This window comes from Carassius auratus, chromosome 8 (genome assembly GCF_003368295.1).
Source record: "Carassius auratus strain Wakin chromosome 8, ASM336829v1, whole genome shotgun sequence".
Taxonomy (NCBI): Eukaryota; Metazoa; Chordata; class Actinopteri; order Cypriniformes; family Cyprinidae; genus Carassius; species Carassius auratus.
In genome coordinates, this window is record NC_039250.1 from 30,279,382 (window position 1) to 30,351,470 (window position 72,089).

General features: G+C 41.0%; 2 protein-coding genes and 1 long non-coding RNA gene across 8 annotated transcripts; 1 reads left to right on the plus strand and 2 right to left on the minus strand.

The window, feature by feature from the left end:
• Positions 1-1,745: 1,745 nt before the first annotated feature.
• On the plus strand, positions 1,746-33,660 carry mmp23ba (matrix metallopeptidase 23ba). 3 transcript variants are annotated; one of them, XM_026270714.1, is made up of 8 exons: positions 1,746-2,087; positions 8,086-8,225; positions 8,572-8,711; positions 15,607-15,774; positions 16,728-16,892; positions 17,026-17,136; positions 31,688-31,814; positions 33,164-33,297. In XM_026270714.1, coding segments are annotated over exons 1-8 (981 nt in total). In that variant the 5' UTR covers positions 1,746-1,958; the 3' UTR covers positions 33,165-33,297. The 3 variants fall into 3 exon arrangements, with proteins under 3 accessions (XP_026126499.1, XP_026126497.1, XP_026126498.1); XM_026270712.1 differs by having other exon boundaries at positions 1,752-2,087; positions 33,168-33,660; XM_026270713.1 differs by having other exon boundaries at positions 1,964-2,087; positions 8,090-8,225; positions 33,168-33,660.
• LOC113107893 (uncharacterized) lies at positions 23,830-28,437 on the minus strand. The gene is made up of 2 exons (XR_003292720.1): positions 24,501-28,437; positions 23,830-24,357 (listed from the first exon to the last, which is right to left on the minus strand). It is a non-coding gene; the product is annotated as an uncharacterized LOC113107893 (long non-coding RNA).
• A 4,508-nt stretch (positions 33,661-38,168) lies between the features above and the next one.
• cdk11b (cyclin dependent kinase 11B) lies at positions 38,169-56,979 on the minus strand. Of its 4 annotated transcripts, none has more exons than XM_026270716.1 (19): positions 56,838-56,979; positions 56,436-56,566; positions 55,835-55,950; positions 53,569-53,699; positions 53,068-53,215; positions 50,901-51,040; positions 49,498-49,638; positions 47,953-48,048; positions 47,683-47,802; positions 45,142-45,213; positions 44,833-45,035; positions 44,540-44,752; positions 43,871-43,976; positions 43,673-43,794; positions 43,258-43,365; positions 41,992-42,108; positions 41,650-41,798; positions 38,755-38,944; positions 38,169-38,618 (listed from the first exon to the last, which is right to left on the minus strand). In XM_026270716.1, exons 2-19 carry the CDS (start codon positions 56,544-56,546, stop codon positions 38,526-38,528), a joined length of 2,376 nt encoding a protein of 791 aa, XP_026126501.1. In that variant the 5' UTR covers positions 56,547-56,566; positions 56,838-56,979; the 3' UTR covers positions 38,169-38,525. The 4 variants fall into 4 exon arrangements, with proteins under 4 accessions (XP_026126501.1, XP_026126500.1, XP_026126502.1 ...); XM_026270715.1 differs by having other exon boundaries at positions 44,833-45,044; XM_026270717.1 differs by lacking the exons at positions 53,068-53,215; positions 53,569-53,699 and having other exon boundaries at positions 44,833-45,044.
• Positions 56,980-72,089: the final 15,110 nt, after the last annotated feature.

Genomic DNA, 72,089 nt, shown 5'->3' on the forward strand with positions numbered 1-72,089 from the left:
TCCGTTGCGGTTCCGGAGACCGAGGCGGGGCCCGAAACCTTTCCCGATGCGGTGCCGGAGGCCGTTCCCGATGCAGTGCCCGAGACCACTTCGCCCTGGGGGACTCCGACGGTGACCATGAGGACGTGGTGGTCATCCGCTCCGCCCTGGAGGGTTTTGACTTTGACCACAAGGCCGTGGTGGTCTTCCGCTCCGCCCTGGAGGGCTCTGGCCTTGACCACACGGCTGTGGTGGTCATCTGCTCCGTCCTGATGGACGCCTCAACATGTCCTTCATGGACTTATGTTTTGTGTTTTTTGAGTTCTGTTTCTGTCTGTTCCCTTTAGTTTAGTCTGGCCCTCCTTCCCTCCCCCTGTACCTCCTCCGGTCCTCCTCCCTCCTGGTCTCCCTGTTTTATGTTTACATTTCTGGTGTTTGTTCCCCATGTGTTCCTTTTCCGGCCCTCCGTCCCTCCCCCTGAGCCTCCACCTGTCCACCTCCCTCCTGGACTCCTTGTTTTGTGTTGCACCTTTCCATTTCTCCTGGTTGCTCATGTCCCTGTTTTCTGTCCCTCCGTCCCTCCCCCTGGTCCGCCGCCGTTCCACCTCCCTCCTGCCTCTTTTTCTGTTGGGGTTTTCCTGGGTTTAGGTGGAGCATCTGGTAGCTGCTCCGTAGGGGAGGGGGTAATGTCACGCTGCCAGTCTTTGTTTTCCTGGGTGTTCCCTAGTGAGCTCACTTCTCCTTAGGCACTTCACCATAGGCACTTTATTCCGCTAGTCTGGTTGTGTCTTCACAGTAATTGCACTCCAATTAGAATCGCACAGGTGTTGACAATACTCTGTCATTAGTCTCCCTATATAGAGCTGTCTTTCTCTGTCGTCTTGATGGAGTCCTTACCCTATGTGTCTCATGCTCTCGTTCCCCCAGACTTCCTCTACCTTCTCGTTCTTCCGAGTTCCCCGTTTCATCCGGTTCCCTTTTTGTTTGGTTTGTCTCTCAAGACAGTTTTATTTTGTATTTAACCTGTTTGTGCAATAAACCTTACCTGCTATTGGATCTTACCCTTTCCTTGTGTTTTTCCCTTAACCCAACCGTGACAGATACGTACTGGATCCGGGTGACTGCAGTGACCCTCTGATCTGGACACAGACTGGATCTGGTGGGTACGGTGACCTCGGAATAAGAGAGAAACAGACTAATATTAGCGTAGATGCCATTCTTCTAATGATGTTTTTTTTTCATACAACCATAACAGATTTTATTGATGTCTTTCATGAATTGCAGTGACTGCTCTAAAATATGAGATACCAATGTTATAGGAGTTTAGGACACATGCTTATTCAATAACTTTTTTATTAATTAACTTTGTTTTATTTTCTATTGGGGTTTGTGCATTTTTATTATTCCAAAGCATTGTTAGATCCCAGTGTTTCCTGTCATAGCTAGAATGTAATCACATGTTACTTTACATGTTTGATCAACAGTTGAAACATCACATATTTAGAAAACTAAAATAAAAAGTAATCAAATGCAATCAGTTAAATGTTTAATAAAGTAATTGAAATAGTTACAAGACTTATTACATTTTAGATAGGGTTACTTGTAATCTGCAAACTATAGGCTACATTTCCAAGTAACTTATGTACAAAAAGGGCTATTTGGGCTACTTTTGTTTTTAAATGCAAGCCTGATGCATTCAGGAGGCCGAATCAAAAGCAGATGTCTTTTGAAAGGTGATTAATCCTCCAAAAATGACAATGAAACAGCAAGTGTGGTATTAAAAAAAGAAAAAAAAAAGGAAAAAAAACCCTGCATTGATTGCATTACAATGTGTGCTTCAGCTGAGCTGCAGTCTGGCGCACTGACCGCTTTCAGAGCTGCACGAACCCAATGGCAAGCCCAGTCACCCGCGGGGAATAAATGGTGAGGTCTGACACGTCTTTGTTACGGGAAATCATTTGGACGGCGACGTCGCAAAGATGGTGCGTGGAGGAGTTTATGGCAGTCTGCGGAAAGAAGAATACTTCGCAGGACTGCTTCTGCTGGCGGCGGCAGGGTTTGGGCTCTTGATGCATGAAGTCACGGCTTTGCCTGTCTGGAGACTTGAGGTATGCTAGATTTTCATCAGAACGATCATTTCAGAAGCGCGCTTTTTCCTTGCATAACTCTAGACACGCATCTAAGCGGCTCAAAGGTGTCCCGCTTGATTCGATACTATCAGCTGAAACCCTCGCGTTATGAAACGACGAGTAGACAGCGGTCGTTAACTTGACGCGTCGTGCTTAAAACGCAGTGTTGGTGGCGAGGCGCGACACAGTCACGAGCGAAGCTTGTCTGGCCAACAACGACCTCTGACTGACAGCAGTTATGACATTCTTCTGCTTTCCATTCCTACGTTTTCTGCTGCGGTTTCTTTGCTCGGTGTTTGTGTGTCTTTTCTTTGTCCGTGTTTCTCTTCTACTTTTACATTCGGAAACGTTCGAGGATGCACTTTTGGCAATTCCAAACTATGTTACATTTTGGTTTTTCGTGGCTTTTAGGCTTCTTCGCTTTGACTGATCCATACTAGTGTAACCTTTAGAAAACAAAAACATTTACACAGTATTTAAAATCATGTTGTTCTCCATTCTCATCCAAGAAATAGGACAACTCATTCTGCACTCACAGGCTTCCCCAAAGTTTTGTCTATAAACTGTCCCTAGATTGAGTGCATCCACTCCTAATATCACCTGTGAGGGGTCTGTAATGCCCGGAGAGAGCTTTCCATTCATCACCAGGCAGGAGGCACATGTAGTGCTGGAAGTAGGGCACTCCCCAATCATGAGCCGGGACCATGTGAATATAGGGATGAAATAAAAACTACACTAAACTTCTTTGTAACTTATGTTTTGACTTCAGAAAACTCCTGGATGTTTAACTGACTATGACATGTCTCTGGTGACGTGCAGGACTTCTGCTTTCGTTTAGTGCACTTAATGGATAAGAATGAGCTCGTTTCTTCATCAAGATGGATTTTGAGTAATTTAGCATCACTTGTTCACCATTTGATTATCTGCAGTGAATGGGTGCCATCAGAATGTGAGTCTGTTAAGAAAAAAGTTGCATGTTTTTTAAAAAACGTCCAGCATTAAGATGTTTTTAACTCAAATATGAGTCCATAATAACACTCCCTCCAGTGAAGACGTGTTCTGGTCTGAATCAGGAGAGAAATCTGCACAGATCAAGCAGCGTTTAAACAGATCTGAACTAATCTGTGTCTGGATTCTGATGTGAGAGACGACAGGAGATGCACTTCTTCACTGGAGGATGTGTTATTATGGATCATGGACTCTTGATGCTGGATGTGTTTCAGCTTTTGTCTTCTCCAGATGTTCACTGATGGACTGGAGAGCTGTGGATGTTTTTATCAGCTGTATTCACTGCAGAGCATCCATTGCTGAGACGTAGATAAAGGTAACTGGGTATTTACTGATCTCAGTTTCCTTTCAGGATGCAGTATTAGCAGTTCTTGTTATTATCTGCAATCCTGAGTGTAGATGGAGGGTACAGTACCATACTATGCTCCATCTGTAGTAGTTGTATAATCAGTCTTTGTCTTTGGGGACAAGGCTGAAATATGTGTATTGGCATGGATAGTATGACTTACAGTTTACCCATCAGTGTGTTACTGACCTCTCGACAGTCGCTAGGATTTTAACCCTTGCATTACTTGTTGTCCAAGGTTTTTCAGTCTGACTGGTTTATTGAAGTGTTAACAGTTTTGTTTTGGGATATTAAGCTGTTTGCTTTGGCATGTTACTACACCGTCTCAGTAAATCTACAAACGTATCCAGTCCACTTCTCAGACCTTTCTATTTCACTTTTCTGGATCTAGCAGTGTTACATAATTTACAGTCAGCAGTGGCAGCTCATTACTTCGCATTAAATCTGCTCATGGCCAACAGCTGAGAAAGCTGTCAGACACCGTGAGAGAAGAGATAAGAGCAGATCTTTTGATTTGTAGGAACAATATGAACATCCCTTTTGGAAATTGTTTGATCATTTGGTTATCACAAAAGTAGCTGGGAAGATAGTTTGTCTCTGTCATGGAAGGAGCATGGCCATCGATAAGGCTCTGAAGTGTGTCTCATTTTAACAATCAGTTACAGCAACTCTTGTGTGTTTGATTGAATGTTTGTGCTGAGGTCAGCTACTGTCACCCGTGGTTCATTAAAATCACCTTGAACCGTGATTCTTGTGAGCAGTTGTATCCTGGAAGGAGCTGGAGATTAAATATAGTTCACAGTGTCTTGTCCTGTATCTTCATGCAGTGTGGTGCTACAGAGAAAAGAGTCTGAGAGAGTACCAAACATATGAAGAGGAAAGCAGCCAAACCTCAAGACTCTTGGATCAAGCTCCTACCTTCAGATTTATCCTTTTTCTGTTCCTGAATCTTACAGCATGACATGGTTATGATTAGTTGTGTAGGCCGATATCCTGATATCCTGCATGTGGGGAAAATGACCTGCAATTCTAAGAAAATACAATGATCAGAGACTCTTTCCAGGTCATTACCCAGGAAAAGGCTGCTTGGCAGCATTAGCCCTGTATTCAGTGTATGCTAAATTACCTTTAATCCACTTTCTTCACATTCATCCTCATCGGGTTTACTTGCTACTTACTACTTCAAAAACAAAACGTCCTTGAATATGATTCAAAGATTTGATTCCATGTATTTTATAAGTTATCCATATCCATCCTCTGATCCCACAACTGAATACTGTCCACAAGGTTTTGTGTATGTCCAAGTACATACACGAGCCAGGTTACTGCTACCAAACATCACTAGCAGTGTAAAGGGGAAAGGATCTTTTAAAAGAAATGCATTGCATTACTGAATTGCATGACTACATAAAAGGTAATTAACTATGTTACATAGTTACTTTTTATGGCAAGTATGTGACTTTTGCGTTACTTTTTGTCACCTGACCTGGGCTTGCTTTTTTACGTTTTAAAAACGAAAAACCCAAAAGTTATATTTTTGGCAGCTCTAAAGTAATTAGCATTACTTATTTGAAAAAGTAACTGATATTTTGCTGTAAATCTAAAAGCAATCCGTTACTTTACTTGTTAATTTAAAAAAGTAATCTGACTGTGTAACTTGTAATGCGTTACCCCTGACTCTGTTCATTAGAGACCGTATACAGTTGGTTATATGAAAAATGTTGGACAGTAGTCAAACATTTCTGTGAGTTTTATTGCAGACCAAAACAAGTCTCTGTTCTCTTTGCCACCACAGACCAGTTCTCTATAGCATTATTCTCCACAAACCATTACGTTCCCAGTGTACTAGACTTTAAATGCCAAACTTTGCCTTACTTCAAGGTCAAATCGACAGTCGAACAGAGAATCTGAAGGACTAAATGAGGAAATTAGCAGATTCTTATTCCAGTTGTCCTGAAGGTTAAATCGTAGACCAGAGCTGTGTGGAAAGGCACTTTTTGGCTTGTCTCTGAGGGACTAAACCTCCACCTTCTCTTCTCTCCACTGCGAGGGACTGGAATGCACACAGCAAACAGTGCTGGGACGCTCCATGTGCCAGCTGCAGAACGCCGCATGAATTCCAGTTGACATTGACATTGGCAACCAACACCAAACCTCAGAGTCGGGCAAATAATGTGGTTCCAAGTCACGCCCTGCTAAAAACACTTTTATATATTTAGTGATGCCTTTAAAATGGCATTCCAAGAATTTGCACTTGTTGCTCTTGAAGACTCCGTTGACCATCTGCTCTCTAAGAGAAGGACGTAGTTTATGAAGACTTGTATTATTATAACAATAGTACAGAGCAGTAATACTCATGATAAGTCACCCATGTATTAGCTTCACATATTTCTTGAAATGCACTCATGTCCCATTGTGTTTCTTCTTGGTTCATGGGGTTCTGCGGATCTCTGATTAAATCTTTAGACAGTCCTGCGAGCATCTGATTTGGCGAGTAGTTGCACAAAGAGACCTTACTGAAGTATCAAACTCCTTTACATCACGGGTTCGAGTGCAGCTGAACACATATTGTATGATGAAACTAGGCGGCAAGCTGATCGCCCCAAAACACTGTCATTTGTGAGTTCCACTCCGTCAATGTATCTTGGACCTAAAATACGTTTTTCCATTTTCAATTATTTTCCACTGGAAAAGAATGGAAGTCTTGCTTGCCAAGAGTGCAGCTTAAAAAACCACGTCAGCTTGTAAATGCATGTGATATAAAGGCAGGCCTTGGGGATTCAGGAATGTCCCCTCTGCCCTGTCGGACCGAAATAGTCTGTCTCCTCTAGTTATAACTATCTTAACTGCACTGCTCCTATCAGTGTTTGCAAGTGGCGTCTGCTAGCTTTTTACCTTTTAAAACACTCAGACTCATGGACTCTATCGACGCTTGACCTTTCTTGTAGAAGACTGAGATAAAAGTCAGCACAGGACTTTACAGCACATATAGAAAACCTTCCATGTTAGTCCATGCATTCATCCAGTTTGGAAGAGCGTACGCTCTGTGTGAAGCCGAAAGGAGCCAAGCTCTATGCAAACACTGTCGATTTCTAACCCAGAGACTTCTTGGCTCTCTGCTGTGTTTGTGTATGTGTCTGTGAATGTCTGCTTAATGTGTCTGTTTCAGACACTAGTTTAAGGTCAGATTACCAGTGGAGTAAAAAAATGTGGACAGCTTTATAAAACCCAGAGAGCGCTCTCAACATCAACGTCTGAGTTCAAATTCAGGCCAAATACCTTCTGGGATAACAATATTGAATGAGGTGATTTTTGATGGCTAGTAAAAGACAAGTTAAAAATTTTTTTCTAATACATCCTCTCTAGGATTAAACTGACCCCTTCCTCTAAATTACAGTGTAATTACTATCTGTCACCAACTAGCAGTAGACACATAGTCTTTAGTTAAGGTAGCACTAGTACCTTATTTTTTAACAGCCATTTGCAAAGGAATTTATTGCTAAGAATTACATTTATTCACGAAAGTGCTTTCATTTCACCCATGGTTTTAAAATTTGATATGTCCCACCAAAGCTTCCTGTGAATCCACGTCAACAGTGTCATGGAAAAAAATGTCATGGTCTCTTTAAAGTTCTATTAATGTTTATTTGTTGTTGATTTTCTGGAATGACCACTCATGTAGTTAAGTCCTTGAGCAAGTTGACCGCATGTGTGGGCTGTGGTTGCACGCTCCAACCAAAAATGTAGTTTTCACCTCAGTACCACTGCAGAGGTCAAATTCTTTCAGAAGAAAAGTCACACAGATAATAAACTACCAGACAAAATGTCATGTGTGGTTCGAGCAAATCTGGAAGTTTATTTACACATCAGATAATACTGTTGTGTGTGTGTGTGTGTGTGTGTGTGTGTTTTAACTGTAGAACATGTGTAAATCTCTTAAAAGCCTCCTCCTGGCTGGAGTTTCGAGAATCTTCTTTGATTTACTGCAGTGACGCTGTGATTCAACTTCTACCTTATCATCACTATCAGCAAGAGCCACAGTCTGACAACATCTGATCTGAACTTCTTCTGTTTTTGTTTAGATAGATAAAATGACTTCACTGAGGTCATGCTGCTGTGGTTTGGTGATTAAACCAAATGTTCTTATTATATATGACGATTATCTTGTATTCTGAAATGAGTACGTGATCGGTTTGGAGTTTTAGACTAAGAATTTGTCATATTTACCACTTGTACAAAAGAGTTCATTATTGAATTAATGTGCTACTGTAACTGAATGTAAATGTACTGCAGTGCTTTGCATGCGCTGTTCTGTAAAGAGCATGAAATAATTGTCTTACATCAGACAGTGGAGCAGTCTGGCTGGAAGATGAGAAGAGCAGCCCAACAAGTCTGACTTAACAACTCAACTGAACTTTCCTCTCTGCAAGCGTTCATTTCAGTCCTGACTAATCAACACAAGATGTGTTCCTGGCTCAACAAGACATTTATTAGAGAAAATTAGACTTTAAAGCACCTCACAAGTGGACTTATCGCTCTTGTAGGAGCAAGCGTGGCACAGAGCTTCATGGAAAATCCTGCTCACAGATCAATCTAATCTAATCTGAGATTTTTTTGTCCAAGGAAGAAGCTCTCATGTCTGGTGTTTTAATCATTGGGATTCATAAAGACGCCCGCTCCCATGTGCTTCACCTTTCCAGAAACAAACGCTACACGCTCACTCCAGAGAAACTGAAGTGGGACAAATTCAAGCTGACTTACAAGTAAGAATGCTTTTATGTTTTTATGCATCAGTCTGATAGCACAGCCCTCCGTTTGAAACCTGTGGCTTCTGCTTTGTCCATATTTTAATTTAGAAGCTCTAGAGCGTGTATCCAAAGGACAATGAGCACAGAATGTGTTTCCCTCTGGTCATACAGTATATTTATGCCATTAATATTTAATTGGGGTCTTGCATATCCAAAGTTTGATCTGGTATAAAACTTATTTTAGAAATTGTTGTGTGTTTCATGGCAGGAAGTAAGTGATACAAGTGTGGAACAACATGAGTAGATGATGGCAGAATCATTTATCCTCAATGTTCAATGGGTGCTTTGTGTGTTCCTGCAGACTGCTGTCATTTCCAAGGAATCTTTTGAACGCCAGTGACACAAGGAGAGGCATGGCCAAGGCTTTCTCCATGTGGAGCGACGTCTCGCCCTTCAGTTTTCGTGAGGTCCCATCTGATCAAGAGGCCGACATCAAAATCGGTACATCGAAAACATTTTTGTTTGTCTGTTTGTTTGTTGCAGTACAGAGGCATTTGTAGTGAAAAAGTAACACAGAATTCAATTCAATTCAAGTTTATTTGTATAGCGCTTTTTACAAAATAAATCATTACAAAGCAACTTTACAGAAAATTATGTTTCTACAATATTTAGTAGTAGCTAGTAGTTTGTGCACATTTGACAGGATTTTAGAAAAAATAAAAATAATAATAATAATAATACAAGACGTAGTCAGCTAGACGATGAACTATCAATATTATTAATTAAGTTATTATATGATTCAGTCACACATTTAGCAATAATTGTTAGTTCTGTTTGTTGATTCAGGGTTAGCATCATCTGGGGTCCTCTGAGGGTCAGCATCATCTCTTCTCAGGTGTTCTGGATCCAGACTGGAGCTTGTTTAAATCCTAGTTACCACGGGATGTAAATCCCGTGGCGAAACATAGAAACAAAATACAGACATCATTAGCATAGCTGCTGATCCAACAAAGTAAAATTAGTTTAACCCAAGTTAATGAATAAAAATGCACCTTTGAACAGATGCAACTACACTCACAATTAAAAAGATACATTATTCGAATGCTTGGCGAAAGAGATGTGTTTTTAATCTAGATTTAAACAGAGAGAGTGTGTCTGAACCCCGAACATTATCAGGAAGGCTATTCCAGAGTTTGGGAGCCAAATGTGAGAAAGCTCTACCTCCTTTAGTGGACTTTGCTATCCTAGGAATGACCAAAAGTCCAGCGTTTTTTGACCTTAGGGTGCGTGATGGATTGTAACGTGGTAGAAGGCTAGTTAGGTACGCTGGAGCTAAACCATTTAGGGCCTTATAGGTAAGTAATGATAATTTGTAACTGATACGGAACTTAATAGGTAGCCAGTGCAGAGACTGTAAAATTGGGGTAATATGATCATATTTTCTTGACCTGGTAAGGACTCTAGCTGCTGTGTTTTGGACGACCTGTAGCTTGTTTATTGAAGAAGCAGGACAACCACCTAGAAGTGCATTACAATAGTCCAGTCTAGAGGTCATAAATGCATGAACTAGCTTTTCTGCATCAGAAACAGATAACATGTTTCGTAGCTTGGCAATGTTTCTAAGATGGAAGAATGCAGTTTTTGTAACATTGGAAATATGATTTTCAAAAGACAAATTGCTGTCTAATATAACACCCAGATTTCTGACTGTAGAGGAAGTAACAGTACATCCGTCTAGTTGCAGATTGTAATCTACAAGATTCTGTGTAGTGTTTTTTGGTCCAATAATTAGTATGTATCTCTGTCTTATCCGAATTTAATTGGAGAAAATTGTGTGTCATCCAATCTTTTACATTTTTAACACACTCTGTTAGCTTAGATAATTGGGAAGTTTCATCTGGTCTCGTTGAGATATATAGCTGAGTATCATCAGCATAACAGTGGAAGCTAATTCCGTATTTTCTAATAATATTACCAAGGGGCAACATATATATTGAAAATAGAAGGGGACCTAGGACGGATCCTTGTGGCACTCCATATTTTACTGATGATAAATGAGATGACTCCCCATTTAAGTAAACAAAATGGTAGCGATCGGACAGGTAGGATCTAAACCATCTTAGAGCCTGCCCTTGAATACCTGTATAGTTTTGTAATCGATCTATGAGTATGTCATGATCTATGGTGTCGAACGCAGCACTAAGATCAAGTAAGACTAGAAATGAGATGCAGCCTTGATCTGACGCAAGGAGCAGGTCATTTGTAATTTTAACAAGTGCAGTTTCTGTGCTATGGTGGGGCCTAAAACCTGACTGAAATTCTTCATACATATCATTTTTATGCAGGAAGGTGCTCAATTGAGCAGACACAACTTTCTCTAAAATTTTAGACATAAATGGAAGATTTGAAATAGGCCTATAATTTGCCAGTACACTAGGATCTAGTTTTGGTTTCTTAATAAGAGGCTGATAACCGCCAGCTTGAATGGTTTTGGGACGTGACCTAAAGATAACGACGAGTTTATGATATTGAGAAGCGGTTCTTCTGCTACAGGTAACAGCTCTTTCAGTAATTTAGAGGGTACAGGATCTAATAAACATGTTGTTGGTTTAGATACAGTGATAAGTTTATTTAGCTCTTCCTGTCCTATGGTTGTAAAGCGCTGCAGTTTATCTTTGGGTGCGATGGATGAAACTGAAGTGTTAGATGCTGTAGAATCTACATTCGCTATTGTATTTCTAATGTTATCTATTTTATCAGTGAAGAAATTCATAAAGTCATTACTATTTAACGTTGGTGGAATATATTAATCAGGTGGCGTCTGGTAATTTGTTAACTTAGCCACTGTGCTAAATAAAAACCTAGGATTGTTTTGGTTATTTTCTATGAGTTTGTGTATATGCTCTGCCCTAACAGTTTTTAGAGCATGTCTATAGCTGGACATACTGTTTTTCCATGCAATTCTAAAAACTTCTAAGTTAGTTTTTCTCCATTTGCGTTCAAGACTACGAGTTAATTTCTTGAGAGAGTGAGTATTACTGTTATACCATGGTACAGTACGTTTTTCTCTAACTTTTTTCAATTTGATTGGGGCAACAGCTTCTAATGTATTAGAGAAAATAGTGCCCATGTTGTCAGTAATTTCGTCTAATTCGTGTGTATTTTTGGGTATAATTAGCCGTTGAGATAGATCAGGCAGGTTATTTGCGAATCTTTCTTTGGACTGGAACAATAGTTCTGCCCAGACGGTAACGCTGCGACATATAGTTAATATCAGTTATACGCAGCATGCACGATACAAGGAAATGGTCTGTAATATCATCACTTTGAGGTACAATATCTGTAGCAGTAAGATCGATTCCATGCGATATAATTAAATCTAGTGTATGATTAAAACGATGAGTGGGCCCGGTGACATTTTGCTTGACTCCAAAGGAGTTTATTAGGTCAGTAAACGCAAGTCCTAATGTATCATTTGCATTATCAACGTGAATATTAAAATCTCCCATGATTAGCGCCTTATCAACTGTAACTAGAAGGTCTGAGAGGAAATCTGCAAATTCTTTTAGGAATTCTGTATACGGCCCTGGTGGTCTATACACAGTAGCACAGTAGAATGAGGTAAGTTAGTGGTTTTGTGTTTCTGAGAAAAAGTATAATTTGCCAACTATGCTTACAACTTCCATCATTAATGACATAGCTCAAGGATTCGGGATTTGGGATGTGTTTCCGAAATCTTCAGTTTTAGTGAACATTCGCAGACACCATCGCAAATTTTTATGGTTGTATGGTTGATTTCTATATCTTTCATTCTACACCTATACAATTTCATTCTACTTCTTTTAGATTTGTAAGATAATAAAAGCACTGTTATGTATGTGTGGCGAGTGGGGCGGGGCCGAGAGGCGTGGGAACGAGGAGTGAGGCCAGGTGTAGTGATTGGAGATGAGCTACACCTGAGCCCCACCGCTACAGTATGGAAGTAAAATAATGACAAATGTCTTTGAAACAAAAAAGCATGCTGAATAGCACTAACTGAAAAAAATATACATTGCATTACAAGTACTTGTATTTTAATGCCCTGTATTTCCAGGGCTTGCATTTTTAGGTCCTGAAATTTAACATAGTTGTTCGTTTAAGCTGTGAATATTTCAATTGAAAATATTTCACACACCTTTTCATAATTAAAAAAATCTATAATTCATTTTCACGTTCCAGAATTCACTTCCAAAATATTAAATTGGTTTAAAAATACGATGTTAAAAATACGATGGTTTAAAGATACGATAATATTCGACAGGCAAATTTCGCTCCATTTTATTTCACTTTCCAAATTCGCTTCCACAAATTCAGTGGTTAAAATTCAGCAGATAATTCACCCTTTCACATCCGGGAGCTGCAGGAATAGCAGTAGAGCACAAGGGCATGATCTCCATCTGCTGTCAGTCGCTCACCAGCAGGTGGTGCAAGCGGCTTCTGATGAAGACCAAAGCAACGGGTGGATTAGTAATACAGTTACAAAAACTGATCTGCATAAATGGAGCAGGCGCTAAGCAGAAGTTTTGATTATCGGGGCATGTGGAAAAGCTGATTGTGTGAATGTGAATGTTTATTTCAACATCTTTGCCTTTACCATAGACTGTATAAAGGCTGTTACCCGTAGCCTAGTAAGCAGCATTCTATCATAAAGGATTTACTCAACGCTGAAGTACAGAACTAACATTACATCTAAGGAACACATATATTGCTTTCGCTTGTTTAGTTTCCGTAACTTTGTGTCATGGCTTGTGCGTCACTGTGCTGTAATACTGGGGATCCCCTCACGTCACACTCCAGGATTCCCCAAGGACGAGTAACGCTTCTCAATCAATTAATACTATGATATAAGACCTCAGATCTCAGATTACACTTTATTGATGATTATGCAAACTATATAGATAGTTAAGCAGATGTAAAATATGAACGAACGCTCAAGGTTTCATGCGGTTTCCTTCAGAAATCTGTTAAAGAAAAGAAAACTGATTAACGTGGCTCAGCGCACTAACAGCGATTACATTTACATTTATTCACTTAGCAGAGGCTTTTATCCGAAGCGACTTAAACTCACATCTTACTGATGAAGCAAATTATATACAGACAGATGAGGATATTAACGCAAGTCACTTAAGAAAAACTCAGTTTTAAACTTTAACGTTAAAAAATTAACGTCTTTTATTGCCTCAAGATATTAAATTCGGCATCTAATTAATACAATATATTACTGTATATTATGTACATTTCAGCAGATGAGCCCAGAAATGAGCCCCACAAACCAAAAAGTTTCACCAAATCCTTTTTTTTATTTGTAAAAAGAAAACCAAGCGCAGTAGTTTTATGTTTGATATTTGCTGTCTATTCGCCTAAGCTGCTTAAGGGACCATCTGCAAATTTACCTCAAAATGAAACGTAGTACAATATTAAATTCAAATTAATCAGTTTACACTAAATTAATTATTTACTCAAACTGACTAAATATATATGGCCAATAACTTATTTCTCTTTGTATGGACACTACACAAATATTGTTTAAGAAAAAATTAGTAAGTCAGTATCTAGCAATGTACAACAACTGTTGGAACATGAAAAACCCTTTTTTTTTAAATAATTGTATACTGTAAATATATGAAGGGAGGTATTGGCAAAATCTCACCTGTAGATAATCACTATGAGAAATACAAGATTTAGAATTTGACAGTACGTTATTTAAAATTGTTATTAAATCACATTGGACCTTTTAACCCAGTCAGTGGAATTGTCAGATGGTCCCTTGGGTCCCTGCTCTCTCCATGAAGACGCAGAAATTTCAGCAATGGATACATGGATTTGCAGCACTAAAAACTGCTTGTAGTTGCTCTGCTACTAAATTAATTTAAAAATGGCAATCCATATACAGCTATGATCAGCTGTTCCTTCATCTTGTTACGGAAAAGGTGAGGAAGCTACATGACTCGCGGTGCACTTGCGGCATTCTGAAAAGTTGAGATGTTTTTAACTAGCTGCGGGTGCGGACGCGCTCGTTTTTTTCTACTGCAAGCGATTTTTAGTGTTGCAAATCCATTTATCCTTTGCTGAAATTTTCACGTCTTCATGGAGAGAGCAGGTCATGGATGCTTAGCAAAGGCAGGTGCCTCAGGAGCACTTCTGCCCGGGCGCTTTGGAAAGAAGGAGAAAGCGGTGTGCCTAGCGTTTTCCATGCGTTTTTAAGCGCGATATGTGAAAGGCCCCTTACCCGTCCTTGGGGAATCCTGGAGTGTGACGTGGAGGGATCCCAGTATTACAGCACAGCGACACACAAGCCATGACACAAAGTTACGGAAACTAAACAACCAAAAGCAATATATGTCTTCCTTAAATGTAATGTTAGTTCTGTACTTCAGCGTTGGGTAAAATCTCATTATAATCTCCTTTATGGTAGAGAATGCTGCTTACTAGGCTACGGGTAACAGCCTTTATACAGTCTATGGTAAAGGCAAAGATGTTGAAATAAACATTCACACAATCAGCTTTTCCACATGCCCCGATAATCAAAACTTCTGCTTAGCGCCTGCTCCATTTATGCAGATCAGTTTTTGTAACTGTATTACTTAATCCACCCGTTGCTTTGGTCTTCATCAGAAGCCGCTTGCACCACCTGCTGGTGAGCGACTGACAGCAGATGGAGATCATGCCCTTGTGCTCTACTGCTATTCCTGCAGCTCCCGGATGTGAAAGGGTGAATTATCTGCTGAATTTTAACCACTGAATTTGTGGAAGCGAATTTGGAAAGTGAAATAAAATGGAGCGAAATTTGCCTGTCGAATATTATCGTATCTTTAAACCATCGTATTTTTAACATCGTATTTTTAAACAAATTTAATATTTTGGAAGTGAATTCTGGAACGTGAAAATGAATTATAGATTTTTTTAATTATGAAAAGGTGTGTGAAATATTTTCAATTGAAATATTCACAGCTTAAACGAACAACTATCACTTGACATCATCAACGACCAAAGTGGGTCAAATGACGAATATGTGACAGAGTTCCGGCATTTTCAGGAAATGGTCCTGAATTGCTAGTTAGTTTCTTAACAATGTATCATACTGTGGTTAGTAATGCAGCAAGTTACGTCATGGTTTTGGGACATGCACCTCTAGCTTTTCGGTTCCTCAGATCACATGATTCTCATTGATCACTGCCACCTTCAGGAGATGTCTTGTGGTGAACGTTATTTTACTTCCTGGAAGTTGTGTTAGAATAAGTTAAATTCAGTTAAATGAAATTGATTCTGAGTCGCATTATAGACATGGAGACTTTAGTATAATGCGTATAGGAGAGGATGTACGGTTGAATCATATTGGTTGGTTGACTCTCATCAGGCTTCTACTCTGGAAACCACACCGACTGTCTGCAGTCCTACCTGCACCACTGTTTCGACGGCATCACTGGAGAACTGGCGCACGCCTTCTTCCCTCAGACCGGAGAGATACACTTTGATGATGATGAGTACTGGATTCTGGGAAACATGCGCTTCAGCTGGAATAAAGGCACGTCCCCCCTACCGGAAACCCGGAATCTGATTGTTTACTTCTTTACTATGCTGTAGAAATTGTTCAGAAAGCTTCCCAGGTGTCACACTTCTAAGAAATGTTTATTACGCCAAAATAAATATACAGACACCATAAAATAGACAAGATAGAGCATATCAAAACCCCTAGTTATCATTAGTTCAGACTGTAACAAGAGCCTTTCAAGGGGTGCTTGATTGTGTTTTAGTTTGTTGTTGTCTTATACTTTTAGATAACTGTTATTTGTAAATGCTTAGTAAATGCTAGCTTTTAATGTATGTTTAAATCCTGATTAAAGCTCTAATACAAGACAGCAACCATGTGAGTATCCATGCTTAACGCTTCTCATAGCTATGTGAAAATAAGAGCATAAAAATTCTTGTTTGAGCTGAGCTGATGATCTGAATGAGAGAGAGAGATGCAGAACAGGGGGACACGAGGAACAGGATTAAGAGCCACTGATTTAGGACATTGATTTTAAAACTTGTAAATCCATTCGAATCATTAGAAGACAATCGCAACTCATATATAAACCGATTATTACATGCACCACTAGTTTTCTCTTCCTCTTGTCTAAAGCAGCAACATGGCCTCGTCCCCTTTGCTGTGAGGTTTATCAGGGTTTATGACGTCACAAACACGGGAAGTAACTGATGGTTAACGGATATTTTTTTATGATTTAACAGCAACATTACACACTAATATTAAAAAAGTTAAATCACAAACAACCACCCCTTTAAGATGCATGAAGAAGCAAAATTTTATTTTTAATTAAAGCTTTAACAAGTACAATCACACTAGAGCATTAACATCTGTGTTGGTGCTGCCTATGCAAAACAAAAAAGGTTTTCTGTATTGATATCAAGGGTTAAGAAAAGAGGGAGCCGATTTGACCTGTGTGTGTTTGTGTCTGTGATTGTCATTGTATTCAGGAGTGTGGCTGACCGATCTAGTTCACGTGGCGGCTCATGAGATCGGTCATGTACTGGGTTTGATGCATTCCCAGAATCGCAAGGCTTTAATGCACCTCAACGCCACACTGACAGGCCGCAAACTCATCACTCAAGATGAGGTTTGGGGATTACATCGACTCTATGGTATTTTACTCAAAAGCACAAAAAACATCAAAAATAACTATACAAACTGGATTACTTCTGCAGTGCTGTTGCATTTCTACAACTGACACCTGACAACTTCTTATTTCCTGTTTTCCTGTCCATTCCACCGCAGGATGTTTGGATCGATTATTTATCTGTCCTGCTTGGGCAAAGAAGGGTTATTGTGACAGCAAGAGGATCCTGATGCAGAAACACTGTCCTTCCAGCTGTGACTTCTGTTACGGTAAGAGGCCTGCTATTTCATAACAGAAAAAATTGTGTATAGAAAATATAGAGATAGAGTTCTATCAGATCTAGACAGTATAAAGTGTGGTCCTCATTGCAGGTCCTTGACAGTACGAGACCACCTGAAATACATGTAGAGCAACAAACCACAGAGAGTTATTTTAGTAGTGTATACCACAAGAATAACAGGTATCAAAAAAAAAAAAAGTTAAACCTTGGTTAATAATGGTATTCTAATCTATGCAAAACGTGTGTCTAGAATGATTTACTAGTCTAAAATTTGTGAAATGTCTTTGATGTTTTTGACAAGCAAGCAAACGATAGAAAAGAGGTATGGTACAAGTTTTTTTTTGACAAGTTCTGTAGGTGGGAATCAAACCCTGATCTTCCAGACAGGGAAGCTCAACCGCTGAACTACTGGGAAGAGGAGTACAGATGAAGTATGAACTCAACATATCTTGAATGCCTTTATTCTGTTATGCAGTCAAATGTTACAAAAATGACTTAAATATTCAACAGAGTACTACATTTTCACAGAGGCTGGCTAACACACAGGGAAGCCTCAAGACTGAACACCAGCATATTGACTGGGCTAACACATAAATAGAGAAAACACCACACAAGTGAAAACAATCTGATTGGCATATAAACTAGAATCAAAATGATCAAAATGCTTTCTAGTGGCCGGACAGAAACTCTGCTAGGAATGGCTCCTGACGTTCTTTGAACAAAGACCTCAGACTCCAGCTCCAGAAAATGAGGGAACACAAACAGGCATTCAAAGGGGAAATATCTAAAGAGGAAGAAAACCGATAGAAAAGGCTTAATATCAAATTCTTCATTCAACCGCAAAGGTGACAATGTATTTAGAATATGAATCCAAAAACATTCCCTTTGGAAAAGTTTTCTCTCAACAAACAAACGGTGGCAATCCTTGAAAACATGAGACAATTTAGAATCAGTAGAAATAATATGCTAATGCCTGTAAAGAACCATACGAAATTCTGCACCTCATGCTGAATACCTAACTGAACAAATAGGACCATTGCCTGATTATGTTTTATTGCTCGTAGCACATAGAAACTGTTTGAGATGTTTCATCAAATTTACTCTTAGCTTCTTCTATCCATTCCCTATAATAACCACGATGTAAAAATCTTGGAATCAAATCAGCGGACCATCAAGAGAAGACTCTTCAGTGCTACACACTCTGCACACACTCTTAAACTGGATTATAGGCAGGCTTCTTACAAGAGGTTCTGGATGGAAACTATCACCTCTTAAAATTGTATTACGATCCGTTGGTTTACGATACAATTCAGTTTGGAGTTTACTCTCAAAAAATGTGTATCTTTACATCAAGAAAACTGTACAAACAACATTCTCTGTATCACACTCCATGGTAAACTTCAAGAGTTCAGTTCTAGAGTTGAGATAAGTCAGTGGGTTTGTTATCAAAGATGTCATCAATGTACCATTTATAAAACATCTTAAATAAAAAAATAATAATTTGATTCATTTGAAATGAACTCATTCAAATATACCCATATACAAACAGGCATAATTTGGTCCCAGTTAACTGCCCATTGCTGTTTCCTTAACTTTTATATAGTAATAATTTTGAAATCTAAAGTAATTATTAGACACTTACAATAGGACGACCCTTCAGAGAGATATCCAAACCCTTGTGAACCTTTGGTAATGTAAATTGCCCATTTTTTTTAAAATTATGCTATTTATGTTATTTGAAATGAACAGTTTCATAAAAGACAAAATCATCCAATTGTCATAATCTGTAGCTCATTGAAGCACTATGGACCCTCCCTTATCAGCATGGCGCACAACCACATCAGTATCTGTTTAAAGATCAAATAAAGAATCCCTCTCTGCTTTTGATAAATTATTATCTGCTTTATAATGTCTCTTGTTTTTAAGCAGTCCAAAGATGCATTCCTGTTACAAGGTGGGATAAAGGTCAACCTCCTTTTAAAAGGAAGAGGAATACTAGACGAATCAGAAGTGATAGGCTCTGTACAGTAAAAGGAGCATCATCAGATAGAATTGATATTTCAGATGTACCAAAGAATTCCTTCAGACTCGGAGATCTAAAAAACTTTTGAAAGTCAATCAAAGTGTCAAAAGCAATGCAAGAATTAGAAAGTCACTTTTCTGAGGAATTCATAACCGTTTTTCTCTGATTACTTCTAGTCATTCATAGAGGAAGCAAAGAACCTCTTTCGTTTACCCCTTGTACATCTTTTCTCGTCTTCCAGTCTGTACTTGGCAGTTCTGCTCGAGTTCGGTTTTAAAAAACTGAGCTTTTATGCCATCGACCAGCAGCATTATAGTCTGAATCACCCACAGCCTTTTCACCCCAGGCTGTCGACGTCTACAGGGGAGCTTCCTTTCAAACTTCCTCCACTTAGTTGCTTTAATCTCAGTGGAGAGTTCTACCCTTTGTTGTTCAAGATCTTTTTTCAGTTCATTTAACTTATTTTATACTTGTAATTCCAGTGTTTTCGATTGCTGATGTACTGACCCAAGTGGTTTTGTTGGCTCCTTAATCACCAACACCATAAGATCAAACAACATTTTTTTGGTATCTCGCACCAGCGAGAAGAGTCCTCCAAACCAAAAGCAGGAGCTTTTTGTAGACGTAAACACCTTGTGTTGATTTTCTTAAATAGATAGTCACTCAATGTCACAGCATGTTAGTATTGTTTAACTTTTAGTTTAATTAAATGCTGTAGTTTTTGTGTGGTTGTTGTAACAAATCCCAAATCCAAATCATCAAAAACAGATTCTTTCAACAAAATTCCTGCATAATCTACTTCACTGTGGCGAACCTGCCATAATGGAATTAGAAAAAGGGCAGTGCTGCACCCAAAAAGACAACAACCAAAGTATAGCTACAGCATTTGCTTCAGCGAGAAGTTAAACAATACTATCATGCTGTGACTTTGAGTGAGAAAATCAACACAAGGGGCTTAGGTCTACGGAAAGCTCATGCTTTTGGTTTGGAGGACTCTACTCGCTGGTGCGAGATACCAAAAAATGTTTGTTTGATCTTATGACGCTGGTGATTAAAGGGGTCACATGATGCTTTTTTAATGCTTTCATTATTTCGTGGATTTGGTGTAACAGAATATGTTGACATGCTTTAATGTTCAAAAAACATTATTCTACATTATTGTAGGTCCTCTATGCACCACCTTCTGCATTGTGATTGGCCGAACATCACAAGCACTCATCAGAAACGTAACGGCCATATTCACGAGCAGTGATGAAGCTCGTATGTGTTTGCAGTACACAAGCCACAGACGGTTAAGACAGCTGACTCCACTGTAATGTGACCGTCTCTTTCTCGCTCTCTCTCACACACAAAACACTTCAAGAAACCTGCAAAGCTACAGTACTGTGCAAAGTGTAGGCACTTGTTTAAAACTGCTGTGTTTATTAATTAACTTCTGTTAACTTAACTAAATTAAATCAGCATTTGGTGTGACCACGCAATGCATTAAAAAAAGCTTTAGGTGCACTTGCACAGGGGCAGCTGTGGCCTAATGGTTAAAGAGCCGGACTAGTTACCAGAAGGTTGCCGGTTTGAGTCTCGGTGCTGGCAGGAGGTGGTGGTGGAGGGAGTGAATGAACATTGCTCTCTTCCTCCCTCAATACTCATGACTGAAGTGCCCTTGAGCAAGGCACTGAACCCCCGGTTACTCCCTGGGTGCTGGATCTATAACTGCCCACTGCTCCGGGTGTGTGTTCACTTCTCACTGCTGTGTGTGCACTTGGAAGGGTTAAATGCAGAGCACCAATTCAGAGTATGGGTTACCAAACTTGGCAAATATCACAACTTTTTTTTTTCACAATGTTTTTCACATAGCTGTGCAGGTAGGATTCTTGAAGAATCTTGAAAACATTGCCAAATTTCTTCTGGATTGACTCTGTCTCAGTTTGTTCTGTTTCTTCATGTTATTCCAGACAGACTGATGATGATGAGGTCAGATCTCTGTGTGGAGAATCCTTGTGCAAACAAAAATCTTACTGGGTTGTTACAATTAATGGCAAAAATAATGTTATTTATTAAAAAATTTAAACTGATATTTACTATTCACACACGCAAAAGTTAGAAATAACTGACTTAAAACCATTTTTTGTTGGTGAAAATACTAGTGGCCTAAGACTTTGGCTCAGTACTGTACCTTTGAAGGGTCGTCCTATTGTAAGTGGTTTTGGTAGTCTTACTGAGGATAGTTCCTCTTTTGTGGATTACTTCATTAAACCGTTTGTGCCTATGTTGCCATCTTATGCATATGATTCTGTGGATTTTTCTGTGGATGCTGTTCTTATTGCTACACTTGATGTTCAGAGCCTATATACTAACATCCCTCAAGAGGATGGCTTACGGGCGGTGGAAACGTTTCTAAATCAAAGACAGAGTGGAGTAAAACCTAGTTCAGCATGTTCAAAATCAGAATGAGATTTATTGCCAGATATGTTTACACATACAAGGAATGTGTTTTCATGACTTAAGCTTCCGCAGTGCAACAGAATGACAGTGACAGAGCAAAAATAAAACAAGTAAATAAGAAATAATAATATACAAATTTACAATTGTATGTGCAGGTATATTCCAATGGACAGTTTTGTATGAAGTGTAAATTTGAAGTGTAGACTAAGTATGAGTGTAGATAAATAATTGTATGAGTCTATCAATAGTGTTGTGTGTTCCCCAGTTATTGTATAATTGCCTGGGAGAAGTAACTGTTCCTGTGTCTGGTCGTTCGGGTGCTCAGAGCTCTGTAGCGTCGACCAGGTGACATCAGTTTAAAGTGGCAGTGTGCTGGATGTGAGGGGTCCAGAGCAGGGCTGTGAAAGTGGCAGATTCTTACCACCGCAGTGGTAATGGACCAACAACCGCCGGTGGAACGTGTTGATAATATCAAAATTAGCGCATTAATGCAGTTGATTAATTTTTTCAGTTTAACGTGTTAAAAATATTTAATGCCATTAACTCAGGGGCGGGCTTCAGATGCGTGCTCCACTGCACTTCAGCGCCAGGTGCGAGTCAAGCGAGCGTGGAAACAGTCCTCTGCACTGGGTTAGGGTTAGGGTTAGCAGCCTGCAAAATGCTAAAATAAATATCAAAGAAATAATACAGTTAAACAAGTAAGTAGTCTAAATAAGAAAGTTAAATACACCCTGTCTAATGGACGCGAGGGGCGCAGTGTGACAAAATACTCATTATAATCAATGATGCAGCATGACACGACATGACAAATATCCACTGGTAAACTGCCCCGTCTTGTTTATGAGGTACTGACACAGAGTTCAAATGTCCTGTGTAGACACTAGACAGACAAAACTTGTTGCAACGTGGCGGTGTCATGTCCGGTGTGTAGACGGTTCACTGTTCCGCAGCCAAGCAAGCGTCTCCTCATCCGCACGCGCTCTCTCTTTCTTGTTAACATCTTTCATTTATCTCCGTCTTGTTTGTATTTGGCCAGTTTGGAGAAAGCCTCACCAAACCTGAAAAGCCAGGTGTTTGTGATCATGGGAACTTGTACAAACATGGATAGGTGACATGAATGGAGAAGGCTCCAGATCGGTGATGTTAGTTTTTTTTTTTTATTATTATTATTTCAATATTATGTTTTTGATAATCGATACAGTATCGCCAAACAAAATATTGCGAGACTCATGTGTATTGATATTTTCTTACACCCCTAGTTAAGATATATGAACAGGTTGGATATCAGTGAAAACAACAACAGCACTCACTTTGTCTATTATTTAGGGAGCAATTTTTGAACAATTTAATCTTCCGGTTCAAAAAGCAAAGTTGAAAAAATGTCACTAAAAGAGGCGTATATGCATTCATTTGCAGTTGTGATTGGCTGTCGTTGCGCAGATCATAGTTCATATCTGGACTGGAGCAAGCGTGTTTTGAAGTTAATGTGGACTTATTTCATATTCTCTTGTGTTCTGAACATGAATCAGCACTGTGTATGCACACATATCATGTCTTATTCAAATTAAATACAAGCAAATAAGGGCACTGAAACAGCGGTACGTCTAATCATGAGGGCGATGACACAATGCATTATTGTTATACACAGCAAACAAAGATATAGACAGAAAATCCAAAGAAGAGTAAACAAAAATAACTGCCTTTATTCTTTTAGTTTCGAAGTTATTTTAATATTCATTCATCTGTATAATGAGGTTGTTGCAGGCCTGTGTTTTCTTCCCTCTTCCCACCTTTTACACTTCAAAGTTTTACACGTCCATTTCACGGGTCTTTTTTCAGATCTAAGGTGTGAAAGACCAGTGCTGAAATGGGGTTTCATGATTTTAAGTTCCAACCATGCTCTAACACACTAGCCTACCATTTCTAAGTTATCCTGAAGACCTAGAAGGTTCAGGTGTGTTTGATTAGGGTTGGAGCTAAACCCTGAAAGATGGTAGCCCACCCCAAGAGCAGAGTTGGACACCCTTAGACTATTGGGTGGAAAGTCACTGCACTACTTCAGAAGTCCAGCAACTCTGGAGAAGCAGGTGACAAATCAGAAGAGTCACTACTGGTTCTGAATTAATCCAAGGATTAGGGAAACTCAGGTCAGTTAATTAATTAAAAATAATAATTAAAAAAATATTCATTATTGTAATGAAGAGTCAGTGGAGTGAAGATCCAACTGCTGCTTTATTGACAATATGCTCAGAATGATACATGGTAAAGAGACAGCTAAAGGTTAGCAGCAGGCAGCTTACAGTCACAGCCCAAAGAACAGGCAATAGGTTGAGGCAGGCAGCAGAGAATCAAACGTGAGGAAACCGTCTAAGATCAAACACAGAAATATAATCCAGAAGGTAAACACTCATAAATGACCACAGTACCAAATCAAGACTTGCAGTGAGTGTACGTGTGTGCAAGGCTTATATGCATGTGTGGTGCGATGCAGGTGTGTGTACAGTCAGTCACAGGTATGATGGCTTATGGGAAATGCAGTCCGGATCTAATTAGTCAGTATTCAGGTGAAAGCTTCCTTTGGTGGTGTGAGGAAGGCGGTACAGGAGCCTCACTTGTAACAGAGCCCTCACCCTGCTAGGGCTTCTGATGTGGGAATGCAGGGGTCTTCCTTGTGGTCTAGTGGACATTTTTTCTAGATGCATACAAAAATATGGGGTGTACCCCATACTCCTCCGGGCCATACCCCTGCAAGTCAACCAGATAAATGACCACCAGCGGGTTTCAACAGGGAAACATGAAAAGTAGGAGACATATGATAATTAGCAGGCAAATCTAGACTAAATGAAACTACAGTAATTTGTTTGATGATTGTGAATGGATTCATTTACCTAGGATTGAGTTTATTGCATGGAATTCTGATCCGAATGTCTCTGGTGGATAGCCAAACCCACTGACCCGATCAGTCAATCGCTGGGATGACGGTGGTGGTTGGTCTGTTCCTCTTGTCTCCTCACAGCTTGCTGTAATTGGGAGTTTGCTCGATTTCAAGTCTCCTCAATGGACTGAAGCAATTAAGCGACTGAGGCCTTCATTGACAGTTCAGCAGACCATGGGAACGGGAAGTTGGTAGCCTAAGATGCACATGAAGGGAGTTAGACAAGTGGCAGGTTTCTGAAGTAAATTTTGCGCATACTCGGCCCAGATAAAAAGGGTTGGTTCTGTTGGCATTAAGCGCTGAGGAAACATTTGAGTTCCTGGGCCCTCATTTATCAACAGTGCGTACACACAGATGTGTTCATAATGAGTTAAGAGTTAAGATTATAATTCACGTTAAGTGTGGGATCTACTGTACCAACTTGTACTTATGCGTAGGAATGTGTGTAAATTTAAGCACAACATGCTTACACAGAGAATCTAGTGGTAGAATGGCAATACCACAAAAGGAGAGTGCCGCCTCATTTGTTCTGTGTCCTTTAATTGCAAATGCTCAATTAATAGTTTCATATTTCAAGCTAAACATTTGCACAATTAGTGTGAAAAGCTATAAAGGACAGCATGGGAAGTCGATTTGAAATGTAGCTATATGGTCATGGTTGATCTCGCTTTGCTGGAAGATTTGGCAAACGCAAACCATGTGCTGCACAAAGACCGTGCAAAGAGCACACTGATCTGTTTAATGATGGCACAGAATGGCTTCTCATTCGGTACTGCTTTCTTTGCCATGACTTTGGTGAGGGCTTATACATTCATGTGATAATAAAGGGAGGTATTGTCACCATATATTTTTCATTGGAGGTGTTTCTGAATGCAAATGACCATGAACATGAACGAGCAAGAAAATGTGGGATTTATCAATGATTACTTACTGATTTAAGAACCGCATGCACATGTTTGATAAATACAGATTTTTTTTACTTACATTCAAAATTTCATTTGTAGGACAAAATATAGAAGCTTTTCTATGCACTCTTGATAAATGAGGGCCCTGTTTTATGCGTTCAGTCTGACCGAATGTGAGACTTACATTTATGTTGAGGTGTTTGAAGAATGCAGACCAGACTCTGCAAGTGAATTGGGTCCCCTATCAGATACAATGTCCTTGGGTAGACCATAGAACCAAAATACATAGCTGCATAGAACTTCAGCTGTTTTGAAGGAAGTACGAAGTTTGGGTAGAGGAATGAGAAGACAGGATTTTGTCGTTTTCAGGAAGTCTTGGAATGTTTTACATTCTGTGCAGTAGTTGACAAATGGCACAGCCACCAGAACCGATTCTCAAGGAGATGAAGAGTAGCTGTAATGCCTGGGAGTCCCATGTACTTGGGAGTAGCATTTACGTGGATGAGTTTGTTACCAAGTGGTTTGGGGACAGGTGAGTTCATGTGGACATAAATGAACTAAAATGAACTAAAAATGAACTAAAATGTGCTCTTTGTGTTTTAAAAATGTGTTTAGTTACCACTTGTAGTATACAGTACTTGAACCCATCTTTCATACACTAGTATACTCAAGTGTACTACAAGTGGTAGCTATATACCTTTTTAAATGCAAAGATTGTATGTTAAAAGTGCATTTTAGTTCATATTCAGTCTCAAAATAGCACAGTTGAGTACCCTTAGATTATCTTAAGAAGTACTAAAGTATAATTTTTAGTATATTAAGTACAAAATAAGTGCACGAAAATAGAGCACTTTAAGTACGTTATGGAAGTGTACTTGTTTTTCACCTGGGGAAACATTTTAGCTAGAGATCTGTGATATTGAGAGAGAACTGCCCCGATTCCTGTGTTTGAAGCTCTCTCTTCTACAGTGAACAGAGGACCTGGATCGGGATGATGGAGAATGGGTGCTGGGGTGAATCAGGTCTTAATCTCAAAAGCCTGCAAGGCACTGGAGGACCATGTTATGTGAGAGATGGTGCATTTTGTCATGGTGGTCAGTGGAGTAGAGACTGAGCTGAAGTTCTTAATGAACCGCCGATAGAAAACAGTGAAGCTGAGGAAGTGTTGCAACTCCTTTACTGTGCGTAGCTGAGACCATTTCACTACTTCCCTGACTTTGTAGTCATCCATAGCCACTCCCTCCTGGCTGATGTTGTATCCTAGGAACGATGCGGTTATTTGGTGAAATTCACATTTTTTTTCAATTATGGCTTAAAGTTGGTACTGAATCAGGCATTTAATAACAGATCTGATGTCTTGTATGTGTTCCTCAGGAGAGTTTGAATATATCAGGATGTCATCAATATACACAATCACTCATCAGTCAAGCATATCCCAGACAAAACATCATTTATGAAACACTGAAGGACTGTTCACAAGGCAGAACAGCAGAACAGAATATTCATAGTGCCCAGTAGATGTAGAGAATGCAGTTTTCTACTCATCATCCTCTCTGATTTGGATCGGGTTGTATGCAGAACACAAATCAAGCCTGGTGAAGTATTTGGCCTGGTGGAGTTGTTCTAAAGTGGCAGGTACTAGTTATAAAAGGGTATTGGAATTTGATGGTGATATCATTTAGGCCATGATAGTCTATGCAGTGTCTGAGAACTCCGTCCTTCTTCTTTACGAAGAAGAACCCAGCCGAAGCAGGTGAAGTTGAGGGTCTGATGAAACCTTAAGCTAGCTCCATTTTGGCATCATTTTGGCAACTCTTCATGGCATCAGATTCAGGCTGTGATAATAGGAAGATTCTGAGTGGTACCTGGTATCAACGCTTCAGTGGTAGCCCTGGGATTTCATATTTATGGGGGGGGGTTTCTTTGAAGGTGAATTTGTATACTGACAGGGGAGAGATCTGAGTCAGACAGAGTTTATGACAGGTTGAATAATATTGAATAATCTGTCCTCCTTTCCATGAGATTTGAGGACTGTGTCTGCGCACCCATGGTAAGCCGAGGATGATGGGGTTATTTGGGGAATTGATCACAGAATTGAATGGATTTGTTATGGAGTTCTCCTACTTGCACCTTTACGTCATCGTTGAGTCTAGCAAGGCAGAAGTGGATATAACTTTACCAGTGATGGATATCTGTACTGGTATTCTGATACATGAGGCGGAATAATTGCTTTGGAAGCAGGAACTCACAGATCTGGAATTAGATGCAATGGGTTTGACAAAACATGTTGATTTGAGATGACCAGATTGACCACAGTACATGCACAGGTGCAGTTACACTCATCGGTTGCATTCTCTGAGAGTGAGGTGAGTGTAGCCGAGTTGCATGGGTTCAGTGTTAGAGGGTGAAGATTGTGTGATGAATTGTGTTGTGCAGCCTATTTGAATGGTCAGCTTGATGAATTTGAGTTTTAACCTCGTCATGACAGGCTAGTTTAGCTTGGAGTTCCAGGTTCAATCCTCGTCGGAATTAGGGCTGGGTAACGAAACTTCGATGCCTTTATGGTATCGAACGAAAAACTTAAATACTATGAGTATCGAAAAATTATTTATCTTTCTGTGCCAAATTTCGGTTCCAAAAGCCAAGTGGCCGTTTTTCTTTTTTTTGCCAAGCGGGTGTCTGTGTGAGCTTGTAGCATACGTGCATGTTAGGACCTAAATTAGCCGTGATTGGCTGTCCACCACCACGTGTGGTGACGGGACGGGGAGGATTTCTGAAAAAACTTGCAGTCACACAACACAACTGTAGTTGTTTTTTCTCAAAACGTTTCCGGCTACACTTTATTAAAGTCATGCCGAGTCAGCAATGTGCAACATATGCAATAATAGTATTGCAACCAAAGCTGGTTATAATGATGCATTTGTTTGGATGAGTGTTTTGCCCTCCCTCCCTGTTTAGTTTGGTCTACTCTATTGCGTATCTTGAAACGCCCCCTTTCACGTCATCTAAAAAACAGAGAGAGAGAGAGACAGATTTATCCGGTACAGCGAATTTCGATACTCGAAAGATGAATTCATTCTCTGTACGCGCATTGTCTGAAATGTTGCTCACAGCGCATGCTTTGAATGAGTGAGCGCAAGCTCCGAGCGCGCGTGAATTGTTTAAAACACTTGAATCAGCAATATTTAGAAACAAATGCAAACGATCGGCTATGATCCGTTTCACCCCTTCAATCGAGTGAACAACGCGAAGCAAGAGAAGTTAGGATATTTACATCACTATTCACGATTGCCCATCGGACTGGAAAACACAATAGCCCCCAAGAGGTGGGGCTAACGATTTTGCGAGCCCTGCACCTAAGATCTATTTGTGAAACACTGGTTTCCACACTGGTTTCGTTAAACAAAATAAATGATTATTTTAAAACATTGACTCAAAAGAATCATGGGTTCACTAATCTGATCATGAACTTGTATCACCAAGTCAAAGATGAGCTATTATTGAACATCTCGAATGAATAAAGACTTCAAGTTCATCTGTAAAGCACATAAAGCTATTGTTTGAGTCTATTTCATGCATGATTGGTATGGATCTGCTAACTGAATGCAAAGAGTGAGTTCTAGAAGAATGTTTGTGTCTTGATGAGCATGTATCGCTCACTTGGAGTCGCTTAATGAACAGCTGTTGTTCTTTTTTTTCAACGGAGGATCAGTTGCCCTATTGGTTAAAATCCCCAAACTGTTTACTTAAATATAAAATTAATAAATGACATAAAAACAGGGGCGTTTGCATTATGATGTGGTGGGCTGCTGTGGGCCAGAAAGCCTGGGCAACTTTTTGGTCCCAGTCTGCCGCTGAATAGCACACACCTATCCAAAAAGCACAACCAGTTGTATTAATAATGTTATCCTGAGTGTGAAGTGTTACCAGAATTTGTTTTAATTAAGGTGAAAAATAAAAGTTTTGTGTTTAATGTATTTGTGCTGATGTTGAAATGGATTTCAAAACATATGGTATCGAAAAAAGTATCGTTAGCAACCGGTATCGAAACTGAGGTATCGAAATTGGCACCGGATCGAAAGATTTTGAACAATACCCAGGCCCTAGTCGGAATAGTAGTCAAGTCAAGTCTGCTATATTGTCAATTCTTCCACATGTACAGTACATACACAGAGAATCGAAATTGCGTTGGTGCATACAGATAACACTAACAGTGGAGCATAAACATTTAGATCAAATATAAAATCTAAAAAAAAAAGTTGGAGTGAGTGAAGTGACATACAGCCAAGTATGGTGACCCATACTCAGAATTTGTGCTCTGCATTTAACCCATCCGAAATGCACACACACAGAGCAGTGAACACACACACTGTGAGCACACACCCGGAGCAGTGGGCAGCCATTTATGCTGCGGCACCCGGGGAGCAGTTGGGGGTTCGATGCCTTGCTCAAGGGCACCTAAGTCGTGGTATTGAAGGTGGAGAGAGAGCTGTTCATGCACGATTGGGAGTCCAACCCTCTAACCATTAGGCCACGACTTCCCCCAGATAGATACAGCTATACAATAAGGGACTGTAAAAAAGCCATATGATAAAAAAAAAAATAAAGTTAAATAAAGAAGTGCAGGGCACATGGCAGATAGAGTGCAAATCAGTGAAGTGAACAAACAGTGCAGATAAAAAGATGATTAAAGTGGCAAAGTTTCCTCCACACAAAAGTAATAGTTTCCTCCACCCATTTGGTTTGAGCGGTGAGAGTGCTGAAGATTTGTGTATACTCTGCTGCAGTTCCTTCTCCCTGAAACAAAGCAATAAATTGATCACCAGCACTCTTTCCCCAGCTGGGTGTTTAAAAACCTCCCTGAAACATTAAATAAATGTCTCAAAGGAGGGAAACATTGAACCATCTGTCCTCCATACCGCGGTGGCCCAGTCTAAGGCTCTACTGGTCAATAGTGATCACACAATGGAGATTCTGCTTGAGTCTGTGGGATACAATGCGGGTTGCTGATTGACTAAGATGGAGCATTGTAACAGGAATCATTTTCATTTTGCTGCATCTCCATTGAAATTTTCTAAAAATGCTAGTCGAGGATTCACAACGGAGGGTGGACTGGGTGCAGTGCTTACAGGGGTGGTGAACTGAGCTCACACGGTCTCTTATGGCATCAAATGAAGGCCTTGTAAAGTCTTAATTAGCTCCTCAGTCAGGGAAGTTAGATGATTGACTTGGTGAAGGTGAGTGGTGAGCTGATTGGCTTGGGCAGACAATTCTGACGAAAATTGCATGATGGCTGCTGGATCGCTGTGTGGTGAACTCTTCTGTAATGAAGAGTCAATGGAGTAAGGATCAGTCTGCAGTTGTATTGACAATATGATCAGCATGTTACAGGGTAAAGGGAGTGCAAAAGTTTGGGGCAGGCAGCTTACAAGCACAGTCCAAAGAACAGGCAATAGATCAGGGCAGGCAGCAGAGAATCAAAGATGAGGAAACAGTCCAAGAACAAACACAGAGTGATAATACACAAGGTAAACGCTCTAGCAAATCAAGACTTCACAAAAAGTGTATGTGTGTGCAGTGCTTACAGTGTGTATGCGTGATATCTGTATCTGAAACATCTCCATGAGCTAGTATTTCAAATGAGCCTGGGTTAAGATTATGGAATTGGTTTTCCAGAAAGAGAGAGACATTTCAGGAAGCTGTACCATTTTAATAACCAAGTATACTTCATTTTCTCTGTTCTGCTCTGTTTTGCACACTGTGCCTTTTTAAAGTATACTCCATTGACTGTGAACACGGATGGATATGACTGTGCAGTCTCACTCCACATACAAGCATTCATAATCATGTGTGATATTTAATTTGTGGAGCCTTATCCTTAAACCTGACAGAATATGAAAATTCAAATGTGAAGTGGGCTTTGGTGTTTTAAATGCATTGATATTTTTTGGAGAGTTTTCTAATTGCCCATCAAACAGCACATAACACTGTTATCATGTTCTGACTTCAGCAATGCTGTCACTCCATAAATGTAGTAGGTCTATGAATAGAGATTCTTGGAGCCAACAGAGGTGAGGGAGTGAGGTCTCCTGCAACACTGGGAGCGAACAAGAGAACATAATAAAGACTTTCAAACAACAGGAGTAATGCTAGTTCATTCCAATGCTAGCTACCATTATGTTCTGGACAAGTAATCAGTTGTGCAAAACCTCATTTTATTTTAATTTTCAAACAGAATTCCCATTCCCCACTGCTCCGCCCACCCCAACTCCCCCGCGGACAAAACACAAGTTTGTTGTGGAGGGAAAGAACCTCACCTTCCGCTGTGGTAAGAAGATAGCAGCCAAGAAAGGCAAAATCTAGTGAGTACTTGCTTTTCTACACTCAGTGTTATAGTTACTCTGACTGGTTTCCATACCCATGTTGATTCTGAAAAGTACAGTGCCTATAAAAAAGATTTGCCCTTTAGTGGTATTCATGTTTTACTGTTCTACAACACTGAAGCACAGAGGAATTCCCTTGGTGTTTTGACACAGAAATATTGACCCTCTTAAGGTGGTCACACACCAGATGAAAAGCACAGCACAGAGCCGCACCATGGATAGGACAATGTCAGGTATCACAAACCACACACGTTGCATTCAGTTCAAGGTAGTTAATCATATCACCAAACAGACAAAAATACACTTCAAGAATGAACAAAGCAGTGTTGAGTTTGAGTTTTGGCAAACAGACAAAGAAAGTGTATGTTATGTTATTCTAGTTTCCTGTATGATTCATATGGACATTATTCAAGCCACAGAAAGATGTGTTTTCCTGAAAAATGCATAATACGTGATGTTCCAGCAAGGGGTGAAGTCATTATGTGAATTAACAATAATTTGGGACAAATGTTATTTAATGGAAAACAACTGTATGTAAATGGCACTCTGTGGCGTGGCAGGATATTGAGCAGGATTTTAACCGTGTCCTGAGCCATAGCTGGACTCCATGGACACATGCAGAGTGAAACCACCTCTGTGTGTAAAATGATAGAAAACAAAATCACTGCTTCTCAGTCGGTGTGTAACCCCCTTTAAAGTTAGTATTTTGTATGGTAAATGCAATTCCAGCTACGATTCTGTTGGCCCTCGAGGACTGCACACCCCTGGTTGATAAGGGCATATTTGAATGCCAATTACTTAACCCAAACATGTCGCCTCTCTTTCAGAGTAATCATTAAATCCATGTGTGGATGCACCTGTAGTTAATCTTTGGCACCTTTTTATTATTGTGAGAAGCGTTTGTGCTTGTTTAAACCAGGGCTCTATAGAGGTCCGCTGTACCAGAGTTGGATTCTTATGAAATTGGTTATTTTGGACTTTATCTTTGTAATTCTTTTAGATCACATTTTCCAGCCCAGTTTTGGAGGCTCCCTTATATGCCCAATCCATTTCAGGCCCATTTCAGAGTCTCTACTGACAAAGTGAAATGTTGGTGTGCCTCCAGGAGTAATTTTCTGCCAATCACTGAATTCCTCTGAGACTCAATGCTGTAAAACATACATGAGAAGAAAACACATTTTTACAGGCTCTGTATGTGATGTCAATCCTTAAGATTTGAAGAATTTGTATGGAATATAAGTGTTTTGTTTAGAGAGAACATGTTTTAAAGCATAAATTAGATTTGTGTTTGTTAGAAATGTCCTTACCTGAAGCATTCTCTCACACTGATAGTTGGTATAAAGACGGCGAGCTTCTGGACTTCTCTCATCCCGGCTACATTTCCCTGAAAGACGACCACATCACTATTGTGGCAAATGCCATCAATGAGGGCACATACACCTGCATCGTGAGGAAGAAGAACAAGGTGCTGACCACGTACTCTTGGAGGGTACGAGTGCGCTTCTGAGGACCCGAGATGCTCCTAGAGCGCAAATTATATCCAGAACATTAGCTAAGACTAGATCCACAGCAGCATCCTCTCATACTTGTTTCCTGATTGGAAGAGAAGGTTCTGACATCACTCCTCTCAGGATAGCTGTAACATTGAGGAAACCATGGGATCAGGGTTCAAATTCACCTCAGTACTGTGGAACATCACTCACTTGGGCACATATTCATGTCAGTTCATACATACACAATGCCAAATGTTTTCATATCAGGGTTTTTACTTGTCTGTGTTGTAAATACATTTCCTGTTTGCAGAATAAAACAATTTATTCTGTCATTTGAAGCCTTTTATTAGTTCAGAGTGACATGACAACATTGAAATCCATAAAAATGTATGACGTTTGTGGGGAAAATACAGTGGGGTCTAAAAAGTCTGAAAACATGGGTGAAACAACTTCATTCTTAAAAATGAAACACAATTACAAATAATTAAACTGAAAAAAAGTACATACAATTCTAAATGCAATATTGTCTCTCTTATGATAAAATGACAACAGAACTAGAGTTTATGAACAAACCTGATGATTCACGATATCCAGCATGAGATGTTCTGAAGTTGAATGAATGAGGCATTTATATAGTGATTTATTGTGTATTGCTGTACACCCAACACACTATACAATCGTATATCAGCTGTTCACTTTACATCATTATTATTCTTTGCATTTAATCTTCAAACATAGATTTCTTAAAAATGTCAGATGTTTCCTCACTTATGGACTCCACTGTATGTTGTAGTGTATCCGAGTGTCTGCTGACCAACATGACTCTCACTTTATTCCACTAGTGTTTTCTTTACATAGACAAAATAATCAGCTGTAAATAAAATACAGGTAGTGACCTGAAGCTTATTCTAGTTGGGGATTTCAATTCATTTCTAAACCAAAGGGGTATCCATTTCAACTTATGCTGATGTTAATATTCACCTTGTGTACAATGCCACCCATTAGCACACTGGCTCCCATTATATACCCCAGAATATTTATTTGGAATCTTGTAGACATGGCAGCAATTTAAAGAGTGGAAAGGCTAGTGGAAAATAAATGGTCATGAGGGTAGACGGCTCACTCCTGAATTCCCCTTTTACAGCTGGAAACAAACGATTAGAGACCTTATATAATGTGAAGTGGGATTTTCACTTTAGAAAAATGACTTGGAGATTTTCTCTGCTGAAGAATATTCAGGAGATTTTCTCATGCAAAAGAATATTCTACCATAATCCATAGGGGACACAGTGCAGAACACAAAATAAGGGGTTTTGAAGAATATGATGGCTGCTCTTTAATATACTGGAAGTGAAGGGAGACTGGGTCTGTCCAGCTCCTAAATTACAAAAAATACTCAAGTTTCAAACCCAGACAAAACAAAGGTCTGATAATTTCTTTAATATAAACCTTCCTTCCTTGTGCTTCACCAAGCGCTCTGCCGGTTTTATTCAGATGAGACCTGTTCCCTTCCTCCCTCCCACCTCTCATCTGTTGTGTCATCCTTTTTCCCTCTCCCACCCAGTTCTCATCAATGGATGTGAATACTGCCACGGGCAATTTATGCTCCACTTTAACATCCTGTCTAGACAATATCTGCTTCTGTTCTCCAGGCCAACGTGTACTAGTCGCTCCAGTCTATGGTTATCTGATGTTCTCTTTATACTTTTACACCTCAGAAGTAGAAAGTTACAGACCTGTCCTTTTCAACCAGGTTTCATCTATCTTTTCTAAGAATGTCTATCTGGACATTAACCAGTCGCAATTTTAAAAAAGTTGCCACTCAACTGAGACTGCATCACTGTCAGTCACTGCTGAGTGGATTGTGAAAGCTGATTCCAAATTATTAGTTCGATCTGTCTGCAGATTTCAACATCATCAACCATCAGATCCTTCGGTCCACCTTCTCATCACTGGGCTTCACAGGTACTCCATTTCCCTCGTTTGAGCCCAATCTCACAGGTAGGTCTTTTAGGGTGTCCTAGAGAGCAGAAGTATCCAAAGTATATCATCTGGTTACAGGGGTTCCTCAGGGATCCGTTCTTGGACCCTCCCTTTTCTCCATACACATCACTGGGACTCATCATACAGGCTCATGGCTTCTCCTAGCATTGTTATGCTGATGACACACCGCTCTCTCTCTCATTTCAACCAGATGATCCAACAGTAGCTACACAGGTCTCAGGCTGCCTAGCGGACATATCGGCATGGATAAAAGAATATCACCTACAGCTCAACCTGGCAAAGACTGAGCTTCCCGTCTTCCCTTCCAAAATGACTCTACAGACATGATGTCACCATCCAGCTAGATTCATCAACAATTACCCCATCAACTTTGGTCAGAAATCTTGGTGTAATCTTTGATGACCAGCAGACTTTCAAATACTGGTCTTGTAGAGTCAGACCTTCAGACTGATGGCAGACTTTGAATGGCTAGGGCCCACCAGAGAGGAAAGATTTTTCTTCCATGATGGATTTCGGTGCCTCAGGTTTTTCGTTTCCATGCAGAACGTTAAAGAACGCGACACACACATCCCGGAAATCCTGTATAATTCAACCAATACGATGACGATTTCGAAACTCCTGAAGTGTTTCCAGTAATGTGTGCCATATGCACCAAACGTTTAGCCAATGGTTGCGTGGGCGTGACATCTAAAGTGGAGACTATTCAAAGACCACATTGCAAATACGGCTCGATCATGCTGGTTTGCATTGCATTAGGCCCTTCTTAATGAAGCATGCTACAAAACTTTTTATCTAGACTAGTTTTAACGATCCCAAAAGAGCCCATGTTACACCCATGCATCGACTACCAGTCGCGGCTCAAAGTTCAAGACATTGATGCTTGCATACAGAACAGCCACAGGCTCAGCACACACGCACTACCACTCACTATTATGAATCTGCATCCCTTAGGGATAAAAGTACAATTTCAACAGATACTCCTTGTTCTGAGTTTCCTACCTGTGTGGTAGGAGGCAAAAGCAAATCACCAAATGTTTAAGTGATGATGTGTAGGTGATGCATGATGTGCAGCCAATACTCAGACTTTGTGCTGTTCATTTAACCCAAGTAAACAAACACATTTGGAGCAGTGGACAGCCATTTCTGCTGCCGCCCTCAAGGACCTATCGTGGTATTGCAGGTTGGACAGAGCGCCAGTCATTTACTCCCCCCATCTACAATCCCTGCCGGACCAGAGACTGAAACACACAACCTTTGGGTTACAAGTCCAACTCTCTAACCATTAGGCCATAACCGGCCTTGTGAAGACAGTAAGACCCAGTTCTCTGGCCAGTGAGGAAGATACATCAACAGATAAAGCCCTGAGCCTCTTTTGGAGGCAGCAGAAGATATAACCAATTTCTGAGACTCTAGCCTAGAGAGGCAGAAGACTCTCTGACGCGCAAACCTTCGCTTCAGGATATTTTCATCTGTGTATTCCAGATCAGGGACCTTCTGCACCTACTCCAGGGCCACATCTTGTGTTCCAGATGTTAGGACCCTTTGGTGCTCCAGAAGATCAGCATCCTACATGTGAAGTTTCAGAGGAGCAACAGTTTATCTGTCCACAAGATACCACAACTCTGCCATAGCAAACTTCATCACTAACATTTTATGCACCTTATGCATTTTATTCATTTTTTACTCATGGTATTCATTCAGTGGTTGCTGATTACTCGTTTATATTTTGCTAATGAAATAATCCTTGTGTAATTCGTACAGTAGCTATAACTATAGGTTATAGTTACAAGATAAGTTTGCATCATTCTAAAGATTAATCTTTCTATGATTGTTGGGTGTGTTCTCATATCAACAAAGCAAAAGACCTGGAGCCCCGAACTGGGGTGGGGGGTGGGGGGTTTGCTCATTTGATGTACTTATAATTAGGGCTGCAGGACTAATCGATTGCAAATGTGATGAGGATCTTGTCAGTAAAGCCGGTTCTGTGATCAGTAGTAAATCTCCATCAAATGCATTTACTACACAGAGCACTAGTTCACCGACAAGCTACGCGCAAAAACCAAAAAAAAAACCTTTTTGTACGATTATGAAATCTAAGATATCATTTACGCTAATGACAGCTGTTTATGTGTCTTCTCAGTGACCTACAGCTCTGTGTAGTAAATGCTGCTCCATCTGAAAGCGTGTGGAAACACCACATTTAATAACATGTTTTTACTCCAAACTCACTTCATAACGTCAGTCGAGAGTTTGAAATGAATCCTTCTGTGAGATGATGTGGCTTCTTACGCAGAATAAGCCACGCAAAATATTTCATAGTATTATAACCAGTGACACAGGCTATGTCAATTAGCATTGCATTATTATATACTTTATTAGAATGAAAATTATAAGACAAACTCCGATAAACCATATATTGTCATAGTCGTGTGTTTATTAGTCATGCTAATCAACGAAAACAGTTCAATCTTGTGTATTCAGCAAGTGTTATTGGGACTCATTCCTGGATTTCTTCTGTGGGGGTATTTGGGGTTTCTCTGGACTCCGGAGGGAGATTTACTGATCACAGACCAGTGCTTCACTGACCAGATGTGCATGAATCACAGCTTCTGCCTAATCACGACTGTGATTTATCGTGCAGCCCTGCTTATAACCATACCTAAAGTGTCACGTGATGTGAAAATCATAACGTCATCCGTGACATTATTACCCATCACATTATCTTGCCTCCCTGGGTGGGCGAAAGATAAATCACTACAAACAGTTTGTGTATTCAGTGACTTTAATGCACACCTTCCAGCTAAACCAGAATCTAGGATTCAGACAGACCATGGTCTCAAGGTTTTTAAAATGGATTTATTTTAATATTCATTTGATGTCACTAAAATGGGTTTTCAACATCTTACTCCCAGCTACAACTGTAAATGAAGAGGAAAAAATAAAAGAGGTCTGATAATGCTGATCTGCTGCTTGTTTTTAGATTGGACAAACCAACGCATTATATTTCAGATGAACACGAGGAATTAAAGCACTTGAACTTCATGGAGGTCCTCTGTGCTGGTAAAATAAAAGCTGTTCCCCAGAGTCTGTGTGTCCCAGTGAGGTTCAGTGAACTGCTCTCTGACGCTTGTTCTCTAAATGAGTCTCAGTATAGTGTCACACACAAGCAAAGAAAGCTGCCGGCCGCTGGAGCTCAGAACTTCAGGCTGAATCCTGGACCGGCTTTGGAGGCGCCCTGGTTAGCAGTGGTCAAATGGAAACCAGTTTCTTTAAGATCATCATCACCCTGAAGAGGACAACAGAAAGAGGAGAATGAGAAACAATAACCAGGAGTTTAAAGACAACAGAGACAGAACTGAAAGGAATTCAGGAGCATGTGTTGAAGGCAGTAGTTGGTTTAGATGTTGAAAGAGTGTGTGTACCAGCTGGCTGAAGTCCTGTCCTCCCTCCGGCGGCCGAGGGCTCGTTCCTCTCTTCACACGCTGCTGCTCGCTCTTGGCCGGCCAGGTGGGGAACATGGAGGGCTCGATGGGGAGCGGAGACTCCCGGAAATACTCGTGTTTAAGTGCTTCATCAGCGCTGATCCGCTTGGCAGGACAGTACGTCAGGAATCTGAGACGGGCAGAAAACAGACATGTAAGAAAAACTGATGTGAACACAACATGCAGTCCAAAGTATAGATGTGAGAAGAGAGAGAAGCATGGCTTCGAGGTCACGCAGTGATGTCTGGGTTAATGTTAGCTACATGCATATCTGATTAATCTAATATAGGATGCATTGGGATTTATTTTTGAAAATAGTCTCCTTTTCTAACTCCCCTCTAGGTAAACAGTTGAGTTTTTTTGTTTTCAGCCGATCTCCGGGTCTGGTGGTAGCACCTTTACCTTAGCTTAGCATAGATCATTGAATCTGATTAGACCATTAGCATCTTACTCAAAAATGACCAAAGAGTTTCAATGTAATGAAACAGTGCTTTGTTTTTGTCATTTTTATTCAACAGTAGGCATACTTCAATTACAATTGTTGTAGTACTTCATATGGCTTCGAAAACGCACAGGCAATCTACGGTAAGATATCTGGACCCGTACTCACAACACATCTTAAGGCTAAAAGTAGCTCATAACTCACCAATTTAAGAGAAAACCCCACCAATAATGGGTGTGTCAGTCCTAAATTTAGGACTCCTACATTGTGCTCTAAGAGTGTGTCTCAGTGCTGAATCTGGTGAATCTGTGAAAGGTTCGGAGCATGAAGAGGAGTGCTCTCCTAAAATAACTCTGAACAGAAACGTCTGATGATGATGATGATGAAGATCTTTTAAACAGCGGTCTCCTTTGGTTTGGGAGGTTACCCATCTTTGATCAGATCCTTGTTCTCATTACACAGTTGGGTAAGAAGAGACACAGTCTGGTTTTCTTCTGTTAGTCTCAGATTACTCGACTCTGTTCATTATATTCAGATTCACTAATTATTCACGAGAAGAACACACGCAAGAGCCTCACAATTACCTCAACATATACTTGTTTAATTAGTGACTCTTTACTTGCCTTTTAAAATCTGTATTTGATTGTGGCAATTAACATTTTTATTTATAAACCAATTTTTTTTTTGTTTTTTTTTTTTGAATTTGGCAACACAAAATTACGCTCTACAATATTTCTACGAATAAATTACAAATAATGCTGACATCATCCATAGCAATGAGGTCAGCCCCGCCCCCTTAATCTGAACTAAAGACTTCTCTCTATTCCTTTGTGAATAGGTTTTAAGAGAAAACTCTTAGCTAAAAACTTTTCCTGCTATTTAGTAGAACTCTTAAAGCGATAGTTCACCCAAAAATTAAAATTAGGTCATTAATGACTCACCCTCATGCCGTTCCAAACCTGTGAGACGCTGCTGATGTGTTTTCTGGTGCACCCAATAACAAAGAAAACACGCCAGCAGCGTTGTACGTCAACAGTGTTTTGAACTCTCTCTCACAACAGACACGGAAGAGAAGACGATGCTGAATAAAGTCCTAGTTTTTGCTATTTTTGGACCAAAATGTATTTTTGATGCTTCAACAAATTCTTTCTTATCTTTCTGGACATGGACAGTAGACCGTACACACAGCTTCAATGGAGGGACTGAGAGCTCTCGGACTAAATCTAAAATATCTTAAACTGTGTTCTGAAGATGAACGGAGGTGTTACGGGTTTGGAACGACGTGAGAACGAGTCATTAATGACATGAATTTAATATTTGGGTGAACTAACCCTTTAAGCCGGTGTTATACTTTCCACGTCCGTGAGTCCGCTAGGGACCGCTGTGTTAGGTGTGATGTAAAACTCATCATCAGCGTGTGCTCGGAGCGTACGACCACAAGCCTCCCATTTATTTGTGAGTAGGCTTCAGAAGCACATTGCACATGTGCAGACTGTGTGAAGAAGCTGCTGCTAGTCGAACCTGTACGAGCCGGCAGTAAAACAATATAAAGACAGATGTGCAATAATTCTGAACAACTGTTTGTTCATGATTTCTCTCCTGATTCAGACCAGAACACTTCTTCACTGGAGGAAATGTTATTATGGATTATTCGAGTTAAAATCATCTTAATGCTGGATGCGTTTCATCTTTTGTCTTCTCCAGATGTTCACTGATGGACTGGAGTGCTGTGGATTATTGGGATGTTTTTATCAGACTCTCATTCTGACGGCACCCATTCACTGCAGAGCATCCATTGATGAGACACTGATGCAGTGCTACATTTCTACAAACTCAGTTTTAAAAGTATTTCCTCTTTCTGCTCCTCTCTGTGCTCTCATAGTAATGTGGTATTTGGAGCTATGCTGTGATGGGGCTTTCAGATGGGACGTGACCTCTCAGGGCCGTCTGTGCGCACTAGCATCCCTTACATCAGGGCCTCTTAAACTTTGGAAACAAGAACCCCTTCAGAGAGTTCAACTGAAAGCCAGAAACATCTGAAAATGACCCAACATCTCGTGGCGAGGTTCAGATCGATGGCTGTTTATCTCCAAATGAATGATTCCCGTTCAGTCACACTGTGCTGATGTTCCACAGCCTCAATGACAAGGTCTCTAAATATACAGAAAAGTTAAACGTGGACAGAGGGACACATTTCCTGGTGCTTCACAACACAATCACATTTATAAGGCATCAGTGTTCGGAGCTTTAGTCTTTAACATAATGTGAAGCAGCTGTGTCTGCACTGATGCAGCTCTTCAGAAAAACAATGGCTTTCAGTCGGTGAATAATAACGTGTTTCAGGCCACGTGTTGCTCCACTGCTTTATACCTGGCAAGGGTTTGATGTCTTACTTGTTCATGAGGTCGAAGCCCTGGTCAGACAGCAGCGCTCCGAAGCGCTTGCGCAGGTTATTGTAGGGATATTCTGTGAAAGTCATCTTCTTCACCGCAGGCAGCTCGCTGTATCCCGGCCAGATCTTCTCACTGGGAGAGCCCAGGTCCTGCACACACACACACACACACACACACACAGGAAGACAAAAACCAGGTCTAAGGTCACGCCATGTACTCCAGTTTCGTGTTTGCAGCTATAATGGAATGGACACATGGACAATGCCGCTATGGAAAGATCTGTAAATGAGTGATGCACTTCCTGCAGATGAAAAAAAACGTTCAAGATGTGATGAAGCATACCTTAAAAACTTTGTTGATTTGATCAATCTCTGACTTGCCAGGGAATAAGGGTTTCTGTGTGAGAAGTTCTCCAAATATACAGCCGACCGACCACATGTCCACCGCTGTGGAGTATTCCTGAGAGGAGCAAACACGAGCGTGACTCAAACACCTTCAGCAGAGCATGAGCGAGACCAGCCGTGCACCATGATCAGTCCTACATTACATTCAGTCATTCAGCACGCTTCTATCCAAAGACACTCACAGATGAGGACAGTGGAAGCGATACACAAGTGCTATAACAAGTCTCAGTTAGCTTAACACAGTACACGTAGCACAGGGCTAATTATAACAGATGCAAAGAAAACAATTCGATGGAAAAGAAAAAAAAATAGAGAAAGCTAGTGTTAGAGGTCTTCTTTTATAAAGAACAAGCAGTTAGAAAAAAAAACGCTTGTTTAAAAAAAAAAAAAAAAATTGGATAAAATATTTAGATTAGTGAGGGGCAGAGTTAGAGGGATAGTGTAAAACACACATACATTTCTAAAATATTTAGAAATATAAAAATAAATAGCTTGAGAGTGCAGCGAGACTGACTCTGGGACCGGTCTTCAGGATTATGGGTAGTGAAGTTTGGAAATGTGGAATTTAAACACTTTTTTATATCTATTTTTATTCATGTTCGGTGTGTTCTGCAGAAGCGTAATTTATTGCTTGGTCCATCATAAAATAATTAAATGATTTTGTTAGGGATGTCCCGGCTCACTTCATTCGATCCTTATTTTACGTCAGCTAATATTTACATCAATTACTTGCTTATTGTACATAAATACATGAATTTTATATCAGCAGACCCATGTTTACAGCGTCCACCACTGTAACGTTTACATCTACTGATGTCTTTATATAGTGTGTGCGTAGAGAGAGAGTGTCTTATAATTATACACTATACATACAGAACTTATACTTAGTATAGTGTAGTTAGTATAAATGTAGTTAATGATAATTAGACTGTTTCTCCGAGCGTGTTATTGTGCTGGTAATTGAGCAGGACTGCTGTGGACAGATGACTTGGCTCTTCTTCACACTCAGGATGGTGATTTGTGTGCAGGAGTATCAGAAATTAACTCTCACAATAAGTTTAAACTGATTTTTACCTTTTATGAGCATTTGAACATTTATGAGACCAAGAGTCAGATGATATCTCGCACAGCCCTACTCGGTCCACAAGTGAACACTTCTTCAGAACGATTATCTGAGTGTCTGCAGACTGTGCTGTCCACTGACCTTTGCCCCCAGCAGCAGGTCAGGTGAGCGGTACCACAGTGTGACCACCACAGGTGTGTAGGGCTTGAGCGGAGAGCCGTACTCTCGAGCCAAACCAAAGTCTCCGATCTACAAAACACAGTCACATGTCAGTGAAGATCCCAATTCACACATCATTAAAGAGCACTACTGGTAGAGCAGTGCACATAACCCTGCGCAGATGATTACATAAACAAGCTGCTACGTCCAGTGTGGGGGGAACACAAGTGATGTAAACACATTCATCTTTTAAACTAATTCATCACTTTTTCATTTGGAAGGAAACACCAAGTCGTCATCTAGCACTGGGCTCGGACACGGCTCAAACAGAAAATGCTTTACTTTGCATTGAGTAACTTTCCCCAACACTGGTGATGTGTAAGTGGTGACCCCTGACCTTCAGAATGCCCTTGTGGCTCAGCAGCAGGTTGGAGGTCTTCAGGTCACGGTGGAGGATCCAGTTATCATGGAGATGACGCACTCCTCTCAGCAGCTGGATCATCAGTGTCTTGACTTCCCCTGCGCAGGACACAGAAGAGATGTGAGAGAGGTAAGGATTGATCTTCAGTGTGCTTCAGTGCGGTCAGGCTCGTACCGGGCAGGAACGGCTGCTTCATGGTCTCCATCAGACTCTTCAGATCATGCTCCACATAATTCATCACTATGTAGATCTTATCCATATTACTGCCCACCACGATCTCCTACAGCAAGCAGAGAGCACACGCACAGATCCAACACACCATCACAGGATAACATCTCAAACTATCAGTGTGACATCTGTAGAAGCTATTACATAATTAAACCCATCAAAAGTGAAGTCTGCATGGTCAGGGGTTCAGCAGGTTTGATGAATTTAAGATTTCAAGATCAAATAAAGAAAATGCATGGAATTAACTGAAGGGAATACAAGAATCAATAAGGTCTTGTATTAGCAATGAAAGCGCATCTTACAACAGATCTCCATTACCTTTAACTAATTAAAAATGTATTATTGCACATTGCATGCAGGGCAGATTAAATAAATCATGATACACTTACTTGAGAAGCAAAAGGACACATCTTGTTTTCTGAGAAACAAACATCTGCCAATGATTTCAGAAAAACCCTCTATTTTCACTGCTTGCAATACATGCAACATTTAACGTCCTGAGTTTATGCATTTCAGACTTTCCTGCTTTTGTCAAGGCCTTAAACTGTGGAAGGGTGAATTAAACCCTGAGCAGAGATGCTTGTACACCGCTGTGTGTTAAGAGTGTTTTCTGACCCGGACGGTGACGATGTTGGGGTGCTGGGCCTTTAGGATGGTGTTGATCTCTCTGAGGGAGGTGATGGGGAAGCCCTCCTTCTCCTTCTCCATCTTCAGTCGTTTCAGGGCCACGATTTCATCCGTCTTCTTGTCTTTGGCTCTGTAGACCACGCCGTAGGTGCCTTCTTCGATGCGGTTCAGACACTGGAACTCCTCCACGCTGCGACAGCCCTGCACACACACGGACACGGGTCACACTCCTGCGCTGACTCTGTGTGTGTGTGTGTGTGTGTGTGTGTGTGAGCGTGTACCTGTAGAGCCGGCAGGTATTTGGGCAGCTCTTTCTTCAGCTCTACGGGTGAGATGGGTGGTGATTCGGGGATGAAGTGGTCTTCTGGAGTGGCTGAATGAGAGGGAGACTGTGGGGTGACGTCTCCGGCCTCCTCGGCTGCCTCTTCTTCCTCCTCTTCCTCAACACTCACCTCCGAGTCGTGATCAAAGCGGGACTCTGGAACTGTCACCACAACACACACACAGCACACACACACTAATGTGAAATATCTGACAACACTAAAAGATCACAGAAGAGCAAAAAAGAGCAGTGCTGATGAAATGCTTACTGGGAGGAATGTGGTTTCCATTTTCTCTGTCCTCTCCTTCCTCCTCGGACTGTTCTTCATCACTCATTGCACCTAAGCAAGACAAAACACGAACACAATAATAAACTAAAAGATTAATGCACTAAATACAAGTGTGAGAGTTACAATGCTCAACATTGCAAGAAAAAAATTCATAATATCTCATAATGCAATGTGAGCAGATCTAAAGTTAATTCCGCAATCACTTTAACATTTCACTTTAACCACAACAGTCCTAGCACATTCAGTTTAATTGTGCAGAGGCATTTAATGGCCCATATCTTGAATTTGGGGTAGGTGCGTGCGATATTTAAAATGTCTCCATCTGCTTCTGACAGGGTTTGTGCAGGATTTTTTAAAGCTTAAATTTAAGATCTTTTTAAGACCTACGCAAATAAAATAAATCCCATATGAGCGGGGTATATGGCAATGTCTACAGCACCATATTAAACCGTACAATTACTGTAAAAGGCAAAATGTAAAGTTCAGCTAAGATTTCACAAAAAAAGTTTTATAAAATGATATTTATCAATTTCAGTCTTTAAACCAATGTTAAGAAAAAGTATTAAACAATGACAAGAGTCAAAAGTATTATAATATTTCAACAATTATCAATAAATTATTATATCAATTAATTAAATGACAAATTAGCGAATGAAATAAATGATATATCTATAATAGTCTGGGACTTTATCAATAATGATAATTAGACAATATTTTGAGTGTTGTGCTGATCATCTCAAGGACTACCTTAGATAGCTGACTCCTGAAATTTTGGTTATTCTTCATATTCTGTGTGGTCAGTTGTTCACAGCAGTTACAGAAATTAATAATTTACTTTTTTTTTATTATTCTAAAAGTGTGCACAATCTTTTAAGTAACATTTTTTGCATTTGGGTTGTTATCAAGTAAATTAAATCAGTATCAAGAAAATGTATCTTTGCAATGCAGAGGAAACACAGAAGCTGCATTAGAAGTGCAGTCTAGACGCATTTACACACTGTTTAAAGCAGCTCAGAGGGACATTACATACTTTAACCTGCAATTACAAATGCATAAATACGGTTTTGATTTTTTGATTTTACGGTTTCAGAACTTGAGTTAAATTTAATACCTTTTTAATAACTTAAAAATATTTTTAATGCCAGCGTGACTTCAAGCTGCAACTGTAGTGGCATAAATTAAATCTCTTTCTAAATGGAATAACATATTGCATCACAATGTAACGAGGACATTATAACTTAACATCAACACTGGACTCAAAAACTGCCCACAGAGATAAGAATAGAAATAAAGTCAGTAGAGGAAGGAGACATCATCTTCTTCATAGATCATTAGTCAGTAAGTCTGATGTGTGAGCAATCTAAAAAAGAGGTAGCCATGAAGTAAGCACAGGTGCTATTAAAATAAATTAAGCTGATACATTTAAGTGAAGCAGAGGGATTAATCAAGATGTCACAATGGGCCTTTGTCCAAAGTTATGGTTGATGTGAAATAAAATGGATGGTGAAATTGTGATGAATCGATGGGTTTGCTGGAATCACAAGCAGTTCTGTCTTGGCAAGGCTGAGTTGAAGGTGATGGTCCATCATCCAGGAAGAAATGTCAGTTAGCCAAGCTGAGATGTGAATAGCTACCGTCGGATCATCAGGATGGAATGAGAGGTAGAGTTGAGTGTCATCAGCATAGCAGTGGTATGAAAAGCCATGTTTCTGAATGACAGAACCTAATGATGCCATGTAGACAGAGAAGAGAAGTGGTCCTAGAACTGAGCCCTGAGGCACCCCAGTAATTAGATGTTGAGACTTGGACACCTCACCTCTCCAAGATACTTTGAAGGACCTATCTGATAGGTAAGACTCAAACCATTGTGGTTCCTGAGATGCCTTTTACCAGTACGGTTGATAAGAGGATCTGGTGGTTAACTGTGTGGACAGGTTTTTTATATTTTATTATAGAATTTTGGTGACATTTTTGGCTGAAGCACCTCTAAATCGCAGACCCTGATTTGAACGGAGAACCAATAAATATATACAACTGGATATAGAAAGAAGAAAATACAGTCTCATGTTTCTACCTGCTGGACAGACTACAACTTATGATGCAGTGTCATAATCCTACCTGTTTTTTTTTGCTTAGTCCAGAGGAGAAACCATAATGAGAATTGTTATTGAACTGAAAACACAAACTGTCTGGAGCTGAAGTTTGACACTACTGTCTTGTTAGAGCTGCTTTACAGCAGAATTTGATAAGGCTTGCGTTATTTCTTTTTTATTTTATTTTATTTTCTGTTTATATCTGTGAAGCTGCTTGGACACTATAAAGCACTAGAGAAATAATAGATAATAGAGCATAACACTGATTATTCACTGTTCAGAAGCCTTTTTCTTTATTGAACCAGAAGACCAGCCAGATAATTGAAGGCTTGGCAATATGCTATGGGACTGTTTTTGGTTGCACAAAACTACAGAGACAAACAGACTGACCTATAGCAGAAGTGTGTGTGTCTGTGTGTTTACCAACCTTCGCTGTGTTCTGACCCCTCAGAGTCTGATCCTGACTCGCCCTCTTCCTCTCCCTCACTCTGACTGCTGGACTCTTCTTCTTCATTCTCTTCACCTTCCTCTTCCTCAGACCCAGAGCCTGGCAAAACAAACAGAGTCAACCTGCATCTGTCTCACATGCATACAGAGAGAGAATGAGCGAGCGAGAGAGAGAGAGAGAGAGCACGAGCGAGACAGAGAGAGAGAGAGAGCGAGAGAGAGAGAGAGAGAGAGAGCAAGAGAGATGTACCCATGGATGACTCTGGTGTGGTGGTCTTCCTCTCACTGTCACTGATGTCCTGTAGCTCAGACAGGGGGTTTTTATCATCCATCTTAACCTCTCGCACTGTAAACACAAACACAAACAATGAGTTTTCTCATTTCTACAGCACTTTATACAACACAGTTTGTGTCAAAGCAGATTCAGAGGCATAATCAGGAAGCAGCAGAAGCTCAAAACTCAACTATAAGGACATTAGGACACTAACATTTAAACATGAATGTTCTGTTAATGTTTTCAGGAAATGTGGCTTTCAAATAAGTGTGGCATGCAGAATAGAGCTGGGCAAAAAAACTAAAAAACTTGATTTTTCGATTAATCGTTTATTAAAATGATGTTGAATCGATAAAGATTCTCATAAGCCATGAATCTTTTTGTCTGGTATTTATTTCAGGAAACATTTAAGACTAGGTCTGATTAACATTAATCTTATCAGTCTTCTCCACCTTTTATTAACCCTGCGTGACGTAACAATGGGAGGCCTGTCACTAATCTAGTGCTTGTAATGGAGGAGATACTGTTGATAAGAATCAAGAACAAAGCGATATGCGTGATTTGAAATGCTCCGGTGAAACGCATGTATATGAACACAAGAATATAATTTCCAGCTGCTGAGTCACTTCATTAGCATTTTTAGCATTAACACACATACATACACACACATATACATATATATATATATATATATATATATATATATATATATATATATATATATATATATATGAAGAGTTCAGATGCAAAAGCCTCTAAATGCCATCTTAAATTTTCATCTAAAATTAGGATTTTTATCAGGCTCCTATATTTATGTTCAGTTATTCACTTTAATAGCCTGAAAAAAAGGACCTGCACATTGCCATTCAAGTAAAATGACTCAACCTAAGCATAGGAGCTTGATAAAAATCCTAATTTTAGATGCAAATTTCAGATGGCATTTAGAGGCTTTTGCATCTGAACTCTTCATTCATATATATATATATATATATATATATATAAAGCTGGAAACTCTCTCCCTGAACTCTTCTTGCTTTCTTTTCTACAGCATTGAGCCTCAAATGTCAACTATACATTGGTTTGGCTTCTTCTTTAAACTAAAAAAGGTAAAATTATGCATAGTATAATAATGTTAAACTAAAACCGTTGAATCATTATGTAATCATGGCATCCATAATCATAACCGCGATCAGAAATTATATTAATCTGTGCAGCCCTAGTAACAACAAATCTCAGCGCTTCGTTTGACAAAAATGAAAAGGGTTTAATATTTAATTAAGAATTTTTTGTATTGTTTTAAAGTACAGGTCTGTTAATTCACCATTTGTACACTGATAATTTTTTTTTAATTATTAAATATTGAATGAATGAAATAAAGTTTAGATTTTTTTGAATTGAGAATTGAATCTGAATCGCTCCCCAGCCCTAATGCAGACCTCCCCTCAGGACATGCAGTGAAACTGAAGCTGACAGTGCTCTATTGGCTATCCAGCAGATGTGTTAGAGCTGAAGCGGTGTGACCTCGGTGTTGTTCGCTGCTCTCTGCTTTGACCTCTCTCTGCTGGCGAGCAGGACTGCGGCTTCGGCTTCGGCTGCGGTGACGCGAGCGCCCTTTATCTGTGTACTCGTCTGCAGGAGCTCCTCTGTGATGAGACACGGGCCCTGGAACACAGTCAGCCTGCATTAGTCCTGACCAGCCTCGTCTGGACTCCACTCCATTTCTAATGAGTTTATTAAATCTAATAATCAGAAAAGATATCTAATTAATAGAGTTCATAAAACTTCAATATGGCCTGTGAAATGCTTTCATTTCATAAATACTATTATTGTTTTTCATCTTTCACGTATCTGTGATTTAATACAGGCCTAAATGTATTTCAAAAACAGTGTTATCCAAATAAAGGAGGAATGCACAATATTATCGGAATCGGACGCAAATAGCTTGAAATGCAAACATCTGCATCTGCCCGTGATGAACTGATGCCGAAAAGAAGATAAACTGTGCTAGCGTGATGATTAGATTCACGTGTTTGGGTCGCTGTATTTAATTTGATGATGAGAAATGAAACAAAATGAAAGTAAAATACACATATCATAAAGAAACATGTATTTCTGAATAAACAGAGCAGTATCAATGTCATAAAATCATGAGAGTGTTTTGATTTAAAGGTCAGAAGCTATATATTACACATGAAAAAAACAACACAAACATGATGCTTGGAAATTAAATCATTTTAAATATGCAGATTTATTCATGTCACAAAAAACATTACACATATAATATGTAATGTTCTGTAAAAACTAATTATAGCTCTAAACGATTTAGCCTTAGACCATCTACAACTGTTAAATCTTGAAGTATTTTAAAGTTGCCGTTGTATCTCTCTTTAAAGATACTATATGATACTATATGATTTATTTTTTTAAAGCTTTCAATATACTGTCAATATAAAATAACTTAATTATTGTTTAATTCTAACAAATCTTTTTTTGTTAAAAACTAACCAAATGTAAAAAATAATTTCTGCACAGAAGAGACTTCCAATCAAAAGCAAATACATCGGTATCAGCATCGGCTATTGACAAAAATCCAATATTGTGCATTCCTAAAATAAAGAAGACATGAACAACTGAATTCAGTGAACATGAACAGTTCTTCTATTGTTGCTAAATAGTGCTGCACATCAGAGGTTTACTGTTTAAACTGTGCAAATTCTCTTTAACTGTGTTACTGTTATTATTACCTTCAGAAGTACATTACACTATACAATAGCACATATATTAAACATGATTTCCGTCATAATTTCTTGAAGTTACACTGAACTTTTATCTTGGCGGTAGGGATGTTCATTTCAGTATTTTTCCTAGCCGACATGCGAGGCTCGTTGAACGGATTAGTTAGGAGTGTAGTGCAGCATACACACCGTCTCTGCGGGGCTCTCTCTGCTTGCGGCGCTCCTCTTCTCTCCTCTCTCGCTCCTTCAGCTCTCTCTGCTCCTTCTGCTGCTGCTCTCGGAGCTTGCGCTCTCGTTCCCGCTGGCGCTCCAGCTGCTCCAGTCGATCCCTGCAGATTCAGAGGCAGACGCTGCACATCACACAGCATTCAGCAGGCTCAGGACAACCAAAATATAGCATCACGTGAAATCCATATACCATAATTACACACTCTCACACACAACATGCAAAGGTTTGTGTAAGAAGTCTCTTTTGATCATCAAGTCTGCATTTATTTGATCATGTTAATAATACTGTAATATCGGTGTAATGTATTTCTGTGATGCTCCGCTGTATTTTCAGCATCATTCCTCCAGTCTTCAGTGTCACATGATCTTCAGAAATTAGGGATGTGAGCGATTAATCGATGATCAGTTAATTGTGGATAAGAGACTGATCGATTAAAGCTGTGGATTGTGTTAACTGGTGTATTGTTGTGCTGCGTGTGGCTCGTGATCAGAACACGATCAGGACGTGACTGTATAATACATCATTCAGAATCAGAATGAGCTTTAACCAGGTATCACACATACGAGGAATTAGTTTTCGTGACAGAAGCTCCGCAGTGCAACAGAATGACAGCGACAGAATAAAAAACACAATAGGAATAAAAAATACAAATAGGTAGGTAAGGAACGAAAATATACAAATTGACAATGTATGGCAGGTATACTATGTGCAAAATGTAAGTGTACACTATGTGTGTTAGATAAATAAGTGTATGTGTATATAAATATAAAGTGTAGTGTGTTCTACAAGTGTTCATAAGATGAATTGCCTGAGGGAAGAAACTGGTCCTGTGTCTGGTCGTTCTGGTGCTCAGTGCTCTGTAGCGTCGACCAGATGGCAACAGTTCAGAGAGGGAGTGTGCTGGATGTGAGGGGTCCAGAGTGATTTTAACAGCCCTTTTTCTCACTCTGGATAAGTACAGTTCTTGAATAGAAGGGAGAGTTGAACCGATGATTCGCTCAGCAGTCCGGACTACCCTCTGTAGTCTTCTGAGGTCAGATTTAGAAGCTGAGCTGAACCAGACAGTTACTGAAGTGCAGAGGATGGATTCAATGATGGTGGAGTAGAACTGTTTCAGCAGCTCCTGTGGCAGGTTAAACTTCCTCAGCTGGCGAAGGAAGTACAACCTCTGCTGGGCCTTTTTCACAATGGAGTCAATGTGAATGTCCCACTTCAGGTCCTGAGAGATAGTGGTGCCCAGGAACCTGAATGACTCCACTGCAGTCACAGTGCTGTTCATGATGGTGAGTGGGGAGAGTACAGGGGGGTCTCTCCTGAAGTCCACGATCATCTCCACTGTTTTGAGCGTGTTAAGCTCCAGGTTGTTGAGACTGCACCAGACAGCCAGCTCTTTTACCTCCTGTCTGTAAGCAGACTCGTCACCGTCCTGAATGAGGCCGATGAGTGTGGTGTCGTCTGCAAACTTCAGGAGCTTGACAGAGGGGTCCTTAGACGTGCAATCATTAGTGTACAGGGAGAAGAGCAGTGGGGAGAGAACGCAGCCCTGGGGAGCTCCGGTGCTGATTGTACGGTGCTGGATGTGTATTTTCCCAGCCTCACTAGCTGCTGCCTGTCTGTCAGGAAGCTGTTGATCCACTGACAGACGGAGGTGGGCACGGAGAGATGAGATACACAGGCCTGTAGTCATTTAGTCCTGTAATTTTGGGTTTCTTAGGGATGGGGATGATGGTGGAACGTTTGAGGCATGAAGGGACTTCGCACAGCTCCAGCGATCTGTTGAAGATCTGTGTGAAGATGGGGGCCAGCTGGTCAGCACAGGATTTCAGACCGACTGGTGTAACACAATCTGGGCCCGGTGCTTTTTTCCTTTTCTGCTTCCGGAAGACCTGGCACTGATCTGAATTGCAGGTGTGGGGGAGAGGGGGGATGCAGGAGGTGTGAAGGGTGTGAATGGTTTTGTGGGGAGGCGTTCAGGGCAGGTGATGGGTGTTCTTTCAAACCTGCAGTAAAACTCGTTCAGATCGTCTGCCAGTCGTTGATTCTCCACAGTGCTGGGGGCTGGTGTCTTGTGTACTAATTAAGCTTTTAACAGTACAGTGTGTGTGTGTGTGTGTGTGTGTGTGAGACCTCTCTCGGCGGGAGTGAGCTCTGGCTTGATCCCTCCGTTTCTCACGTTCGTAATCTAGTCTAGATTTAGTGTCGTCCCTCCACGGTCTCTTCCTTCTCTCATCTTCTCGCTCCTTCTCCTTGTCTTTGGTGTGTGTGTGTTTCCCAGCTGTAAACATCATCAGACAGAAACACATGACCACTGGTGAACTCCACACTAGAACTGTAGTGATAGATCAGACCTGAGTGAACCGAGTCTCTTTCTGCCTGACTCTAGATCACGATTCGCAATAACAAACCCAGGCTCTAAAGCTCAAGCACATGAACCAGAGCTTAGATCACAAACACTTCATCAGGGAAAATCTTTACATCTCTGGCCAATTTCTAGCATCAGTGCTGAAAACCCTAGATTCATTGATACTGGCACCCATGGTTTGATTTTCTGGGATGTTTTATATTTGGGCTGTGAATGTGCCTGATTGTTATCTGATTGGAGTCAGGTGTGTGTGGGTACGGTCAGACCTCCTTCTGCAGAGTGGCTCCTGCGCCTCCTCTTGTCCTTCCTCTTCTCCTCTTTTCTGTGGTAAGACTTGTCTTTCCGTGTCATCTGCTGTGGGGGGGGTTTGATGGCCAGAGACTCGTCCTCCTCTCCTCTGCAGAGATACATTCAGCATGAGCGGATCAGACACACACTAGTGTTGTCACGATACCAAAATTATCGTTTCGATACGATACCTAGTCAAGAACTGCGATTTCGATACTTTTTTGATACTTTTCCTGAAAAGGGAAAATACTCTCAAATATCATTGCTGTGCTTTATTTTAAAACCAGGACAACATTCTAATCATATAACTCTAGCCCGACCGATATATCTGCCGGCCGATATTATCGGCCGATATGAGTTTATTGCATTTAAATCGGCATTGGCGTTTATAACGGCCGATGAAACATGAGAAACAGAGTCTCATGCTTTACTCATGTTATGAGTGTTGCATAGTTTGCCCACCAGAGGGAGCTCTGCAGCTCCAGAGTTGACAACAGCGCCAGAAATCCACTACAGGAGAAAGCGATCAGCCAAGCCACGGAGATGTACTGTTTTGACGTTGAGTCTGTTGTTCGTCATGCGAAATGATTTAGTTCATACACTGTATATAAAAACGGTGTGGTAGTTCTAGCTAACGGTCCTATCATTATCACTTCTAAATATTCTATAACATCACTTACAGCCGCTAATTCATTGCTATATTAGATTAGCCACAAAGCTAATACCATGTTTATCAGTGGAAGAGTGCGAACGATAATAAGAGGTCAAACTATAACTTAATTCTAAATATATCTGCAGTGTTTCCCACATAATGACCGCGTAACTGTGGCAGGGGGGCGCATGTAGTCAATGACTAGTCTAGTGACGCATCTGCGAGCAAAAGTGATACTGTGTCCGCCAGTTCACGATTGGTACAAAAAAGATGACGCTCACTGGCTGAGTTTTCTCCTCTGAAAGAAAAGGTTGTACAACTGACAGAATAAGTTACAATATAGGAGATTTTTTTTACTTGAATGCCATTGCCTAAATTGATATTTATCTTTTGACATTCAGAAACATTGTTTAATATAATCGCTGTTCATATTTTTATTCAAAGTTCAGAATCAAGATAAATTTATTACTCTTATGTTTTTTATGATAACTGAGATAATGCTGCTAAATTTATTCTTTCTTTACCTTGAATGTCATTGCTCTATTTGATTTTTTTATATTTCGTATTTTGTTCAAATAATATATCTGTTGTTCATTTATTTGTGTGTTATATGATTAGAATTTTGTCCCGGTTTTAAAATAAAGCACATCAATGATATTTGAGAGTGTATTTTCCCTTCTCAGGAAAAGTATCGAAATAGCACCCCGACCCGTACATCGGGGACATCACGGAAGATACGTTGCTAATTAAACCTTCGTATTGTAACCTTATCAAAGAACCTAATAAAATATGGAAATATATATTCCAAATATTTCTCTTTCACTGAAGTTCCTCCCTCCACAGCAGCACGTGAGCACGGCGCTATTATCAGCGCATGCGCAGCTCGTGGACAGCTCTGTGAACGGTTTCATCCTGTCAGTTACTCAAGATGTGACGGAGCATGTGATTTGTTGAATGTAGTGAACGAATCCACCCTTCACTGAACGAGATCGAGAGATCTTCTCATTCATGCATGAGTTGAATGTACTGACACATCCCGAAATGAATAAGAATACAGGGTCAGTGAGCCAAGCATGTAAATCTCCATCAGCAATCAGCAGACACAAAGCGCAGTTATAGGAGCTGTGCAGATACGCCCGTTTTCATATTTAGCACAGAACATAACTACACGTTTAATCCCAGATTAATGTGAATATTATATATGAACTGTCTGACCAAACAATTAAACTGTTAATTATGCAAGAAAACCTTGTGCTTTGTTCATCTGAACAACTTATTTAAACTATTTAATGCGATTATGCACAAAATTTAGTAAAGCCGAATCAGTTTAGTAAAGCCACTAATGCAGCATCTCGCTCTAGTGCTGTTTTGCTGCTTGCGTGAGGAGAAACACACAGACGTCCACAGGGAGTCACAGGAAGCGTGCGGTGCACACACCAATATGAAATACATCTCTTACAAATCTGGAACGCGGTCATTATTTGAAGTATCGATACTAATAAATGTAGGAATCGTGACATTTTTAATTTTTGAGAATCGCGATACTTTTGAAGCATCGGTGCACCGTGCAACACACACACACACACACACACCTGTCCTCCGTCGAGTCTTCCCGTGTGTAGGGGGAATTCCTGATGGTTATTTCCATCCTGTTGTCTCGTAGCTCTCCTTCCTCCGGAGTGTCCCGTGTTGATTCCCGATCATCCGTCTACACAGAGAGAGAGTTAGAGAGGACATTATCACCCATTCACTCCCACAGAGCACTGCCAATCATGTCATCAGCATTAATCAAACTGATTCCTGCTTTATTATACTTTCAAATAGAATGCATCTCTGTACACACATCATTCCTCCAGTCTTCAGTGTCACATGATCTTCAGAAATCATTATATGATATGATGATTTATATGATATGATGGGGTCAGTATCTTTTCTCATTTTTGAAATAAATGAACACTTTTATTCAACAAGGATGTGTTAAATTAATAAAAAAAAACAAATGTAAAGACTTAAATTGTTGGACAAGATTTATATTTTGAATAAACACAGTTCATAAGTTTTATTCATAAATAAATCCTGAAAAAAGCATCACAAATTCCCCCCATTCAATGGCCAGTGTGTGTCTCTGATGATGATGATGATGATGATGATGGTGGTGTGTGTGTGTGTGTGTGTGTGTGTGTCGGATCTCACGTTCTTGGGGCGTTTAGGGTCACTCTTCTCCTCCAGCTCTCGTCTGCGTTTCTTCTCTTGTAGGATTTCGTCTAATGTCTTAACTTTCCAGGTTTCCTTTTCGTCCCCCATCAGCTCCAAATCACACCCCACTGCAACACACACAGTCACGACTCCTTAACATCTCCCTCTTCTGCTTCACTCTCCGTCATACAGCACAAACATGCGAGAATGAGTTTCGTAGCGGTGTTGTTCTGAGCGAGTGTCAGTGGACGATCACATCTAGTTTACACGTGTAAGTAAGTAACGCTGAGTACTAAAACAAAAGAAACGACGCGTACAAACATCTATTAAACCTCTCACTAGCGCGCGCTGAAACTGAGAAGTTATTAAATCATTGTTTATAATCACTCTTTCACTCACCTGTGAAGTGCTCGGCGCGTTTTCACAACACCGGAAGAAAAATTCACTTCTTCCTTCCGCGTAATCACTTCCAGGTCAGACGGTTTCCGGTTTGAAAAAAAAAAACGTCTGCCACCTTCCGGCGCTCATGTGCAGAACAGAAACATCTATTCATTCAGCTGTTGAAGCAGACAGAGCTGGGTAGAAACTAATTACGAGTTATCTGGACTACCTAATCAGATTCTCCCAAAAAAGTACTTATATCAAATTAAATTTGAAAATACTCGTCATCGGACTACAGTTAATTTTTTTTTATAGATTACATATTATTCATACAATAGCTAAACATTATTAATAACTTATTGTTTGCCCCAATTCCCCTTTTTCATCTTCAGTATTCCAGTTTTGAGGTTATTCACACACAGATCAGTCATTAGTCCAGTTGCTACAAAGCATTTGATTTACACAAATCATTTCAGGTTTACAGTGGTGTCAAAAGTATTGGCATTCATTACTCAAGTAGAAGTATAGATACTAGGGTTTAAAAAGACTTTTGTAAAAGTTGAAGTATCAACTCAAGCTTTTTACTCAAGTAAAAGTGTAAAAGTACTGGTTTAAACAACTACTTAAAGTATAAAAGTAAAAGTAATGTAAGGGGAAAAATGCCATTAAGAACAAAAGCTTGGGCCGTGCCACAAGGGCCTATTGTGCACTACCCCACCTCCTCAAAAACAAATTTTTCTAAAGACTATAATGACTATAATGTTACATTAAAATGTTCATGTTGAAATATTTGGGATCCACTAGGCTACCTGTTTCAGCCGCATATATGACCATTGAAAATGAACGCATTTTAGTACAATGCAAATACATTAAAGAGCTAGAGATATGATGACTAGTTGCCTCTAATTATTGTATTGGTGCAAAAAGTCAAACTTCAGAAGCCTGTCATCAATAACTTTTAATGGAATGTAAATGTACATCCAAGCTTAGCTGCAGGACTCTGTGAGGGCAATGGACAAGAACATTGGTGCAGGCTTAGTAACAATTACTCTTGTATGGTTGTCTATATACAATAAACATTATAGTGCTGTCAAAATGAATGATTAATCCAAGTGAGTAATCAAAAACTAAAAATAACTCATAATCCTGATACCTTCTTGATTGATAGCTTCTTGTATTCATTACATACGTCTGTTATGTCCAGTGTTCGGGGGGTAACGAGTTACAAAGTTGGTAAAGCCTAATTATCACAACATTGTCAATTGTGTCATCAATCGCAAAAGATAATTTATTAAAACGTCTCGTTACCGAACTACCTACAGTAGCTTTATTTGTGGAGGAGGAAGAGAAAGCGCACATTTGGTAAATGAGCCAGTGAAAAAAAATTACTTTTAAGTTGGGTCCAGTGCCTTTTCGATAATTTTAAAATGGTACCGGTGCCTAAACGGTGCCTGAACCGATACTTTAAAAAAAAGAACCTAAAAAAAAAAACTATGGATAACTTTAAAGAACATTACAAATATTTAAAATAAATCCATAGCTTTCACCTTGGATGCTCTCATTTCCCAAGTTGTGCTTTCCTTAATCTAAGGCTAATAAATGTATTTCACAATCTGGGTCATTATTTAATACAAAAGCACACATAATGTTACTACTGTATCTCTGTCACTCACTCTGATATTTAGTTAAGATGAGAGCTGTCTGTCACTGTCTTAAATCAGTTCTGTGAATGACTGTATGCTCATTCTTTATAAAGTAGCAACAATGTCGTTTTTAAAATACAGTACTGTGCAAAAGTCTTATGGAAAAGAAAAAAATATTTTCACCCCAAAAAAGGGGTTTAAGCCAGTTATTTATATCTTTTGCTGTAGTGTGTCAGTAGAGTAATATCAGTTTGCCATTAATTTTTATAATAATCTAGTGCGATTTTGAATGCACCAGCAGTCTGACAACGGCAAAATGAATGTTTGGAGATTTAAACTGATATTTTCTACTGACACACTACAGCAAAAGATATAAATAACTGTCCGAACACCATTCTTTTAAGTGAAAATATTAACGTGCCTAAGACTTTTGCACAGTAGCTAGCTAGTGTATGTATAAAGTATGTAATGATTAATGTAATGATTAAATTAAGTATATTTAAATAAGTGTAATTAAAGCATGTGTTCGTTCATATATGTGTTAAGGGCTAGATTTTCGCTGGAGGAAACGGCTGTGATGAGCGGTGACAATCGAAAACTTTACAGAAGATGAGAAAGCGACTGCTTCTTCGCGTCCTTTTGTAAACTGTATTTATGACAAAGAACTGCACAGATACAGATATTCTAACAATCTATCGATGAACACACACCTTGTGTCCTCTGTCTCTGTTTGAGCTCGTGCTGCTCCACCGTGGTCGGCGGATTGAAGAGCGCGCTGAAAGACGGGGAGGAGACCGGTCTGACGACGGTTTCATATTAAATTTAAGCAGACTGACTCTGAGGCGATTGGATACTGGTTCCATACCCAACCCTACTTTTAAGAAATATATTTTTTGATAAACGAACCCAACACTGGCTTTGTCCTTGCTGGAGTGTGATGTGATCTGTGTCCTGTGCAGGTGCGATGGATCGCGTACAAACCAATAGGGTGTCGGAATGGTATCCGTTTATACTTCTCATCCAACCACAATCAAATTTACTCCATCCGGATGGCGCAATTTAGTTAGGATAGTTTAGCTGGATAGTTTTTTTTTTTTTTTGAATGATGACAAGGCAGAATGAAAACAAGCCGGAATGAAATAACAGTAACGAAGCTATTTTTAAAATGTAAGGAGTAGAAAGTACAGATACTTGCGTGAAAATGTAAGGAGTAGAAGTAAAAAGTCGGCTGAAAAATTATTACTCAAGTAAAGTATAGATACCCCAAATTTCTACTTAAGTACAGTAACGAAGTATTTGTACTTCGTTACTTGACACCTCTGCAGGTTTATAAATGGTTTCAACATTGCATCAGTAATTGATGAACACATATACATTTGATTTGAATTACGTTATTTAACCAAATGATTTTAATTTAAATTTTTTTTGTAATTTAATTGATTGTTAGCTTTTCATTCAACTCTGAAAACACCCTGTAGTTGCTTTATTCACCCCAGTTTGGAAAACCTTGATGTAATATAATGTGCACTTCATGTTGTTAATTACATCAAATCGTTAGGTTACTGACATAATGCCGGTTCTCCTTCTAACATTCGTTCAGTATCTCACTATGGGAACGCCTCAGGTGTGACCGATCGTGGAAGCACCAATAACACCACGCCTGACCAATCACTGCAGCGATCAGAGAGGCCTGCTTCATCTCTTCTCCGTGCAGGACAGGCTAGGAGGGCAATGTTTGGGAGATACCCCACTCCATGTTCATGTGTGTGAACCAGAGAGGGTTCTGTCACATCCAGTTCATAGAAACAAGCAAATGTGTTCAAGGAAGACCAGTTGGCTGCCTCCAAAATGTGAATCTTGAATAGAAATGTCTCTAAACAGAGCCCAGGATGTAGCCATACCTCTAGTAGAGTGTGCTCGTAGTCCTACTGGGGGCTCTTTATTCACATTATTGTAACAAAACACAATAGCATGTTATCACAACTGATAAAGCATGTAGCCGAGGAGTGAACTGATAAAGCATGTAGCTCACTCACCCTTTTTGCTGTAGTGGGAGCAAGTAACAGAGCTGTCTTATAAGTGAGCTGCTTTAAAGGGACAATAAGTAACTTTTTAGGTATTTTATGATCTAAAATCAATATTTTTATTCATAAATATGCCCTCAATGGTGTACAAATACCTATGCCAATGTTTAAACTAATCCTTGTAAATGAAGAATTTATTATCTTTATATACATGGGACGGGTAGGTCGACGGAGGCTTCCATGTAGTTCCGCCATCTTGCAAAACTATAATAGCAGAGAGGGACAAAAAGTACTAAGCCAATGCGTTTCCACAGCGCGTTTTCGGTCAGAGCCAGAAACGCAGGTGGAGAGCAGTGAGAGGCGCTTGAAACTGCACCGGCAAGTTTAAAAGTCTGGATTGCATTCTTATTATGGACCATACATATGCCGCGCCACAGGAGAAGAAAACATCGTTGCCAAAACAGTCAAAAATAGAACGTAAAAGGAAACGTGACAGTAGATTACAGAAAACAAGAGTTAATGTCGGGGAAGCTTTTTCTAGGTGGAAAGAGCTAATGCTGGATAAAGATTTCAAAAGAGACGCTGAAGTGGCCTGTTTTCTTCTCGACAGGTAAGTCAGTGTTACAATCTATATTATAATATCTTTTCTTTGCTTGGTTGTTATTATATAGATAGACAAACATTTATAGTTAAAAGTTAAACAGGCTATTTGATGAATAGCAGCTACTGAGTAATGTAGCGAAGGTGCTAAAAACTAGATTTGTAAATTTTAGTTTTTGTAACCCAGAAATTCTATAGAAATATTTTAATAGAGCATACGATTTTTGATGAAAATTCATTGCTATTGCTAGACATAAATTGTACAAACCTCGGTTGCTTCTCTTCTCTGCCTTTGTAAACTTTCAATTCTATCAAGATCGTCTCTAGTAGCTGCCGGGCATCTTTGTCGTCGTGTTATTGACTCTCGCTCTCCTCCTCTTCCTCGTTCACCTCCTCGCCTAGATCCCACTGATCCACTGCCTCTCTGTCCTCTCCCTCTACCTCTACCTCTTCCTCTCCCTATTGTTGAATCATCTGATGATGATATCTAACAATGCACATAATTCAGAAAATAACGAATAAAAAAGACATAACTACTAATTACAATATTTCATGTTTTCCACAGTCAGTAATTCATACTGTAACATTCGTTTGTTAGTTGTCATGTTGCAGTTTGTTTGAAATAACACACCTGTTCACCTGAAGGAAAACTCGACTGAGTGCTATTAGAAGACATCCTGTCAAAGCTTTTTGGTAACTATCGCCTACCGTAGAAGCAATGCGCATTTGAAAAAGCGAGGCGCTGGAGAGCAAAATTAGTTTGAATGCAAAATACAATTTCACCACTAGATGGGAGTAATTCCTACTTACAGTCCCTTTAAGGTAATGTTATCAATGGGCTCGAAAGGGGCTTTTGAGAAAGCGTTCAGAACCACAGACAAATCCCAAGACAGGACCAGAGGCTTTGATACTGGGTGTAGCCTATATGCCCCTCTCATAAATCGACAGATGAGAGGGTGTTGGCCAATAGTACCCGAGTTAAGACCAACATGACATGCCAAGATAGCGGACAGATAAACCTTAACTGTAGAGAAGGCTCTGCCCTTATCAAGAAGGTCCTGTAGGACGTACAGCACTTCTGAAACTGAACACAAGAAAGGAACAATGTTTCTATCTGCGTACCATCCCTCAAACACCCTCCATTTGAGATTATATAAAAAACGTGCCCTCGCGTTCTAATCTGTCTCAACTGGGACAGAGAAAACCCTGAGTGTTGTCTCCAAACCCTTGTTGATGCCAAACTGACATCTCAGGACAACCGCCTTTTTGTTTCCCTGAGGGGTGGCTGTTGTGTCTGTGAAAGACTTTCGGTTCCAAGAAAACAAGCTTTGACTGAGGGCCAGCGTTTCCCAGCTGTTGTGGTGGAGCAGGGCGGGAAGGGTTATAGTCAGAATAACCACCTCCCTGAAGTCCTGAAATTCAATCTGCTCGGGTGATGAGGCCTAGCTGCCGGCTTTCTGGGGAGAGAGACTTTGAATGCCTCTCCCTCTTTTGTCCGCAGTTCACATTGCTGTTACCGATTAATAACCCACAACCACTAAGCTCATTCTCCGACCGCAGTTTTGAACTGCTCTGCGGGACGTGCACAGATTTAAATCTGCAATGACCCACCGAGCACTGGGTTGGGAGATCCAGAGTCCAGCTGACGCCCCATCTTCTCTAATTGTTGACTCAATAACCACAACTGTTCTTAGCAATAACACTCTTTACTGCTCAAACACGTTCAACCACAGCAGCGCCGTATACAAGACTGAACCAAATAAAAAATAAAAACACGCTAACCTCAAAACTGGTGCTCTTCACACATGCACAGTGTCACGGTAGGAAATCCATTTTTTTCTTCCGTTTCATGTTTTGTGTTTGTTTTTGTACTCACGTAGTCTCCATGTGCTCGTTTGGTTGATTGTTGTCACCTGTGTGTTGATTGTCTCGCTCCAGCTGATCCTCATCTCCACTCAGCTACATATACTCACTCATCTCTCTGTCTGTTGTCAGATCCTCATTCATGTCTCAGCTTCCCAGTTGGATTACCGTCTCCCGTGTTCGTATTCTGGATTGTGTTCGTGTTGTCGTCTTCGTGTTAGTGTTCCGGTCTGTTCCTGGTTTCATCCATCGACCGCCTTCACATTCACCACTGACTTCACCATCCAGCACTTCTCACGCCACCGTAGACCTTCTCTCACCATTGCCTACATACTGGACTCTATTATCAATAAACTTCTTCTGATTGCCTGCATTTGCTTCCTCCTCTTTTACGAGCCGTCACAGTAGGATCTGACCATTATGGAAGCAGCAGGCGATCACTCCCCATCTCATCTGGAGGAGTTTCTGCAGAGAGCCGTTGGTCGTATGGATCGCCAAGACAAGGCGATAGATGAGATGGGTCGAGCTTTCCAAGCAACGGTGATGAAGGTGTCCGAGCTCGCTCTCCAGGCTCAACAACAACAACAACCGCCACCCGCTGCGCCTCCCACGCCACCCACACCGCCGATCGGCTCCGGGGGGATTTCCCAGTCCAAACCACGCCTCCCCATCCCTGAGAAATATGCGGGTCAGCCAAAGTTTTGTCGATCATTTCTGTCTCATTGTTCTCTGCACTTGGCCCTGCAGCCCCGCACGTTTAACACCGAGGAAATGAAGGTGGCATTCGTCTTGTCACTACTGACGGAGAGGGCTGCCCTATGGGGGACGGCGGTGTGGGAGAACCAAGACAGCTGCTGTGCCTCGTTCCACGCCCTTTCGGAGGAGATGAGACGGGTCTTCGACCGCTCCGTCGCCGGGAGGGAGGCGGCTAGACTTCTCACGGACCTACGTCAGGAAGACAGGTCCGTATCCGACTATTCCATTGAGTTCCGCACCCTGGCGGCGGAGTGTAAGTGGAACGAAGAGGCGCAGTTCTCGCGACCAGACCGGAGGCTCAGCGTCAGCGCTCAGAGGTTGCGGTCAGCCCACCTGGAGATCTTGAACCCATGCAGGTGGGGCGAGCTCGGCTCTCCCGGGAGGAGAGGATCAGGCGGAGATCCCTGGGACTATGTTTATACTGCGGCAGCCAAGAACATCACATCCAGCGCTGTCCGGTAAAAGACCAAGCCCAATAGTAAAACGGAGGCTACTATCGGGTGGGATCTCTGCCAGGAAGACCTCATCTACATCGAAATTCCTTCCGGTGAGTCTACGGTGGTCCACCCACGCACTCGATCATCACGCTTTGTTGGATTCTGGGGCCGAGGGTAGTTTCATGGACTTTAAGTTTGCTACTAAACTCAACATTCCTCTCACCTCCCTCAAACACCCCATTGCACCTTTTGCACTCAACGGACACAGACTGCCAGTCATCACACAGACCACGTTACCTGTTTCTCTCATCACATCTGGCAACCATACGGAGGAGATTTCATTTTACATCATGGACTCACCTCAATCCCCCATTGTTCTCGGTCACACCTGGCTCCAGAAACACAACCCCAGGATCGATTGGCGCCTCGGATCTGTGGTTAGCTGGAGCGAGGAGTGTCATTTGTCTTGTCTTTTGTCTGCTGGTGTTAATGTTTCTGAGTCTGTGTTTCAGGGGGAAGCAGTGGATTTGGCTAACGTGCCCGCGGAGTACCACGACCTGAAGGAGGTGTTCAGTAAGTCTCGTGCTGATTCTCTTCCTCCTCATCGTCCCTATGACTGTGCGATAGAGTTATTGCCAGGAACTTCTCCGCCTAAGGGCAAGTTATATTCTTTGTCTATTCCAGAGACAGCGGCCATGGAGAAATATATATCCAGTTCTTTAGCAACGGGGTTCATCCGCCCTTCTTCTTCTCCAGCGGGGGCGGGGTTCTTTTTTGTGGGAAAGAAGGACGGATCCTTGCGACCTTGCATTGACTACCGAGGGCTGAACAACATAACGGTAAAGAATACCTATCCTTTGCCGCTTATGTCTTCAGCTTTTGAGAGGTTGCAGGGAGCGTCCGTTTTCACTAAATTGGACTTACGTAATGCTTATCATTTGGTCCGCATCAGGGAGGGGGATGAGTGGAAGACTGCCTTTAACACCCCTAGAGGCCCTTTTGAGTACTGCTTGATGCCTTTCGGGCTAACGAACTCGCCGGCAGTCTTCCAAGCACTCGTTAATGACGTGTTGCGAGACATGGTCGATCTGTTCATATATGTTTACCTGGATGACATGGATTGTTTGTCAAGGCGGAGAAATGCGTTTTTCATGCACAGTCTGTTTCTTTTCTAGGACACATCATTTCGACTGAGGGTGTTCGCATGGATCCTGAGAAGGTTAAGGCTGTGGTAAATTGGCCATCCCCAGAGTCTCGCAAGGCCCTGCAGAGATTTCTGGGGTTCGCCAATTTTTACCGGCGTTTCATTCGCAATTTCAGCCAACTAGCCGCTCCTCTGACCGCCTTGACCTCCCCTAGTTTGACGTTCAGGTGGTCAAACGCAGCCGAGGCTGCGTTTGCCAAACTGAAAAGCTGCTTTGTTTCAGCTCCCATTCTCGTCACCCCTGATCGCTCACGTCAATTCATAGTGGAGGTCGACGCGTCAGAGGTGGGGGTAGGAGCAGTGTTGTCCCAACGCGCATCCTCAGACGGAAAGGTGCATCCTTGCGCGTATTATTCTCACCGTTTATCTCCTGCGGAAGTTAATTATGACATTGGCAATCGAGAGTTGTTGGCAGTCAAACTTGCACTGGAAGAATGGCGTCACTGGCTTGAAGGGTCGGGTGTACCTTTCATTGTATGGACGGACCATAAGAATCTCAAATACATTAGAACCGCCAAAAGACTTAACTCCAGGCAGGCTCGGTGGGCATTGTTTTTCGGTCGTTTCGATTTTACACTTTCTTACCGGCCGGGTTCCAAAAACATCAAACCCGATGCTTTATCCCGTCTTTTTGAGCGTTCCGATCGTACTGCTACTCCCGAGCCCATTTTACCGGGGACCATCATTATCTCCGCGCTCAGATGGGAGGTCGAATCGAAGGTGTTGACTGCCTTAGAAGGGGTAACGCCCCCGGCTCGTTGCCCACCGAACCGATCGTTACGTTCTCCAGTGGGGTCATTGTTCCAGTGTTGCTTGTCACCAAGGGGTTAGTAGAACTAGGTTTCTAGTCAAGCAACGATTTTGGTGGCCTGGTATGGCTCGTGACGTCCACGACTTCGTCTTGGCTTGTTCAGTTTGCGCTATTGGTAAGACTTCCAATCGACCTCCAGATGGGTTACTCTTGCCGCTGTCTGTCCCTTCGAGACCCTGGTCCCACATTTCGCTAGATTTCATTACCGCCCTCCCGCCCTCTAAGGGCAATACGGTGATTTTAACCGTAGTGGACCGGTTCTCGAAGGCGACTCATTTTATTCCCTTGCCCAAATTACCATCAGCCAAGGAAACAGCGGTAGCTGTCATTGACCACGTCTTCCGTATACATGGCGTTCCGACAGACGTGGTTTCTGACAGGGGTCCCCAATTTGTGTCCAAATTTTGGCGAGAATTTTGTAAATTGTTAGGAGCGACTGTTAGTCTTTCTTCCGGGTTCCATCCCCAGAGCAATGGTCAAACCGAGCGAGCCAATCAGGATGTCGAAAGGGTTTTGCGATGTTTGGCTTCCAATAATCCTTCGTCCTGGTGTCAGCAACTCTCAATTGTGGAGTACGCACACAATTCTTTACCAGTGTCATCTACGGGCATGTCTCCATTTAAGTGTAGTTTAGGGTACCAACCACCTAATTTTGTCAGTACGGAATCCGAGGTTTCGGTCCCCTCCGCACACGCACTAGTCCAGAGGTGTTACCGCACCTGGACCAGAGCTCGCAGAGCTCTGCTCCAGGCTAGGTCGCGCTCCAAGGCTAAGGCCGATCGCCACCAGTCGAAGCCTCCCCGGTTCCCCCCCCCCGCCTCGTATCGTTAATGGGGAAACCACATATTTGGTTAATCGCGGATTTCAGTACTTGGTGGATTGGGAAGGTTACGGTCCGGAGGAGAGAAGGTGGGTTCCTGCTCAGGACATACTGGATCACCGCCTTATTGATGATTACAATCTACAGGTAAAGCAGGCTGGGAACGTCAGGTGACGTCCTAGGGGAGGGGGTACTGTCACGGTAGGAAATCCATTGTTTCCTCCGTGTCATGTTTTGTGTTTGTTTTTGTACTCATGTAGTATCCATGTGCTCGTTTGGTTGATTGTTGTCACCTGTGTGTTGATTGTCTCGCTCCAGCTGATCCTCATCTCCACTCAGCTACATATACTCACTCATCTCTCTGTCTGTTGTCAGATCCTCATTCATGTCTCAGCTTCCCAGTTGGATTACCGTCTCCCGTGTTCGTATTCTGGATTGTGTTCGTGTTGTCGTCTTCGTGTTAGTGTTCCGGTCTGTTCCTGGTTTCATCCATCGACCGCCTTCACATTCACCACCGACTTCACCATCCAGCACTTCTCACGCCACCGTAGACCTTCTCTCACCATTGCCTACATACTGGACTCTATTATCAATAAACTTCTTCTGACTGCCTGCATTTGCTTCCTCCTGTTTTACGAGCCGTCACACACAGAAGATAAAATACATCTTAACAATCTCCCCTCTTTTATCTTCTTTTTCATGCATAACTAGTTAACAGAGATTTAGATTGAATGACTAAACATCGACAAAACATAAGAAAATCATTGTTAAATAATTTCAGTTTTTAAGTTGGCAAACACATGTGCTGAGAGCTTTCAGAAAGCCAAGTGCAGATGCACCTTTTTTTGTCAGGCAGTTAACTCGCTGCTCTTTGGTGGCTGTTACGAACCCATTTAGCTAAATATAAAGATGGGTAAGCAACATAAGAAAGCCCAGGAGTCAGAGTTAAAACAAAATGTAAACAGATTTATTTTCTGATTCGAACAACAGGTTTATACAACAATCAGCTTTACTTCAATCAGTGGTGACAAAACCCAAAAAAATATAGCCCTGTCAGATTACCTTCTCTTATAAATATATACAAAACTACCCTACCTCCTCGAAGAAAAGGAAAATATATGTGAGTCTTCCGCAAGCTTCCTGCTGCACTGTTATATCCTGCTCTAAAGTGCAAAAACAAATGAAATCGAAGTCCAGCGTCTCTTTTCCCAAGGCTCTCAAAAATTTGCCAAAACAAATAGGAAAAAGAGGAAAACAGAACAGCAAAGCTGTATAAGTAGTTGCCCCGTATTTTAGATGGTAAACATCTATGCCCAACGAAACAGCAATGTCACGTGCCAAGGTGCCAGAGGGAATGAGCTGTTGTCCTGATGTAACGGGCGTCTTTTAATAGCAGGTCTAATCTGCTTCGTCAGCACACAATCAGGGACACCTGCACACAATTAGAGACGGTGAAATGGCAGGAGAAAAACACAGCATCAGACAATCCCAGGGGAAACCTCAAGGCCACGTAACACCCCCATCCTTAAGAAGTAAAGTGGTGGGCAAAGACAAAGGATGTTACATTATTCCACTTAAGAGATACAGAATTTGCAAAACTAAATGTGCGACTAAAAGTAGTTATCTTAAATGGCGGAGACAGCAAGTTATCCTATAGGTCAAGAGACAAATACTAACAGAAATACCCGACACTTTATTCACAATTCAGTGACACTAACCTCGGGATAAAGCATTGGAAACCACATTTTCTCGTCCCCGAATATGTTTAATGTTGATGTTGTAGCTTTGAAGAACAAGGCTCCAACGCATTAAACGTTGGTTGTTATTGCACATTCTATGCAAAAATGTTAACGGGTTGTGATCAGTAAATACTGTTACAGTAGCTGCGCCCCCCACATATACTTCAAAGTGTTGTAGCGCCAGCACCAGTGCAAGCGCTTCTTTTTCGATGGTTGAGTAAGCGCGTCGATAATGATTGAACTTGCACGAAAAGAAAGCCACCGGATGATCTAAATCATCACTACCCTGCTGAGACAAAACTGCCCCAGCACCTACATCACTTGCATCCACGGTGACAGAGAAAGGCAGGCTGAAATGTGGAGCGAGCAACACCGGCTCAGTAGTTAGCAGTGCCTTGACAGAGTCAAACGCAGCCTGGCAGGTATCCGTCCACATGAAGTTGCGCTTTGTGCTCAGCTGATCAGTAAGCGGGGCAGCTACTGTTGAAAATTTTTTGCAAAAGGACCTATAGTAGCCAACCATACCTAAAAAACAAAGCAAATCCCTTCGGGAGGCTGGGGATGGAAAATTAAAAATAGCCTCGACCTTTGAGTGGACAGGGCGAACCTGCCCACGTCCAACTACTTTTCCCAGGTAAACAACCGAGGCCTGGCCAAACACGCACTTCGCCAGATTGACCGTTAAGTTAGCACTTCCCAAGCGGTCGAAAACATCAGACAAATGTTTTAAGTGTTCCCGCCAGGTGGCGCTATACACAATTAAGTCATCTAAATAGGCCTCGCAATTGGAAGGTCCATCAAGAACATTGTTCACTAAACGCTGGAACGTGGCGGCAGAGTTATGAAGGCCGAAGGGCATACGTGCATATTGTAAGAAGTGGTCTGGTGTAACGAAGGCAGAGATCTCTTTAGCCCGCTCCGTTAAAGGAACTTTCCAGTAGCCTTTCAACAGGTCTAGCTTACTAACATGATTGGCGAGACCAAGGCGATCAACACAATCATCCATGCGTGGTAAGGGGAAACTATCAGGCTTAGTCCCTGCATTAACTCGCCTAAAGTCAGTACAAAACCTGAATGTACCGTCTGACTTAGGGACCAATATGCACGGGGAACTCCATGGACTGGAGCTGGGTTCAGCAATATTATTCTCCAGCATAAATTTGACCTCTTGCTGAAGAACCTGACGCTTCATTGGATTTGCCCTATACAGGTGTTGTTTAATCGGCTTAGAACAGTCAACTTCGATATCGTGTACAATGGCAGTTGTACCATGGGAAACGTCAGTAAACAAGCTTTCATGTGATTTAATTAACGCAACCAGCTCGGCACTTTCAGATTCAGAAAGGTGAGATAGAAACAAAGGCAAATATTTAAGAATCACCAAATTTTTAAGTCTCCCTTCAATCACTTCCATAGAGGGGCCAGGAACATCCGAAGGTAAGTCAGAAACAACAGAGGCTAGGGGTTGAGGATGAGTGGCAACTCCAGCACTAGGCTGAACGGACAGCGCCATTGGGAGTAGAATGCGGTTGTGGCTGTCGTATGCGGTAGGGTTTTAACATGTTAGCATGACACAACCTGGACTTTTTCCTGCGATCGGGGTGGCATTACGTAGTTTAAATCGCCTACGGTACGTTCCACACAATATGGACCGGCATAGCGTGCTTGTAAAGCACAACCCAGCACAGGCAATAAAACCATTACCTGAACCGACGAGAGACAGCTTTTCCATCGTACCTTTTTTTCATTCTCCTCTGAGACATCACAAGATTCTTCTTAGCTAGTTGGCAAGCTCGTTGAAGCCTAAAACTAATTTTGGACACGTAATCAGCTAGGTCGTGATAATTCGTAGCTTCAGTCAACCAGGCCTCCTTTAAAGGTGCTGTAGGGAACAATTTTTTTTATATACTTATTAAACCTGTCATTATGTCCTGACAGTAGAATATGAGACAGATAATCTGTGTATAAATCAAGCTCCTCTGGCTCCTCCCAGTGTCCTATTGCCATTTGCAGAAACTCCATCGCTCCCGGTAAAAAACAACCAATCAGAGCTGCGGTCCGTAACTTTGTTTGTGTTCAAAATGTAGAAAAATGTATATAATAAGCGAGTACACCATGAATCCATTTTCCAAACCGTGTTTTTGGCTTGTCCTGAATCACTAGGGTGCACCTATAATAAGTGTTTATATTCGGACTATTTTAGATTGCTTCGGGGATACCGCGGCGGAGTAACCCAGTACCTTTGTGATTCTTCATAGACATAAACAGAGAGAAGTAGTTCCGGCTACGATGTTCTTCCGCAAGACGCAAGCAGTTCTGTTTATTAACCGCTAGAGCGTCAAAAGTTACCGACTGCAGCTTTAACACCTTCAAAGGACCACGTACAGTGTGACCAAAAACAAGCTCCGCCGGGCTAAATCCTAAGCTCTCCTGGACCACTTCACGTATAGCAAAGAGAGCCAGCGGGACCCCCTCGTCCCAATCACGCTCGAACTCAAGGCAGTCAAGTTTTCAACAGGGTTTTGAGGGTTTGGTGAAACCTTTCGAGTGCCCCTTGGGACTAAGGATGACAACAACTCGAGGTGACATGCGTGATTGAGAGCTGTTGCATGACCTGCCTAAACACCTTAGATAGAAAGTTTGTGCCTTGATCAGTCTGAACTACTTTTGGGAGGCCGAACGTGGAAAGAAATTTAGCAGGGCCTTTATGATAACAGGAGCGGTTATTTTTCGCAACGGAACAGCCTCGGGAAAGCGCGTTAAGCTACACATTATGGTGAGCATATACTGGTTCCCAGACTTTGTGCGAGGTAAGGGGCCCACGCAGTCCAGTATTACCCTTTCAAAAGGTTCTGAAGAGACTGGGATTGGCTGTAAGGGAGCCGGCGGGATAATTTGATTGGGTTTCCCCACAACTTGGCACAGATGGCACATTTTACAGTATCTTGCGATGTCCCGCTTTACTCCCAGCCAATAAAAATGCCGCATAACCCGGTCCGCGGTTTTATTGACACCCAAATGCCCCGCGAAATGATGATCATGTGCTAAAGCCAAAACCTCTTCCCTATAAGCGGCTGGGACGACAATTTGACTGACAACATGCCAAACATCTTTCGCTGGAGCGGTTAAGGCCGCCACTTGCGCATTAAAACACCATCTTGCAAAAAGTAACCATTTGGAGTAATTTCAATATCCTTTTCGGACATAACCTCCGAGAACAATGATGTAAGGGAAGGATCATTCTTTTGCTCCTGTATAAGTTGCTTGCGACTCAGAGCTGATTTACTCACGGCTAAGGGAGAAATGCAAGGCAGCTTTATATGGCCGGGCGGCGAAGGATGGGCAATAAAAGTGTCACCAAGGTCAACGACGT

What these genes read in the sequence shown, in the direction of transcription:
- mmp23ba (XM_026270712.1), top strand. Translation starts at nt 1,959, where the DNA reads ATGGTGCGTGGAGGAGTTTATGGCAGTCTGCGGAAAGAAGAATACTTC. An exon ending in AAATTCAAGCTGACTTACAA is followed by an intron (nt 8,226 to 8,571) that starts GTAAGAATGCTT and finishes GTGTTCCTGCAG; the next exon opens with ACTGCTGTCATTTCCAAGGA. An exon ending in CAGCTGTGACTTCTGTTACG is followed by an intron (nt 17,137 to 31,687) that starts GTAAGAGGCCTG and finishes ATTTTCAAACAG; the next exon opens with AATTCCCATTCCCCACTGCT.
- cdk11b (XM_026270715.1), bottom strand. Translation starts at nt 56,546, where the DNA reads ATGGGGGACGAAAAGGAAACCTGGAAAGTTAAGACATTAGACGAAATC. An exon ending in GCTCACTCCCGCCGAGAGAG is followed by an intron (nt 51,041 to 53,067) that starts GTCTCACACACA and finishes CTGAATCTGCAG; the next exon opens with GGATCGACTGGAGCAGCTGG. An exon ending in GAGAGAGCCCCGCAGAGACG is followed by an intron (nt 49,639 to 50,900) that starts GTGTGTATGCTG and finishes ACTGTGTTCCAG; the next exon opens with GGCCCGTGTCTCATCACAGA.